The 58,943-nt window shown below is 35.9% G+C and overlaps 3 protein-coding genes across 6 annotated transcripts; 2 read left to right on the plus strand and 1 right to left on the minus strand.

The window, feature by feature from the left end:
- Positions 1 to 6,530: 6,530 nt before the first annotated feature.
- On the plus strand, positions 6,531 to 19,310 carry LOC110465493. Its single transcript, XM_021521341.1, has 7 exons — positions 6,531 to 6,668; positions 6,944 to 7,045; positions 10,600 to 10,731; positions 12,273 to 12,358; positions 13,259 to 13,480; positions 13,889 to 13,996; positions 14,461 to 19,310. The coding sequence occupies exons 4-7, from the start codon at positions 12,298 to 12,300 to the stop codon at positions 17,121 to 17,123; spliced, it is 3,054 nt and encodes a 1,017-aa protein (XP_021377016.1). The 5' UTR covers positions 6,531 to 6,668; positions 6,944 to 7,045; positions 10,600 to 10,731; positions 12,273 to 12,297; the 3' UTR covers positions 17,124 to 19,310.
- A 5,717-nt stretch (positions 19,311 to 25,027) lies between these two features.
- On the plus strand, positions 25,028 to 44,801 carry LOC110465497. Of its 4 annotated transcripts, none has more exons than XM_021521351.1 (6): positions 25,028 to 25,521; positions 30,666 to 31,871; positions 32,583 to 32,666; positions 33,547 to 33,768; positions 34,463 to 34,567; positions 35,771 to 44,801. In XM_021521351.1, exons 3-6 carry the CDS (start codon positions 32,606 to 32,608, stop codon positions 38,332 to 38,334), a joined length of 2,952 nt encoding a protein of 983 aa, XP_021377026.1. In that variant the 5' UTR covers positions 25,028 to 25,521; positions 30,666 to 31,871; positions 32,583 to 32,605; the 3' UTR covers positions 38,335 to 44,801. The 4 variants fall into 4 exon arrangements, with proteins under 4 accessions (XP_021377026.1, XP_021377028.1, XP_021377029.1 ...); XM_021521353.1 differs by having other exon boundaries at positions 31,353 to 31,871; XM_021521354.1 differs by having other exon boundaries at positions 31,606 to 31,871.
- LOC110465499 (organic solute transporter subunit alpha-like) lies at positions 42,431 to 54,901 on the minus strand. The gene is made up of 9 exons (XM_021521355.1): positions 54,784 to 54,901; positions 53,094 to 53,203; positions 52,562 to 52,722; positions 48,990 to 49,063; positions 48,499 to 48,657; positions 46,324 to 46,438; positions 45,667 to 45,919; positions 45,214 to 45,329; positions 42,431 to 44,940 (listed from the first exon to the last, which is right to left on the minus strand). The coding sequence occupies exons 2-9, from the start codon at positions 53,137 to 53,139 to the stop codon at positions 44,929 to 44,931; spliced, it is 936 nt and encodes a 311-aa protein (XP_021377030.1). The 5' UTR covers positions 53,140 to 53,203; positions 54,784 to 54,901; the 3' UTR covers positions 42,431 to 44,928.
- Positions 54,902 to 58,943: the final 4,042 nt, after the last annotated feature.

A 58,943-nucleotide genomic window follows, 5' to 3' on the forward strand; every position in this document is an offset into this window, starting at 1 on the left:
TCATTTAATATTACAACATTAATTTTAAATTGTTCGCATTCCTAAGATTGCCGATTATTTGAATAAACTAAATATTTATTTAATCAAATTGTTTCATGATTATTTGAAAATTCATTCAATGCCATTGAACATTCTGTTTGTTTTATCATAACTATCATCTTCCTTTCTGTATTTCAATCGATATATTTGACTAATAAAAGTTAAAATGTATCAACAATTTTGAAGTGCCACTATACAGTTTATTGTTCATGAAAAGAAGCATTGAGGACTAGGTTGATGTTTAATGAACTGTTTTTATTTTACAAAATATTACTTATGAATAATCTATAATCTAAATAGTTATGTTAAAATGGAAATAATATATGTATAAACGTTTTACTATGTTTATTGTGACATCTATGACCTATGGTTCAGCAGCCCTACTGTCTCTGTCCCTCTGTGTCTCTCTCCCATACTCCAGCCCTTCTGTCTCTGTCTCTCTGTCTCCCACACTCCAGCCCTACGGTCTCTGTCCCTCTGTCTCTCTCTCCCACACTCCAGCCCTTATGTCTCTGTCCCTCTGTCTCTCTCTCTCCCACACTCCAGCCCTTCTGCCTCTGTCCCACTTTGTCTCTCTCCCACACTCCAGCCCTTCTGTCTCTGTCCCTCTGGGTTTCTATCGCACACTCCAGCCCTTCTGTGTCTGTCCCTCTGGGTTTCTATCCCACACTTCAGCCGTTCTGTCTCTGTCCCTCTCTCTCTCTCTCCCACACTCCAGCCCTTCTGTCTCTGTCCCTCTGTCTCCCACACTCCAGCCCTTCTGCCTCTGTCCCTGTCTCTCTCTCTCCCACACTCCAACCCTTATGTCTCTGTCCCTCTGTCTCTCTCTCTCCCACACTCCAGCCCTTCTGCTTCTGTTCCTCTGTGTCTCTCTCCCACACTCCAGCCCTCACTGTCTTCTTGCTTTTCTCTTTATCTAAATTACAAATTACCAAATTTTCTTCGTTAAGATTATGTTACATTTAATAGGCATGCATATCATCATTCTTATGATCACGTGGACTTTGGTTGACTCCAAGTTTGACAATACATTATTTAAACCAAGCGTTTCAACTCTGCAATGCCACATTTTTCAGATTTTTACTTACATAAATGAATTTTTAGCTGCATTTTACCCATACTGCTCTCCTCTGTCATTATCCTTTTGCATATAACCGTTCCTGCAGCTAGGGCTGGTTGTCTGTTAAACGTACGGTCTATGCATTTTTTCTAATATGGCGTTTATTTGTTCCCTTTCTTGTATGATCATGTCGGATTAAAAATTGAATCATTGTTATCGTACATTGTAATGGACAGTTAAAAAGAGAAAATTTGATCTGATTTCTTGATTTGTGACGCATCAAATTAACGGAATTATTTGTATAATTAAAACTCATGTATAGTGTGATTAAATATGCCTCCTCTGTCAGTTGTAATACCTTCAAGGGAAACAACTCCTGCAAACCCCCTCACGATTAAAGCTATGTTTAAACTTCACAAAAACATTTCTTGACACTCATCGATGCCAAACATCTTTGTTTCCACAGGGAAAACTTTTTGTCTGAAACGTTTTTAATGCAGTATAAGAAAAAAATCTGACTCTAGGTAGTTTAGATCATTCACTTATAAATATGCCTCCTCTGTCAGTTGTAATCCCTTAAAGGGAAACAACTCCTGCAAATCCCCTCACGATCAAAGCTAAGACCGACCTCAAAAGTAGCTACAATGTTTAAACATTTTTTTCCCCTTATTTTGTGAGGAATGAAGATGAAGTGGGATTATGTATAGGCAAAATAGATACCCTATTAATTTGATGCACTGTGCCATATTTAAAACAAATTTTAGGCATAGGGGTTGAGATGGGGTCATCTATCCCCTGAACTCCATCGTTTCTGATTGTACAATGTTGTTTTTCATCTCCAATGAATGTGTTGAGAATGCATTTTTTTTTATAAAACTGTATTATTATTATTATTATTAATAACATTACGTGAAAGATTACAGTGTAAATTTCCTGTGTATGTCACCTTCGCGTCAGCATAACTAACATGGTGTATCAGTATCGGTATTATAAGTAGGCCTTACATCAAATTATAGATAATATAAATGTTCTCTTACTACAATTTTATCGTTTTTGCCACTTGTCCTATACAAAGATATCTACTCCATCCTTACTCGATGTCATAACCAATTTGCTCTCATGGTTTTGTATGTATTTTCAAAGTTGATTTTAATGAAGTTTAGTTTGAAGGTGTTTTCTCGTCTTTAACTCGTATCACCTGTTATCATGGTTATGTCAGTATAGCAGAAGAAGTGTAACAAGGTTATATATGATGGCTGAGGGGGAAATGTTTGACGCGTCAATGTGGTTTCTTGTACAACTTAGCAGTCGTCACTCTTTGTCGTGTTGTATGTAAATATCACGGAAAGCACCTGATATAGAAAAGTCTAGAGTATCACTGATTTCAAGTTAAAGAAAGTAAATACGATCACCATGATCAGTTTGTTCTGTTATTTATAGAAAACACATCGTAGGTTCATCTAAAAGTGATATTATTTCATATTTTTAATCAATGGTTTGTCATTTAATATTACAACATTAATTTTAAATTGTTCGCATTCCTAAGATTGCCGATTATTTGAATAAACTAAATATTTATTTAATCAAATTGTTTCATGATTATTTGAAAATTCATTCAATGCCATTGAAAAGTTGCTACAATGTTTAAACATCTTTTTTTCCCTTATTTTGTGAGGAATGAAGATGAAGTGGGATTATGTATAGGCAAAATAGATACCCTATTAATTTGATGCACTGTGCCATGTTTAAAACAAATTTTAGGCATAGGGGTTGAGATGGGGTCATCTATCCCCTGAACTCCATCGTTTCTGATTGTACAATGTTGTTTTTCATCTCCAATGAATGTGTTGAGAATGCATTTTTTTTTATAAAACTGTATATAGCTGTATATTTTTATATATTGTGTTGCATGTTATATATAAATTTGTTTTTAATGCAGTTATGTATATACAGCATAGAATTAAATGTCCATTTTAGGGGAAATAAAGGTGAAACCTGCACCTTGCGGAGAGGAGTCTGATGTGAGACTAGTTATGAGAGGGAAAGTCATTCCTGAAGGTCTTCTAGAAAGTGGTGTTAAAGACTAAAGGATTGTCACCAATATATGCCTGCTTCCTCTGCAAAAATAATTCCAGGGACCTTCTCTGCCTACACTAGATGTAATTAAGCTCATATTGGTGATCTATCCAAACAAAGGAATGATGGCATACTGTGTTTGAAATCTACTTTTTAGGCTAATAGTGTATTTCAGTGACTATTCAGTCCATTTGTACTGGCCTAAGGACGGTCTTTCTGTGGCTGTACAAGTTTTCTAGGGTTTTCATCATGTCAAAGTGTTTACTGGATGTAGAAAGTGAGGCCAAAATGTGTAGTGATGTGATATGAGTATTGAAATGTTCCTTTGCCAATAAAATCATGGGAAAATGAACAAAACAGAACTTGTTGTTTATTATCTACAAAAAAACCCCACAGTATTGAATATAGGAATAACATTTTCTGTGCCTTAACTAAAATGCCTGTTTTGTTTTCTGAAAATGATGTTTAACAATTTTTTGAGAAAAGCAATCACTAAATCAAAACAGCAAGATTTTGAAGTTTTTCGTTCAAATGAAAAATGGTACTGTTGGAACAAGTGACCTCATCAACCTCAAATATTTACATTGAAAAAGTCTGAGGCTAAATATACCAGCATTTTCAACTAAAATAGAACGGTCAAATACTTGTTACACAGGATTGTACTGTACTGAGTGTTTGGGTGGTGAAGTGGATAGCGCACTTGACTTTCATCGAGGTGGCCGGGGTTCAATTCCCCAAATACCCCATGATTAAATGATAAAAACACAAATTATAATTTTGAAATAAAGCTTAAAGATTATAAATTCACAAAACGGCAAAAAATGACAATGAAATGAATGCCTGATCTATATGTTCATCATAAAAGCTACATATGTAAGATGTGCCAAACTGTAATTCTAATATAATCATAGTCTCCAAATACTTACAGGAAGCGTTATTACGGCGACTTTGTGTATCCATGTTAGAGTGTGAGACAAAAAACACAAATACAAAAACAAACAAGCCTGTTTTCGATTTTCAACAAGATATTTACACAATCAATAAAAAATAATAAGCCAAATACTTGAGAGTGGAGAAGTGAGACGTTTTCATAGAACCTATTTAAAAAAACTGTCTTTCAATGTTCTCTTTACAATATAACAACATGTTGGAAGTTAAGATTTTGTATTGCGATTAATATGGCATATAAAGTATAAAGTGTGGTTTTGTTTGTACGATTTAGGAATCGAATATAAGGATGTTAAACCTGCTTCAGTGTAATCATGATCGACTTCACGTCTCGGCGATGGGGAACATGCATAAGTAGGATTACCAACATCGTGTACCACACTGAGCTGTGTATGTAGGCGGGTTATATAATAGTAATTGCATACAAAATGATTTTTTTTAAGCTGTGTTTGCTGGTAAGACTACCTTAAATTATCATGTACCTGCGTCATTTATCTGTGTATGCTGTGTTGGAACCTGAACTCTAACATCAGACACGTGAACATCGATACCAAATTACACGTCTATGTGTGATTCTTGTGAAAGGGAAAGGGACAGTCAACCCCGGTGATCAAATCACTTTTCAGTACATCCTATATTATCAGCAGTGACTAATATTGTTAATTATATTTGACAAATGAGTGAAAACGATTATAAATAAGTAAAACGAGGTAAATGCTACAATTAACTATTTAACAACGTGGCGCAATTGTTGAATGAAGAATGTTTGCTTTAAAAAACACTTTTTTTTTCTTTAGAAATTACGCCGTGAAAATTTAACAAGGGAACATAAAAAAGCTTGGTTCACCACAAATGAAAAAAATTGTGAAATACTAACCTTTGCTTCGGATAACAATGGTTTCAGGAAATAGAAAATATGTGTTTTTCAGTACAATTTATATCCCGTTCCCATACTTAACACGCACAGTATTTTTCAAAATAAATGTACAAATATACAACATTTGATATAGCGTATATTACAAATTATTTAGTTAATACGGTTTTTAGGATTACCGTAAACCGAAAAGGAAGAAACACATTTATATATTTATTTATATTTTGCGTAAACTAGATCCACTGAAAAAAACTTGAAAAAAAACATCCTTATCACAAATACTAATGTATTTAATAGGTAAATTATGTATTTCAGCAGGAATACATTAATACTATGTTAATCCTGGTATATTACTCGTGTTTTGCAAGAAAGAACTTTGTTTTGAACGTTACACCAGAAATACGATTACTCAACGATGTCTTGACTTGTAACAGCTTAAATCAAGTCAATTGAATGCAGTAAGTACGATCTAAAGTATTGGTGTTCAGATGCAGTTCTTCATTATATTGTACAGAGTCGATAAATATCTAAGTAAGATTTAGTCAAACAGTAGTGTCAAATATTATAGACGGCCCGATATGTATGACATCAAAAATATTGTGTATTTTGTACTATTTTCCCATCTTTAAAAGTATTTAATCAAAATGCACCTTCAACGCTCGTCATTAAATGAATAGTATACAACCTAAGCGAAAAGCTATTGAAAAGAATTTGACTTACTTAACAACTTGTTGTGTTTGAGTTAATGGTCCCTGTGCCACTGCAATGTGGCTTTCCTTATATCTACAGTAACCTCCCCTTAACTTCGTTTTGGATATAACTGTAGCAAAGGTGATACTAAGTTGCACTTTCGGATAGACAGAACACTGTGGTATAGCATTCTGAAATCCAGGGTTCGATTTCCTGTCTTACCCATTTGAATGTTTTTACACTCAGTGCACAGTGTTTTGTTTATTTTATCTTCGTTATTTTTAATAAAAGTCACTAAGGTATGGTTTTCTTTTCAGGAATGGTTTATAAAAAATCCATAATCATGCATGGAAAAATAGTTTTCAGCGTTACAATTTAATGCAGTGGTACGGGGATCCTTATTTAATCAATTATAGATAGGAATAAAAACCTCCATTGATTTGAGAAGATCAGTTTCATGTTGAGGAAGGGTAGGGAAGGGACAGACATAAAGTGTAACAGGTTTGTCCGCCCAATGCCATACAACACAGTAAGCTGTACGGATCTAAATTAATCCAAGGAGTGTTCATATTGTATACACAAGGCGGCTTGTGTAGGGTATTGTTAAAGCAGAAAAGCTATTTTCGACATTCTAGCTTATATCAATTAATAACATAAAAACTAATCATCAGAAAGCAAAGGCATTGTCATACAATAAATGCACAAAACCATTTCATGTCTCAACTTAATGTTTATATTTACGAAACATTTCATCCGTTCAACTATAGTTTTTATTTGTCATATCACTATCATACCCATACGGGTGTAAAATTAGAATCTGTGTCATTCTATATGCATAACATTAGTAACACGGGCGCATGTACAGGTGTGTGTTGGATGTGTACAGAAATGTTTAAGATGTCGTACTCGAATGAAAGTGTGTGTATCTTGGCATCACATGGAAATACATAATTAAATAGGAGTTCAACAAGTGAAATATTGGTAAGTTAGTATATTGGTTAGACTCTTTGTAGATTACACGTATGTGTATTTTTACCATTGTTGTAAAACATGAGAACTAAAATCAGGATTACTTCCTTGTTTGATACCCGATAGACATTCATTATCACTAAGTTTGTTATTGCTGTAGTTATGTAACCTATCTTTGTCTATTGAAAGTCTCATTAAATAGAACTGATTGAGATTGCGGAACTCATTTACTTAACTTCATATCCTTGTGAATTGATTGTTGATCGGGACACTTATCATATAAACAGGAAATTTGAGTGGAGACGAATGGAAGGCTTAATACACATTCGCTACGAAGCTAACAGGAAGTGCTGACTCAATGATCGAAGTTGTTCATGCAACTAAATGAGGTAAGAAATAACTGTTGGTGTACATGATGTTATTTTCTAGCAAGGGTATGCATTTATCATAAACACACCCACATATATACATCCATACACACTCCCAAGCAAACCGAGGAACCCCAAATATGGACTTACACCTTACTTTTACACACACCCGCACCAAAATCCCCACACAAACACACGAACTATTTATCCAATAAATTATATTTATTATAAAATATATCTACACTCCCTCCCAAAACATTGGTTATCTAATCATAAAATGGCCAAGAATGTCAAAGAAATTAGATATATGATCTATATGTTCAATAAAAAATTGTCTTAAAGGTGCCATGCAGTTAACTTTCGCGCTTTTTCCTTATCAGCAGGATTATACTGGAATATCTTTCTTTTGTTACGTAGCAAATTTTATAAATTTTCTGTTAATTCCACTCTAGGAGTGTAAAACGTGTTGAATATTGAACTAATTTGATGATTTACATAATATCACGTATGCCCCATCAATATTTTTGCAGTTTTCCCGACAGATTGCGGGCACAATCACTTAACATATATGAAAACTTTGATTTTATATTTTTTTTATATAATATTTTATATATTTCATGAATAATAAGATAGTTTTAATTGGCTTAATGCAATGTTTATTTTTTATTTTTTTTACATTCGTAGTAAAGTCAAAATTTCAAGAAATTTGCAGGATTTCTTTTTTGAAGTATGACGACTATCTTAGTACAGACAATACGATGCCTACTATCCATTGACAGCAATATATTCTAAACACGATTTTACCAATCAATAAAAACAAAAACAATATACCAAATATTGGAATCAGTAAACATGAGGACTGATGTATTAAGCAATGTGGAAACGTTTTAATAAAAGCTATTTTTAGAAATATGTGTGCGATTTAATGATAATGGAGGTAACTATTATACCCTGCGATGAAGAAGCGGTTAAAAGTACAGGAACTGTTTTGTTGAACATGCTTCAGAATCATTATGATCCACCTCTCGTCCCTAAAAAGTTTAATGAAGTATATTTATAGGTGGGATCACCAATATCGTCTACCATATCAAGCTGTTTGCGTAGGTAGTTTACAAAAAAAAAAAGCACTTACAAACAAGCTTTGTTAGCAGGTAAGACTAAGGCTAAGACTAGTCATAGAGGCATTCTTTTACAGCAGGTTGTAGTTAAGAATATTCTGTTTTCATTGCATAATGTAGATATAAGTAGCCGTATACAAAGGTAACATACAGACTGCCAGGAATATCATATTTAAACGTTAGTATTGATTTGACCTTTTATCTACTTAGTGTAATTTCTGTCTGTGTACCCGTATCATTTATTGGTTATTGATGTGTTTGACCCTGTTCTTTTGATCCAACAACAGACAGGTGAATGTGTATCAAATTACATACTTAATTCGGGTCTTGATAAAGAGGAAGGAATAGTCATTCCAGGTGATCAGGTCTTCAGCACATGCTTTATTTTCAACAGTGAATGCTTGCTAAGTTGTTAAAACGAGAGGCCTAGAGGGCCTGTATCTCTCATCTGGATATGATTAAAGTCATCGATATAAGGTAAAGATATGACACTCTATGGTAGGTACTGTATGTACATATGAAAGTTCAGAAAAATGCCTCCAGTACTTTTGGAGATATATCTAGAGCAAACTTGAAATAGGGAGGCCACACTCACCGTTTATACAAAATTGAGTCCAATTAGGATTAAAACCATTTATCCCTACCGTAGCTTTAAATGCTTTACTACTATTTTCCCTATGGGGCCCCGCTCCTCTTCCCCGAGGGGGGCAACTCCATTCATTTATACATAATGTATTTCCCTACGCCTTAGGATGGTCCCGACCAAATTTAGTCAATATTTGCTTGGGTCGTTGAGGGCAAATAGTGTTTTGAAGGGAAAGTTGACAGACCTACGGCGGACGACGGCTCTGTCTTTTGGGAAGCCAAACTATACGTTGATACAAAAGATAATCATCTTGCCCAAAAGCTGCTCCAGACTAAAGTGGGATAAAATCCCCTAATTCCTACGGTAGAAGTAGGATTTCAAAGGTTTTACCTCTATTTCCCCTATTGGGCCCTGCTCCTCAGTCTCCAGGTGCGATGCACCAGACCATAGGATGATCCAGACCAAATTTAGTAAAATTCTACGGGCCTGTTCAGGACTGGTAGCGTTTTAAAGGAAATGTTGGCGGACGGACGGACGACGGACGCCGCGCCATGACATAAACTCACCGGTCCTTCGGACCAGGTGAGCTAAAAACGGAACAAACGTTCAAAATAAACAATTAAGATAGAAGTTTATCAACATTTGTGCAATAATTTATGAATACTATCTTTGCATTTCCAAAAAAAAAACCCAGATTATTTCTCTTCGAAAAATTACGTTGTTTTCAATTGAACAATGGTTTCAGTGAGTAGAGAATACGTGCTGTAACATTCTAATATATCTCATGAAAGGCACAGTCTTTATTCAGGTTAGTACGGTGCGTATTGTTTAGAAACAAAAGCTAATTTAACAAGCTTAGTTCTCTTTTCATAGTCGCAATCAATATATCACTAGATATACAGAAGAAAGGAAAATCTTCTTCAGAAAAACACCCCGATAATAAAAATTATCGTGCAATAAAATAACCCAATCTTTTCATGCATGTGTACATTTAAACCACATGTTATACTTTTAAATATATTTGTAAAAAAAGGAGATGTGTCATTGTATATGCATAATATTTGTAACACGGGCGCATGTACAGGTGTGTGTTGGATGTGTACAGGAATGACAAAGATGTCGTACTCGAATGAAAGTGTGTGCTTCTAGTCATCATCTTGATCATGTTTCATAGGAGTTAAACAAGTGAAATGTTGGTAAGTATATTGGTTAGACTCTTTGCAGATGACACGTATGTGCGTTTTTAAATCAGGATGACTTCCTTGTTTTATACACGGTAGACAATAATTAAATACTAAGGTATATAATGTATTTGCACAGTCAAAATCAAGACGAGCGTTTTGTTCATTTCGTGTCCCTTTGTGTGTGTGTCCGTCTTGTCCTTGTGTGTTGATGTTATGGTATATCTTGTCCTTGTGTGTTGACTCAATTTATAAAATACTTTATCTTTGCGTGTTTTGACGCTGTTATAACTACCAGTAACTTTGAACAAATCTTACCAAATTGCAACGTATAATGTTATATAATAAATGTGCCACATTAAAGGAAACTGTAGCAAGTCTGTTTAATTATATTGTGACACCACAGCTAGAATAGAATGTATAAAATATGATGGGTACGGTAAAAGGTTAAAATGTTTATATATTCCGGTAGTACGTTTTTTCAATAGATTAACCTTCAACCATTACTTTAAAAATGAATGACAAAAGCAGATATTTAAAGAGACAAACACACGTTTGTAGCAATATATAACGGCCAATTGGAAAGAATGGAAATCCAATAGTGTCGGGGGTTTTAAAAGTGATCATAGGGAATACTGAAGACATAATTGGTGGTTAAACCACAGCTCATTACAACATTGCTTGTTGTAGGGAGAATGCGGGACTCTTATCATATAAATAGGAGACTTGAGTGGAAACGAAAGGAAGGCCTGATACCCTTTCGCTATGAAGCTAAAAGGAAGTGCTGACTCAGTGATCGAATTTTTCATGCAAGTAAATGAGGTAAGAAATAACTGATGGTGGAAATGATGTTGTTTTCTAGCAACGCAAACCGACCAACCCCAAACATGGACTCACACCTTATGTTTACACACACTCTCACCCACACACCCACACCCACACACCCACACACCCACACACCGCGCGCTCGTAGGCAAACACACACACACTATGAAATATTGAAACGAAAATAGAGTACAACAATTTGCAAGGATATTGTTATAAATGGCTAAATAATGTATCTATATTAATACAAAAAACGAGATAAAAAAGACAGAAATGCCAATTACAGTTATGGTTTATTAGCAGGCGATCAATGTTGGTATCCCACTGGCAGACTAGAAAAGAGCTAGGAAATTCCTGACAATAGCTATAACGCTTTACTCACTTTTATTATCATTTAGTTGAACTATTTGTAGGAATACAATTGTTAGTGACACATTGAAATCTATTCAGAACAGTGTTGACAGTGTCTACAAGCTGACCATCATTTCGTGTCATATCATGAACGCATAACCATAAGGTTTGTCTGTGCCAACAAAAGGAATTTATTGGCGATAGACACCATAAGTCCGGATTGTCATTCCTACTGAACACTTCACAGTATCATAATGATAACAGATCGCACAAGGGATACACATAACATACTTGCATATTTCGTATTACATTATAATTTGTTAAATTGTAGATTCAAAAATACACACTCCCATGTACAGAGTCACACCGCTGATTCTTTATATATAATTGATTCATATTATAGATTCACTTCACAAAAACACGTATTTCATATACGCATTACAAATTGACATTAGGTTTACATAAACCATGTTCATATCACATATTTGAAAGTTATTATTGATCATATCAGCAAATAACATATGTGTAAGGTACGTAATTTCAATGCTACCGTCTAATTATTACTTGCATACTTGTACTTATCTTTTATTTTCCTGTTTACAATCGTTGTCATGAGTAGACAGTCTTTATAAGTAGTGCTCACATATTTGTATATTGTGTAGTGTTGTTTAAACAGGTGCTCATTGTAAAATACTCACGTTTTGTACATTACCAAATGTCGTTTTAGTTCAATAGACAATCATTGTAATCATTGTAAACAGTGCAATTTGATTTGTATAGACGTCGGTTTGAAAGCTATTCAGTTCATTCTAACGATACGACAGATAGTGGAGACAATCTGGTGGACTTTTTAGGCTTGCTATCCCATCCAGACACTTATCTGATTAACGTAGAGATTAAAAGTCAAGAGAGCCCCGCACTATATCGATAAATACGCTCACATGCTAAGCAGAATGACATCCCATAATACTCCATAATCTCTTAATTAGTAAAGTTGATTGCAACAAATATTGTTTTCGTCAATAAATCCTCCAAATAGAACCTGAATCTAACTTGTATTAATTTCTCCCCTTCTTAGCGCCATATAACATGCTGCCATTTTACTCAAATATCTTCTGATTTACCTTTTTCTGTGTACATATGTACTTATTTTACCGATATATGATAAACTACCTTCATTTTTTTAGCGGATATATGTGACGACCTTCCGGTATGGCCTGTGAGGAAGAACTGACAACTTTACTCCTCCATATTGGAGAGGATCTTGTTGAAGGTAAAATTAAAAAATAAAACATAAGGGCAAAAACAATTCGGACTTTGGGAAAGTTCAGGTAGTTGAACGTTAACCAAGTTGATCGTTTTATGGCCAGGACCCAATATTGCCTCTTCAGCCTCAAAGCATGTAAACTGTCAATGCTTATAATACATATTGACATTATTTATACAAATTTCTTTCTCTCAGCTCTGACTGAGCGTAGTTATTTTCGGATTAAATCACAATCAGTGATGTCTGCTCTGAAAAGCTGACACAATTCAACACAGATTCGAAATACAAGATAGCCACTTAGATAGTCCTCTGGTTAGTTTCAACGTTTTTGGCATTACTTTTAACTCTACCAGATTTATTTTGATCACGGCCATACAAATATTCCTTTCATTCCTTTCAATTTTTGAGAAATCTGTAAGAGCCATCATTATCTCAATTGCCTTAATGTATTTTTCAGATAAAAACTGAAACATGGGAATAATACATGACTAACTGGTCTCTTTTTCATAATTGTAGCATCATTTTTGGGTTCCAGACATTTTTTTTGAACATTTTATATAATACATCCAGCCACTCTCCAAGGGGGAAGTATAAAGCTGTATATTTATATGTGAATTGGTCTGAGTAACTAATATTCATGAAAGGTAATCGTAAGTTCTCCTAGTCTTCATATTACATTTAGTCAGGTCTCCTTATTTTTTAAATGAAGAAGAAATAATAATGACTTTTTGACATGAGAATTAATCTGTCCCAAGAAAACATACTTTAAGATTAATCTTAATGTTGATTTTATATCGATATCAACAAAACTTACTATACAGCATATTTTTCTATCAATATGTATTCTGGGAATATAAATCGATATGTATTGACGTGCTTAGTTCCTTTTGTCTGTGGTATTTATAGGAAATGTGAGAGAACTACTTTATCTGATTGGAGACGGTATACCTAAATCTGAGAAGGAGCGGATTTCAACTGGAAGAGAGTTGATGGACATGTTAATAAAGAAGCATCTTGTCGATAGTAATCGACTGGAACGCTTAAAATCACTCTTGTCAGGTATTGATCGGGAGGATCTGAAAGTTCAGCTGGAACCTTTTGAGCAGAAAATTAAAAGCATCAATACAGGTAAAGTGGTAAATTCATAAAAAAAAAATCATGATTTTCAATCTCTGTTATGTTTACCCTCGGGGACTATCATTCAATGTTACCTTTTCCACTAATTTTAGATGATTGTAGCTAGATATCTATACCTATGTTGAATTAAAAAGAAGCCTTATATGGGTAAAAACCAGCACTACAATATCATGTTTTTCCTTTGACATAGAAAATGATGTGTGCATAAAGATTTGTTCATTACCGTACACTTTTATGTATATCAGGTAGAGCTATTTCATATTGAATAACTGTTGTTTGTAGTAAACCGTTTCCCCAACATACTTAGTTATATACATACTAAGCGTTATACATTATATAACATCGTGACATGTTCTATATAAGCACTACTGTGTGTACGGAATTTCCCTTTTCTGACAGCTAAGCACAGCTTGACACTAAATGGACTGGTACCCAACTTTATTAAGACTTCGCAATGCATTGAAGTCGAAGAACGTTTGAAAAATGAACAACTGGCCATCCTTACAGGTATATATGGATTCTTAAGCATATCTTACTTAGACAAGAATACGTTTACCGGTCAAGCGTTTTACATTTTTAATATTATATAATATAAACTTTAATTAGTTTACAACAATAATGAAACAAGCTATATAACTTATATTGATCACTCTTATTGGCCTGGATGTTAGCGCCCATAATGTGGGAGGAATCCGGAGTATCCGGAGAAAAACCCACCTGGTCGGGCAGGTGACCTCGTACCTTTTCACATCTTATCGGGGAATCGAGCCCCGGCCACCTTGGTGAAAGGCGAGTGCATTATGCACTGCGCCACCCGACCATCCTAAATTATTTTACATTTTTCTCACATTTGGCTCTTCTGTACATTAAAACACTGAGTGCATCTACGAATAAAATATCATAGTGCCTGTTCTGTACTTTTCATTCCAAACACATATATATATATATTAATTTCTTAAATATACTTGTAGGAATATCTGCTTCGGGAAAATCCCAAATCTGCATTTGGTATGCCTCAGAATTTCAAAAGAATGCTAAGCACACAGCATACAAACTCATGTGCCAGAATGAAGATGACCTGCTAACGAGCATGAGAAGTTTCCTGGAATTCTTGGGGATGAAATTTGAACGACAGAAAGAAGCAAAAGATGTCTACATTAAACACATGGCGGAAGTTGTAAAGTCGTTGACTGAAAGTGGAAACAAGACTGGGCAACACTACCTTTTCATCTTTGATGACGTCACTGAAACAACGTGTAAAGTAGTCGAACTCATCATCCATTCTTTTCGTGAAGCGCAAAACGTGAAAATAATATGCTCAACCAGCTACTCAAAGTTCTATGAGCAGTGTACTGAAAGGAATGTTTTTGTGAAAGTAAAAGGAGTTTCACAAGCTGAGGCCTTGCAGTTCTTTAAGGAGCACGTTAAGATGAACAACTCCCAAGATAACATTCAGGCCTTAGCTATCAAAATGGGATATCTTCCATATGGCTTAGTTCTCGCCAACTCCTATATTTTCACAACTGGGGTGTCAGTGAAGAAGTACGTAGAACTACTGACGAGAAAGGACTTTCTCAGAAAAGTTGAACAGTTGACAGCAGGCACGGCGCAGGAATACGACAAAGGTCTTGTATCAGCACAGATGCTGACCGTTGATAAAGTGGAATCGTCGTCAGTACATATTAAATCACTGCTGAATTTCATACCTTTTCTCCACCACAACGAAATTCCAACAAGGCTCCTGAGAAAACTACTTCCAGAAAACATTGATGACAGAGACAAAGACATTGTTATCTTAGACTTTATAGCAAACGTTAAGAAGTACTGTATTGGTGAAATTGAGTCAACTGACCAGACAGAGACCATCTCTATTCATGCAGTAACAGCTTTGGTCTTAGAACATCGGTTGCCCTTAGAAGAACAGGAATCTTCCATTAAGGCATTGCTCTGCTTCTTTTGCAAAAATATCAGTATAGATTGCAGACTTCATCTCACTTTTACAAGCAACATGGAATTCCAACCTCATGCTTCCAAAGCTGCATTACGAGCTGTTGAGATGGAATCATCCAAAACAAAGGACTGCACGTTTCTCCTATGCGCTCTTCACGCTGCCATTGGGGTGACTTTTCGAGTCGGCGGTGTAGAGAGCCTGTTAGCAGACGAGAATCTGAACAAAGCAAAGGCGCTTTGTTTTCAGCTCATCAATGAAAATGACCCCGAATCATACATGCTTACAGCAGAAGAGCGCGATTCACTGGAAAACACAGAATATGTTGATGAAAGTAAGAAAACATTTCGCCGTGAAGACTTGTTTCAAGTATTTCTTCAGGAGACAATGAAAAACGAGCAGAAGGGAATGACTAGTCGAAAAACAGAGCTAGAAAATGAACGAGAAAAATGTCGTCAAAATGCTAGAGCAAAGGATTCTAAAGCAGAAACGTTGTACAAGCGTCTTGTCGAAGTTCCGCAACAACTTACAAAGGGCTTTATAGCTGACATTGTTTTAAAAACAGAGAGAAGTGAACCTGACTTAGCGCATCTGGTAGAAGTTGCTGGTTTTACTGGAACACTGAAAGAGGTGGATGAGCGTAAGCGAGGTCGACTGAGCAAGGAACTTTATGATAAGTTACTCACACAAAACCTAGCGATAAACCGCGATCAGCTAGGCTCAATATGCGTGGTTGAATTGATGGTGATAATACTATACAATAACGGCAGACACCATTACTATCAATGTCAATCAGAGCAACAGCTATTTCTTGTGTGCTGGAATGAGCTCAGACTTGCGTATTTGCTCGGCGAGTTATTGCAAGAGCACTATTCAGACTTTCCCTCTGTTCAAAGTCTCATCACTAGGAGAAACGGCATTTTGTATCATTGTCTGCTGAGTAATCAACAGACCAATGAATCAGGAGAAGAGAGTGGTATTGTCCTGGACAAAATCATTCGCCAATATGAAAAGATGTTGGGCGCTGAAAAATCTGAAAAATACTTTGAGTACGGAATCATCAAAGTGAGTCATCACCAACGTCTACATCATGACGCCATGTGCTTGAAGCTCCTTCTCAAGTGTTACACTAACCGGATGAAAGACGGTCCCGAAAAAGATCAGCATTATGAGGATGGTAAGAAACATGCCAATAAACTGGAAGAACTTCTAAAAGATAAACGCATGTGCCGGTGGCTGGCTGTTCCAGGATTTCATGTCCAAATAGCACGATTCTTCTTTGAACATGAAATGGAAAAGGCAATCATACATTTTAAGCGTGCTGTTGAGCTGGAAGAAGAGTATAGTTTACAAAGGTTGTCACATTTCAAACTCCAAGGTCAATTCGGACTCATCGAGTGTTACCTAAGTCGTAAAGAAGGTTCTGATCTCGAGGACGCCCGAGGCATTTGTGAACTGCTAAAACGTTCCCTCCACGAATCTAACTTCCAAAGAAGTTATCATAAAGTAGTCAAGTACTTGGAAGATATCAGTAATCATCAGAGGGATATCAATACAGGCATGGGAGAGTCAACATTGACATCCAAGAGAAATTTATCCCACGAGAACCAAACCATCATATATGAGAGAGCTAGCAAGAGAAAACCGGACGCCTGGAAATATCTGCAGAAGAGCAATGATTTATAGATTCACCTAGCTATCTCATAGATATACCAAATATCGATACATAATACTGAGAAACCATTGAACACCGAGCAGGAATTGACAATTATTGTGACGAGTATTAGAGTATAAAGATAAGAACTATTTTCAAAACTATTATAACTAGCAAGTATTGGCGAATGTTTTGACGAGTATTAGAGCATAAAGATAAGAACTATTATCAAAACTGTCATAACTATCAAGAATTGACAATTGTTTGGACGAGTATTAGTGAACAAATACAAAAAACACCAAAAAGGATTAGAAAAAATGATAGGTATGGTGTGAAAAAGTCTTTACTCTTAGGGGAAATTTTGAATCAGGCCCTTTTCATCACAAGTCCTCACCACAATTGTATCTGAAATGATTATTTACTACCTATACTCATTTTTTAAGCAATTAGAGTGTGGAATTTGGCCATCGAAATTATTCTGTAATACAAAAGCGATTTTTTTTTTCGTATTGAACTGCAGAGAAGGTTAATGTGTGTGCTTGCTTCTTTCTGTTTTGTTACTTTTATACTTTGAATGCCTCACTCCCTATCAAGGTGTTAATGATACAATATTCTGCCGTTTGTAGTTTGTGCGTGCATATTTGATGAATATTTTAGTTTAATGCCATATATTGAGATTTTTGTTTAGTACAACATATTACACAACGGTACTAAATTACAACTCAATGTTGTAAAAAGCAATATAAGACTATCAAAGTTAGTTAATTGAACAATCGGTTTAAATGCTTTTTCGCGAACTAAATGTGTGAAATAATAATTCTTTATATGTAGCGTAGTCACATAATAAAATTTGATGCCATAGCATTAAATGTTCGGAAGGGTCGTAAGTGCCACCGAAATCGTTTTATATCAAATTCTGAATAAAAACACAATATTACACCTACTGACACAAATTCTGGAACTGAATACGACGTCACAGTAGTAAAAGGTCGAACTGACATATTTTTATTACGTTATGGTGCGTTATGGAAAAATGGTATTTCATGAAGTGAAAGTGGTTGTATCCGTCACTAACCACCTTTGATACAAAAAATATTTCTTAGCATTAATAAATCGTATGTAGCAAATGCGACCCACTTTTCAGCAATGAAATGAAATAATAGTTTTGTCAAATATTATAGCTGCATGCTCTTGTCATTTATAACTTTTTATGTCAATCCCATTAATTAGATTTATTCATGAGGTGGAAATTATCAAAATAATAAGTCAAAGTTGTGTGTTGTTGCTAAATACACTTATGCAGACATATCAAAATTTTGATATATAAGTGACATTCACATTATAAAAAAAACAACCACTTTCATTGAGAATATCTCAAAACAGAAAATATTGCGGTTTTAAAATGGATGTTAAAATATGTGACATATTTTCTCCTCGTTACTATTACGTAAAATAATGTCAGTGGAACGACTCCACGATGCGCTTAGTGTACATGATAAAAACTGTCGACGTTCATTTCGAACAAAAAATAATTGTTCTTATATATATATTTATCTCACTTTTAAAATTTAATATTCAATCTATAATTCCGACTTACTAACTGTGCTGATATGAACAGCTATATCTGCAAATATTTTATATATTTCAGACGCTTTTATGAAAAATAGAATGTCTAACCCCCTAGGGGAATCTCAGCCGGCTGTTTGGCAACTTCTGAATCTTTCCCCGAAGGTTTCTATTCCCAATCTCACCTGTAGGGGGGAAATGCTATTTTTTCTCTTTACCTGTTAACTCATCGTGTATCTTATACATTATGTAATGTTAACGTTACAGGCTAAATTCACGGTTGACGTGACGTTAATGTATTGTTGACGTGACGTCATTGCTTTGTTGTCTTGCATAATATCATACAATTGTTATGAATGGGGTAATCCCCCATCTCAACCATAGGGTAGAATAAGGATTTCCTTTAACCTGGACAGTTGTATCCACATTTTTAACGGTGTAAGATATCCTTTTCTCCCACCTTTCACAGTTGTGTCTCCCATTTTAGCCGGGAAAGTTCAGCTTGTCACCCCCTAGGAAGAGATAGACTTTGTGTTGATTAGCACGTGTACCACTGGTAATTGTGACGCCATTAAAACTGAATGACGATATTCATACCCCACATGTATTTTTGTTTACAAACAGACTGAAATAATAGTATGGAGAAAAATAATCTTCCCCTACCTTGCGGGTGTAACAGAGAAATCCTCAACCCTCGGGGTGATTTGTTTTGGTTGTCTTACCCTCGGCAGAGCCTCGGGTTCGACAACCAATTAACATCAACCCTCGGGTTGGCGATTTCTCTGTCACACCGTCAAAGTAAGGGAATATTCTATTAAGCTCAACCCTCTGGGAAAGATTCTTAAGTTGCCAAACATTAGTCTTACCCTGGGGTTCGGACAAGGGGAATCCCCTATTCATGACAATGGTATTACGTCACGTCAACAATCCATCAATGTAATGGCAATTTAGCCAATAACGTTAGCATTACACTATGTATATGATACATTGTGAGAACAGGGTTAGAGAAAAAGAAAAAATTACCCCTTTTAGGGTGCGATATGAGAATTTCAGCAAAACCTGTACAAAATTAATTAGCATCCCTAGTTTCCACAAGCTAATTTGCTTAAATGTCATTCAAATGTTATCAAACTTTGTATTCATGTACAATATACAAAGACTGAGCCTAACTTTGAAGTTTAGACATATATGCATATACTTGTTTAGCGTACTAATATTATGTCCAGATTTTTCTGGAACTCGGTCAATATTTTATATCATAGATAGACAAATGCTGAGTTTAAAGTTGAGCAAATCCGGTGCATAATACATAATCATACTCTTGATTCATTGGATTGAAAACCCTCTGGAATCATAATCTATTGTAGACACTGAGATCGAATGTGTGCGTTCCACACATGTCTATTGTACCAAAACATGTTATTTTGATTTTGGTCATATTTGGAACATTAAATGGATTGTTTGTATTAAAGATTTAAAAAAAAAAAAATCAAACATATTTTGAAATAATAATAAATATCAAGCTGACCTTTTTGTTTTTGGTTTTGTTTTTTATTTTCTTTATTTTGCCAATCTTAACAATAACTGATTCATTAATATTCCAAAGCATATTTGAACTTTTTGTTGTCCTCGCTATTTTTTCAAAGTATTTCACTTATATTATGTTAATTTGCACATTACAGATGTGGTGTATTGGTAGTAATTTCATCATATGCAAAATGTAATGCTTTTTTCTCTTGATTCAGTTTTTGTTATTTTCTTAAATACAATGATTTTTCAGATTAACAATTTTTCATTCTGATTTTGTATCTACAGAACTTAACTCAAGAATCTTTAAAAAGGCGGGATTTTTTACTCAATGCTATATTAGCTTATATTTATGTCAACTTTTACACTTAAATATTTTAGAATATATGTAAATTGGACTATTGAATTTTAATGCTACTCTAAATGCATGAACTTTTGTGCATTCTGTTATAATTTTAGATATGTATCTTTGATAAATGTTTCATAAGTCTTATATTTTTTTTTATTATCAACCATGTATTTTATCACTTACCATGTTTTTCTACCAAGAGGATCCGGTGGTAGATTAGCCTCGGCTAAACACGTTCTTCTATTCTCATTTAATAAACTGTATTATTATTAATATTACGTAAAATATTATAGGGTAGATTTTCTGTGTGTGTTAACTTCGCAAGTCGCGTCATCATAACCTAGCATGGTGTATCAGTATCGGTATTATAAGTAGGCCTAACATTAAATTATAGATAATATAAATGTTCTCTTACTACAATTTGATCGTTTTTGCCACTTGTCCTATACAAAGATATCCACTCCATCCTTACTCCGTGTCATAACTAATTTGCTCTCATGGTTTTGTATGTATTTTCAAAGTTTATTTTAATGAAGTTTAGTTTGAAGGTGTTTTCTCGTCTTTAACTCGTATCACCTGTTATCATGGTTATGTCAGTATAGCAGAAGAAGTGTAACAAGGTTATATATGATGGCTGAGGGGGAAATGTTTGACGCGTCAATGTGTTTTCTTGTACAACTTAGCAGTCGTCACTCTTTGTCGTGTTGTATATAAATGTCACGGAAAGCACCTGATATAGAAAAGTCTAGGGTATCACTGATTTCAAGTTAAAGAAAGAAAATACGATCACCATGATCAGTTTGTTCTGTTATTTAAAGAAAACACATCGTAGGTTTATCTAAAAGTGATATTATTTCATATTTTTAATCAATGGTTTGTCATTTAATATTACAACATTAATTTTAAATTGTTCGCATTCCTAAGTTTGCCGATTATTTGAATAAACTAAATATTTATTTAATCAAATTGTTTCATGATTATTTGAAAATTCATTCAATGCCATTGAACATTCTGTTCGTTTTATCATAACTATCATCTTTTTTTCTGTATTTCAATCGATATATTTGCCTGATAAAGGTTAAAATGTATCATCAATTTTGAAGTGTCACTAAACAGTTTATTTTTTTATTAAAAGAAGCATTGAGGACTAGGTTAATGGTTAATAAACTGTTTTTATCTTACAACAATTATGAACAAGTTATTGCAACTGATAATAATCTCTCATGTTGGCCCAGAAGTGAACGCGGAGGTCCTAATGTGGGAGAAAACTGGATTACCTAGAGAAAACTCACTTGATCGGGCACGTAACACAATACTTTTTCATTGACGATCAGGGGATTCGAACCCCGGCCGTGTTGGTTAAAGGCGAGTACGCATTCAGCTGCGCCATCCGACCACCCGGTGGATGTTATTGACAGTACAAGTATTGTAGCAGCAGAGGTAGTGGTTGAAGTTACGTGATTTATAATACAAAATTTACATACTAAGACATATATTCTATTACGAGTTTATTAAGTGCCATATAATTACTGCCTTGTCTTGAACATGGTAAGATTATGTCTAGAGGACCTAACACTCGTGTTCGTGTAATAGCGAATTAATTAAACTCTTTCATTTATTTCATATGTAAACATGCCTTCATAATTGTTCTCATAACGTCTCCTCTATTAAGGGACGACTGATGAAAGGGCGCATTACATAAATTTATTTTGGAGCTCGCTGCGTCCCCAAAAAAGTTCCAGAAGCTTCCCCTTTAGAATCTTATAAGTGAACTAATAATTCTTAGGGTTCCATTTCATTAAAATTTGGTCCGGTGTCATGGATAAATGCCACTTTTGAGTTTATGTCTTTAATGTCACTTTAGACAAGTAAATACAAAAAGTTGACATTTAATACATTTATTTAAATACCTCATGGAAGTCGCCGGGATAACAGCACTAGGCAACAATCATTGATGAAACAAACCGACACACCAATTAAATCTGACGCATTCATATTTACTTTACACAGTAAGAAAATGGTCACAATTTATTTGGGTGACATTGAAGTATAATTGAACTAAAAATAAAACGATAGGTAAGCCCAACCCCATCATCGGCGTGTCATCACTTAGAGTCAAATTTGTGATCCTCCAATGCTTACGTTGCCTTATTATATAAATTGTAGTTAAAGCTGGAGTTTGAATTGAAGTTCTGTTCTCACTTCGGTCCTCGCCTGTTCTTTTTGTTCTGTTGTTTGAATGTTTCCTTATCTAGCGAAATAGACGTGACCATTTTTGTTATTTCTTATTATGAATCTGTAATTGCAATGGCAAATGGCAAATGGTGTGACAACTTGTATCAAAGGGGTGAAATGTATGTACATGTATACAAAATACAAATGAATCCATACAACATCAGATTAAAGTGTTGGAAAAGACAAAGGAAATCAGACCAATCTATATATTTATATTATGCGGATAAAACCAAACGAATGAGTGACAGGTGCTTGAGCCCTTATGAATAAACTATAATCTAAATAGTTATGGTAAATGGAATTGATATATGTATAAACGATTTACTATGTTTATTGTGACATTTAGGACCTATGGTTCAGCAGCAGTTCTGTCTCTGTCCCTCTGTGTCTCTTTTCCTCACTCCAGCCCTTCTGTCTCTATCCCTGTCTCTCTCTCCCACACTTCAGCCCTTCTGTCTCTGTCCCTCTGTGTCCCTTTTCCTCACTCTAGCCCTTCTGTTCCTGTCCCACTGTGTCTCTTTTCCTCACTCCAGCCCTTTTGTCTCTGTCCCTGTCTCTCTCTCTCTCCCACACTCAAGCCCTTCTGTCTCTGTCCCTCTGTGTCTCTTTCCCTCACTCAAGCCCTTCTGTCTCTGTCCCTCTGTGTCTGTTTTCCTCACTCCAGCCCTTCTGTCTCTGTCCCTCTGTGTCTCTTTCCCTCACTCAAGCCCTTCTGTCTCTGTCCCTGTCTCTCTCTCCCACGCTCCAGCCCTTCTGTCTCTGTCCCTGTCTCTCTCTCTCCCCCACTCAAGCCCTTCTGTCTCTGTCCCTGTCTCTCTCTCCCACCCTCCAGCCCTTCTGTCTCTGTCCCTCTGTGTCTGTTTTCCTCACCCCAGCCCTTCTGTCTCTGTCCCTGTCTCTCTCTCTCCCACCCTCCAGCCCTTCTGTCTCTGTCCCTCTGTGTCCCTTTTCCTCACTCTAGCCCTTCTGTTCCTGTCCCACTGTGTCTCTTTTCCTCACTCCAGCCCCTCTGTCTCTATCCCTGTCTCTCTCTCTCCCACACTCAAGCCCTTCTGTCTCTGTCCCTCTGTGTCTCTTTTCCTCACTCAAGCCCTTCTGTCTTTGTCCCTCTGTGTCTCTTTTCCTCACTCCAGCCCTTTTGTCTCTGTCCCTGTCTCTCTCTCTCCCACCCTCCAGCCCTTCTGTCTCTGTCCCTGTCTCTCTCTCCCACACTCCACCCCTTCTGTCTCTGTCCCTCTGTGTCCCTTTTCCTCACTCCAGCCCCTCTGTCTCTATCCCTGTCTCTCTCTCCCACACTCAAGCCCTTCTGTCTCTGTCCCTCTGTGTCTCTTTTCCTCGCTCCAGCCCTTCTGTCTCTGTCCCACACTCCAGCCCTTCTGTCTCTGTCCCCGTCTCTCTCTCCCACACTTCAGCCCTTCTGTCTCTGTCCTTCTGTGTCCCTTTTCCTCACTCCAGCCCCTCTGGCTCTATCCCTGTCTCTCTCTCCCACACTCACGCCCTTCTGTCTCTGTCCCTCTGTGTCTCTTTTCCTCACTCCAGCCCTTCTGTCTCTGTCCCTGTCCCTCTCCCACACTCTAGCCCTTCTGTCTCTGTCCCTCTTAGTCTCTTTCTCCCTCACTCCAGCCCTTCTGTCTCTGTCCCACACTCCAGCCCTTCTGTCTGTCTGTCTGTCTCTCTCTCTCTCTCTGTCTGTCTCTCTCTCTCTCTCTGTCTCTCTGTCTCTCTCTCTCTCTCTCTCTGTCTGTCTGTCTCTCTCTCTCTCTCTCTCTCTCTGTCTCTCTGTCTCTCTCTCTCTCTCTCTCTCTCTCTCTCTCTCTCTCTTCTAAAATGACGTTTATTTGTTTTGTTTCTTGTATGATCATGTCGGATTAAAAATTGATATATTGTTATCGTACATTGTAATGGACAGTTAAAAAGAGAAAATCTGGTAGAATGCTAATATCTGATTTCTTGTTTTGTGACGCATCAAATTAACGGAATTGTTTGCATGTATTGTGTGATTAAATATGCCTCCTCTATCAGGTGGTATCCCTTAAAGGGAAACAACTCCTGCAAACCCCATCGCGATTAAAGCTAAGACCGACCTCAAAAGTTGCTACAATGTTTAAATTTCACAAAAACATTTCTTGACAATTATCGGTGCCAAACAATCTTCGTTTCCACAGGGAAAACTTTTTGTCTGAAACGTTTTTAAGGTAGTATAAGAAAAAATTCGGTCTCTAGTTAGTTTAGATCATTCACTGACGTATACACAGCATACACTACGGGTAATTTAAGCCCCATATACTGACATATGTGGGTGTATGTGCTACCCTCTGCTATGCATGGATAAAGAAAGTAAATACCACGGAATTTACTAGCCACAGGAAATCCAGGTTTCCGATTTGTCACCGAAGCTTAACTGATTTGATTGAAAAACGAAAGTAAGTGAAAACCAGGACAATGTTATACCTCTCGATAGTTTCCTGAGGCTGGGCGTGAATGATGTCGGCCAGTTTTGTGAGCATTTGGCTGGGTCAAGATGTTGTCACTCATACGTGCACACCTACATTTGACTTTATTTCTCAAACAAAACACGATTGCATTCACGAATTATGACGCTTAAACTTTTCTGGAGATTATTGCCAGGGCCGGATTAACAGATGGCGCTGCTGCTTCTGTTGATTCTGTGATCAGATAGAAGAAAGTAAAGAGGAAGTCATGGAAACAGGAAGTGGACTGGTATAATCACTGAGATACAAATCTACCATCACGTAAGTTTGTGTTTTGTACGTATATTGTAATGTTGTCCCACACGTAAGTTTGTGTTTTGTACGTGTGTACTGTAACTGGACATTACTGTTCATTATCAGCATTCATCTACAGAAGTGTGTCGGTGACAGTTTGATATAGACAACCACTCACATGGAACGTACTTATCGAATCGTGTGGTTAACGACACTCACACACAAACCAATAGCATGTACAGTCAACATAGATAATACCATTTAGTTAATACTGAGCCCCTCGCTCCTCTTCCCTTACCGACACACCCACCCATACACACATCATTTCTGAAAGCCTAAGATCTCCTGAACTATACCAGCTGTTTTATTAAGCGCAAGTGTACAACACATAAAATGCAGATACAGGTTTCTGAGGTGCCATATTGGAATTTCACAGTTAAAGTTGTGATCGCTAATTCTCAGAAAATACTGCAGGGAACTTTATAGAATCTGATACTTAGGTAGCCCTTGGTTCGTTGTGGTACACATTTCATTTTCAGCTTGGTTGGAAAGGACACGGCCACGAAGTAGACCCATTTTTACATTTTACATATAAAGCTTGAGCTGAAGAAAGTATTGGTTGCCTGAATTCAGAAATCCCTCTTTTGTTTTTATATTCTGTAGTCAATAGGTAAAACGACAATCATGTACACACTTGACATACATGATGAAAAAGTGTATTAAATCATTTCTTAATAACTGCAAACAGTATATGACACTCCGTAAAAGGCGATAAAGAGAACAATAGAGTTCTGTAGTTGTAACTTGCTATATTTGATATGAGCACAGGTAAACAAAGGTCAAAGTTTAACCTCGCGCTCGGGTAGTCTTAAAACATCTGATGTGCTCAGCATTTTTGTTATCATCGTTATATAACGACCCTATCTAATCAGAGGGAAAAGACTCTGACGCACCAGGAAGGCACACACTTTTAACACACTCTGGAGAGTGTAGATGCAGCCTTACTAAATTGCTAACCACGTAATCTCCATTGTAACATCCTTATGTGTCCATGTGTGCATATGTGTAATTGCGCAGGCTGTAGATACATACTGACTAAAGACTCATGTTGTCAACAGCTGATTTATTTTTTAAAATCATTATAACCCACCTGGCCCATATCATCTCATACAGCCTCTAACGGTTTTCCCACTCCCAACTCAATGGGTAAACATGCTAGGAGTTATTAAACATTTTTAGTTATCCACAAATAGTTAACGCCCTGATCCCAGTTACTCTAGGATTCTTTAGTGAATATTTTAAATTATGAATATTAATAGAATCATTCACCCCCTTTGGGGTGAGATAGGGGGAGATAGGGGAATCTCAACCCGAGGGGGAAGATTCTTATGTTTGACAACTTAAGAATCTTTCCCCGAGGGTTGAGATTCCCCTATCTTACCCACAAGGGGGTGAATGATTCTTTTTCTCTTACCCTGTTTTCCCCAATGTGTATCATATACACAATGTAATGATAACGTTACATGCTAAATTCAGGGTTGACGTGACGTTGATGGATTGTTGACGTGACGTCATTGTATTGTTGCAGTGACGTCATACCATTGTTATAAATAGGAGAATCCCCCCGTGTCAACCCTAGGGCGGAGACAGATAAATCTAGCACCGGCAAAACGGGAGATAAATCTGTCACGTGTGGGAGAAAGCAAAATAAACAACACCCGATATCATTACAGTGCTATAGATTGGTTTAGATAAATGAAATAGTTGTGTTTGCTTTGTAAACCATTATTTCTTATTGGTACTTATTTGATTTTTAGTTCTCTGGGCTACTTGTAATCGTATCGGTGATATAATTATGCATTTGTGGGAGGAGATACAATTGTTGTTCTATCTTCTTGAAAATGCACTCAAAGTTAATGAGTACTATTGTAATTAAATAAAATGTGAATTTTGACATGCTAAAAGTAGCACACACGCCAATTCACAGGGTGAGTATAATAACTCGTAGCAACCACTACACTGTGTAGGTATACGTGAGTCCAGAGAGGTGTATATATATACGGCTAAACAGGAAGCGGGGCATCCGTGTATTACAGGCACATAAAAATATGTCATTGTTAAATTGTATAACAGAATTGATGCAAGGTCTCTTGTTTCCGGGACCTGACAACAGGATTCTACAGGTTCAAGCACTTTAGTCATATGCCCAGAGTACTACGTGGCACTTGGCCTCTTGTTTCTATAACTAAAGAGTAAAGTGTATCAACATTTGAGGGTAAAGTGTATCAACATTTGAGGGTAAAGTGTATCAACATTTGAGCAACAGGGGCCTGGACATTATTCCAGTTTTGTGAATTATGACGTCACTTAACAAAACTATTAACAGCATATCGATGTGGATATAGAGGCAGCAATGCCTGCGTCCACTAATATCCTATAAAATCCTATTTAAAAAATAAGATCCGTCGTCTTTCTCTATTGTAAAGTAATGATTCATGTCAATTGCTTCTCTGAAACATGAATAATATATTTCCATTAAAAAGATGTTCTAGATTATCTAGATATAATACGAACATTAGATGAGAAAAGGACTTCCAAATTCATGATGGTGGGTTATAATGTTAAAACACAGTTGTGACATCATCCTTTGTTCACATTGTACATTATATATATATAGTAGAACGTACAACGAAATACCTGTAGCTGTCCGTTATTAGACCGTAGCTGTTCATTATTATGTTTAATAATGTACAACTACTGGCCTGTTGATGGACAGTTACAGGTAACGAAATTAATTATAAGCACCAGCAAATTTTAGAAAAAAAATCAACAATCTATTAACAACATATGGCTTTACTATATATATGTACATTAAAATATAATGAAATTTAACAATAGCATACAATACATTGAAATACCACAGATAGTCATATTTGATCCAGAAATAATCCAGCTGCCCAAATCACTTTTGAATTTTATTGAGCAAAAAATAAATAAATCCAACAGGATGCTGTAAAACTTACTTGAAAACGGAACACAGTAATCGAACTATTATTTTAAAATATGAATATTGATGGAATAGAAATTCAGGAAAAATCCAACAGATCTTCACACACAATGATCCATACTTGGAGGTAGAATTATTTAACGGCAACCAGTGTTGGTTTAGGTCATACTTGAGGTCTGAATCGATTTTCCCTCTGCTTCAGGAATTTTTTCTATTTTATTTTCTCATGATGCATGCAACTTAAGTGCCATTTTGATAAACTTTCACTTTTGTTCAATGTGTTGTGTAAATCAATATGTCTCGACATTAAAATTTTTGATCAAAATGATGTTGAAAGTAATATTGTCGCCTCCTGAGAAACACATGTTCCTGCTTCCAATGACTAAACTGGACTTACTGGTAAATACCCAGGATTCACTATATCTGTATTTGGACATGAAAATCATGTGCAATTCCAAATATAGTAACTCTACCTGTACCTGTCCAGTAGGTTAACAATATGCATTCATGCATAAATGACCATAGCTCATCCTGCATAAACACCAATGCCTGGTCATTGTTTACTTCATTACCGGTACATTATACACTGTATTTATTTTACAACAATTATGAAATAAGTTATTTCAACTTATATTTATCACTCATTGTTCAGTAGCTGTCCACTCTTAAATACAATGGGGTGATGTGTTTTAAGTAGAAGAAAAGCCTCAAACTGTCGATTCTGTGAGAGAATGGACAGATCTCGGTCCTACGGGCCTCGATCAGTGTATTCCCTCACAGAATGGACAGATCTCGGTCCTACGGACCTCGATCAGTGTATTCCCTCACAGAATGGACAGATCTCGGTCCTACGGGCCCCGATCAGTGTATTCCCTCACAGAAGGGACAGATCTCGGTCCTACGGACCTCGATCAGTGTATTCCCTCACAGAATGGACAGATCTCGGTCCTACAGGCCCCGATCAGTGTATTCCCTCACAGAATGGACAGATCTCGGTCCTACGGGCCCCGATCAGTGTATTCCCTCACAGAATGGACAGATCTCGGTCCTACGGGCCCCGATCAGTGTATTCCCTCACAGAATGGACAGATCTCGGTCCTACGGGCCCCGATCAGTGTATTCCCTCACAGAATGGACAGATCTCGGTCCTATGGGCCCCGATCAGTGTATTCCCTCACAGAATGGACAGATCTCGTTCCTACGGGCCTCGATCAGAGATTCCCTCACAGAATGGACAGATCTCGGTCCTACGGGCCCCGATCAGCGTATTCCCTCACAGAATGGACAGATCTCGGTCCTTCGGGCCCCGATCAGTGTATTTCCTCACAGAATGGACAGATCTCGGTCCTACGGGCCCCGATCAGTGTATTCCTCACAGAATGGACAGATCTCGGTCCTACGGGCCCCGATCAGCGTATTCCCTCACAGAATGGACAGATCTCGGTCCTACGGGCCTCGATCAGAGATTCCCTCACAGAATGGACAGATCTCGGTCCTACGGCCCCCGATCAGTGTATTCCCTCACAGAATGGACAGAACTCGGTCCTACGGGCCCCGACCAGTGTTTTCCCTCACAGAATAGACTGTTTTCGGCCTTTCTTTCTTACATGATTTAGCTGTCCTTGATTAATTTTCGAATTTTAAAAGACACTCGTCGGTAAACATCGGGTCTTTATACAATTTGAGAGTTAACTAACTTAATTGAGTTCGATAAACATGATAGGCAGCCATCACTCGTATGGGAACGTATGTATACTACAATTAGGCAAGTAAAGTATACCAGTAAGGGTTAAGTGTCTTACTCAAGTACACAACCACGCCAATCGTGTTAACACAACAAATACACGTCAGGTTTACCGCGCGCATGCTCAGTCAAAACCAGTATTTAAACCCACTTGTGCCACCAAACACTTAAACTATTGTATTAACTTGCATACCATATATAATCATATATGTTTGTCGCTGTGAGCAATTTCCACGTATGTGTTAGGTACGTAAACTTGTACAGCCTAATTATTACGCTGGTCGTACGTGTAAGGAAGGTTCGTTGCAGTCGAGTAAAGATATATTGCTGCTTTAAGCCCTCATCAGAAAGCGAAAATGATCATATGATTTTATGCGTATTGACAACATTGTAAGTCCCATTTTTTTTTTGTAATTTCAGATGAGATACAGTTAATTGATGATGTGAAAAATGGAAGTGGTTCGGCATTTATCAAAACCACTAAAAGGGGTTATATTTTTTTGACAATTCGTCTTTTTGCTAATACTTATATGACGTTCTGAAGTGAACACACTTTTTTTATGATATCGGATGTAAAAAAAAATAGATTGCTAAATATCGATAGTTGACGAATTCAGGGTGTGTAATTTCAAAAACCAAACATAGCGCATATGCCATTTAGTTTGTCTAAAGCTGTCACAGGCCAATGATCCTATTTAAGGATAATTGGTCGGCGAGGTAGGACTATCAGTTTTCCTGTTTACGCCATTTTAACATAGTTAAACTGAACGGAACATAGAGTTAAAATTGGGACAAAATGACCTGCATTTGCTTAAGGTGTTAAGATTTCTTTTAGGATAAACCTGTATGTGCAGTTCGTGACTGTAGTTGCAGGACTTTTTCTACTATGGACTTAACATAATCCGAAATTCTAATGAAAAAAAACTCTAACATAGAAAATATCCACCAGGCAGAAAACATTTTATCACCACTGAATACATTACATTAATATAACCACACATGATATTACTTCATAACATATCGAACAGCAATATATATTACAGAACAATGACACCACACTTGCTATTAAACAAGATTTTAATCTTTTTACATGTTATCATTGGAAAGACAAGTATCCAGAGATTGAAGCAGCAATATATGTCCTGCTTGTAAAAGATACAAGCGACGAAGAGAGGATATTGACAAAATGTTGACACGAAACTGTACAAATGTTGGAACGATACACATGGTTCTTTTGCAAAAACTGGATGCCTTTACTTCGGATTACAAAAACAATAGAGCAGTAATTAAAGAATACACTTGTGCGAGTTTCCAAAATACGACAACATATATCATCTCTCTATAATCCCGTTACTTAAAGTTATGGCATCAACGACTTGGCCACAACACTTCCGACTTAGCCACAACACATCAGACTTGGCCACAACACATCAGACTTGGCCACAACACGTCCGACTTGGCCACAACACATAAGATGTGGCCACAACACGTCCGACTTGGCCACAACACCTCCGACTTGACCACAACACTTCCGACTTAGCCACAACACATAAGATGTGGCCACAACCCGTCCGACTTGGCCACAACACATCAGACTTGGCCACAACACATCCTACTTCATTGCAAGTTAGTCATGGTTTTAATTTCCTTTTTTCAAGTCAAAGTCAGCTTCAGTATTTGTTTGGAGACATAGCAAATCATTTATTGTTTAACTACGGGTATGGACTTATCTCAAGAACAAATTTACTCTTGGGGACACCTTGCCACACCACTTGCACCATGACCAGCGTTATTAACCTTTACACACATTTATTGTAATATCTTATTTAGTCCTTTTTGCCATCGTAGTTATGAAGTGGATTTTATTTATAAAATAGTGCACGTATCGTAAACTCTGCAACTTGATTTGTATTTACATCGTTTTACAATGATTATACTAAGTACGTCATTTTTACAACATAGGCAGTACGTCACCAACAATAGTGGAAACAAACAGTTTAAGCAAGCACGCTTCCTCATCTTGGAAACGTATCTGATTGACTTAGATATAAACAAGTCACATGCCACTCTAATGTTGACAAGCTTGCTGATATTATTGGCAGAATAACATCCCATAATATTCCATGAAAAGTGAAATTGATATCAATATATATAACGTCCCAAACAATATTTACAACCTTTCCTATTTTTTAAATTGAGATATCCTTCAAAATCAAACATGAAATAAGTTTCTTCTTCCTAGCTCCATAAAGTATGCTGACATAATACTCAACTTTCCTATCTGTTTTGCAACATATGTGCTTATATTACTCATATTATGATTGTTTTTTATTTTAGCAATTAACTGAGGACCTTTCGATATGGCATGTGATAAGGAACTGACTTCTTTACTCTTCCGTGTTGGAAATGATCTTGTTGAAGGTAAAACAATAAAAAAAGGCAAAAATTATTTCATTATTTCCGGTATTTGACATTTTTGACATCATGTTATCAAAATTTTCTCTCATGGCTCTGACCGATCGTTGTTAATTTTCGGATCAAATTACAATCAATGATGGCTACTCTGGGAATCTGAGTTATCCTCAACGCCCAGATAGCAATCTTAATTAAAGTTGCTATGATTGAGCCCTCCTGATCAGGCGTTTTTATGCTGTTTTAAAAAAAAAAAATTAAGATGGCCGCTCTATCAGGATATTTTTTTTGGTAAATATTCAATCTTTCATATCGATGTTTACCAAGCGTCCTTTTATTGTCCTTAATAAGTGATGATTAAAAGTAAAAATTTGCGTCAATAAGAAATCTGTGACAGTCACTACTGTTTCAAGTTATTTGTAAAGTCTTGTTTAATAGCAAATGAAACATGTGAGTAAAACAGGCCCGATTCGCCTCTTTATCTTAATTGTAGCATCTTATTTAATTTCCAGACAATTTTCTGAACACTTTCTATTATCAAAACAAAATGTTCAGTCATTTTCTCCAAGAGTATAGTATGAACCTGGATGTTTTATACGTGAATGCGACACGTCTGTGTTACTATAATAAAAAGAAATCACTAAGCAAAAACCTATCTTCGTCTTCCTTTATCATTTAAGCAGGTGAGATATTCTAGTGAAATATAAAAAAAAATAAAAAAAATCTCACAATGATTATGCTTTGAACTTAGCATTGAATCGGGTTGAAGGTTCAAAATGATCGTTCCGGTCGAAATTTATAGAATCTGCCATACAGTACATTTTTCTGGAAAAAATAACAATCGTTTTGTATTGTCGAGTTAATTTAATTTTGTTTGTGGTATTTGCAGAAGATGTGAAAAACCTACTATTTTTGATTGGAGACGATATACCTAATTCTGAAAAGGAGCAGATTTCAACAGGAATAGAGTTTATGACCATGTTAAGAAAGAAGAACCCTGTCGGAAGTGATCTCCTCGAACACTTAAAATCCTTTTTGTCGCAAATTCGTCGGGAAGATCTGAAAGTTCAGCTGGAGTCTTACGGACAGAAAGTTAAAAGCATCAATACAGGTAAAGTGGTATATTGACTTCATTAGGTATTTTACATCCTTCATGAATAACAATGTCTGTTATTTAATCTTTTAATGTTTTGAACATTGTTTCCATCTCCAAAACGAATTTATGTATCAATAAACATTGGCAAGTACTTAGTCAATAATGTAAAAAAAAATGTCGCATAAGTATAGCCCTCACACACTGCGAGTGTGAATTTAAAACACAATTTTCAAACTATTGATTAAAAGCCTATATAAGTCATCTAAACACAGATATAACTGTTGTATGAGGATTACATAAATATCTTTCCGATAAATTCTTCCAACTCTTTGTACCAAAACCAGTTCAAAATTGTCTGGACTAAAAAAAACGCTATTCAGTACATAAATATACGATTTAAATTGTATAGTTGTCATTGCTCTCAATATAGCTGTACCTCATATTTTCGATATTGAAGTGTCTGTTTCGTCAATGTGAACGAGATTTTGAAACAGCCTGTCACCAAAATAATTGTTACGGTTGTCTAACGTTATTCGAGGCGAGAGGGACGCTTCCAAATGACGCTAAACAAATTGCGTCCATGGCCCTGTGAGCGCGATATCTTCTGGTAAAGCTTATAGAAGAATATGTGATTGAAATATAAATATACATGTATACCTACATTATTATGATATCTAACTGGCGTATCATTTCCCTCTTACTTTTTTAGCCAAGGCGAACGTAAATATTGCTGCTGTTCCTAACTTCGTGGAAACAGTTCAATGTCGGGAGGTAGAAGAACATCTTCAAAAGAACAGGCTCGTCATTTTGAGCGGTAAGTTAATAGCATTGTCTTGAACCGAAAGCCAAACCTATGCTGTACGGGTCTTTTTTTTTTAATGTCTGGAGTAAACGTATAAAGATCCCGTATATTGCAATGGATGCAGCAGTTTTATTTTTGTTGCATTTGTGTCCCGAAGTAAAGGACACGGAACTAAATCCCCAATTCTGCAGGGGGTTACCACATTAATTGCCTCTTACAACATGTAGTGCTTCCTCACTGACGTTGGTAACAGCAGGTATATATTTTTCTCATTCTCCGCCCTGCATGGTCAACAAGATTTTAACCACCTTCATGGATATCAATCATATTTGTTCAGGATTTAAATGTGTACAGGGGTTGAGAGGCGTGGTGTGAGTGTTTGGCTAACTGCTATTCCTATAGAATCATAAGATGGAGATCAGCCATAACTGATTAGATGGAAACATCCTGCTCCTGTAGCAGGGATTCATTTTTTTTGCAATTGAAGGGTTGACCTCTGGGGCTGAAGGGCCAGGCCAAAGATTTTATCACTTGTTGACATCCCCAACCAATAACTATATATTCGATTGCGGATTGTATAGTGGCGAAAACGCATATGCTAACAGAATTGCCTGAACGATTGGTCCCATCCTTGTAGACTTAATGGGTTATCATTTTAAAACGGTTAAAAGTCTGACCCTATAACATGTTATATATACAGTTAATAGGCATAAAGCGAGGAACACAATCCGGATATTAGATTTTATCCTGGATGTATCCCCTCCCTTGAGACTAAGTCACTGGATCAAAACTTCAAAAGGGGTTGAGATCCATAACGATACATACAACTGCTGAGAATAAAGAAATGAACACAGTCAATACATTAAATTTGAGACTTAGTTTCTGGGTCACAACTTGGAAACAGTTGTTATCCGATTCGCAAAATTTAACCAGGTATACAATTACAGGGCATGAAGTGACTAGCACATTTATGCTACCAGATTTGACCCAAACCTAGGGGAAATAGTCCTTGAAAAATAACATGGCTACTCCAGCTTACAACACCATATACTAATACTGAGCATGAAGATTTGTAAACACATATGCTAAAAGTACTGGCCCTGAGGGTTGGCCCTATTCATGGGGTCTTATTTGCAATAGATATATTCATTTGTACTGCATCTATAATTTTAATGAAAATAATTTGCCAGATGAGCCTCGTGTTTTTGTTAACAGGGATATCGGCTTCTGGAAAAACACAGCTAACTCTTTGGTGTGCCAAGCGATTTCGTTCAAATGTAACTGGACCTAACATCTGGAAACTGTCTTGCCAGGATGAAAACGACTTGATTCAATCATTGAGTGGAATATTAGAATTCTTTGAATTGAAATTTGAAAGCCAGAAGGTCGACAAATCCACTTATATAATGGAAATGGTTAGTGTTATCATACACAGAGTTACCTCAGAAGAATGGCAAACGCGACAATTTCTGTTTATCTTTGACGACATATGCAAAGTATGTTCTACAGTTGTTTCACGCATATTTTGTGAATTGCGCGCAACAACAAATGTTAAAATATTAGCTTCAACAGAGATTTCCACATTTTACAACGAGTTCAAAACGAACGATAATGAAGTATTTGTATCTGTGAAGGGTGTGACAATAGAAGATGTTGGAAAATTCTTTATATCCTCTGATCGTTTCATTGGATGTGAAGATGATCTGCTTCTTCTTGCCAAGGAGGTGGGAAGTCTCCCGTACGCTCTCATGCTGGCGAAGTCATACATGGAATCTACAGAAATGACGGTTAAAAAGTATTTGGAAATGTTGAAGTATCCGGAATTCCTTCAATCCGTGGAAAAAGTTTTAGAATCTTCAGGAAAGAAAACGTACAACAAAGGACTGGTCGGTGCTCAAATCTTAACATTAGAGAAAGTTGAAAAAAAGGTGCCTGAACTTGGAAACCGTCTGTTACAGATGATTCCTTTTTTGGACTGCGAAAATGTTCCATATACATTACTTCAGAAATTGGCAAACGATTTTAGCCCAAAAGCAGAAATGGACATAAGGGCATTAATATGTGAGCTGAAATCATATTCACTAGGGGAAATCATTCAAACAGAAGAGGAAACAGTCATCTCACTCCACGCTGTAACAAAACTGGTCATATTGCATCGCCTGACGAAGGAAGAACGCGTGCGAATCATCCAGAAACTGCTTTGGTTTTTCAGTTGTCACCTAACGTTGGATTGTAGATTAAGGTCTTCGTTGGCAGACAATTTGATTCTACAGGGCCATGCTGAATGCGTCCTTGCACAAGCAGGTAAGAACATCAGTGGTTCGAATATGAAGGACATGTGTCTGTTACAGTGCATCATACAGACAGCAATAGGTGTTTCTTTTCGTGTTTCTGGGACCGAACACGTGCTAGCAGACGAATATCTGACAAAAGCAAGAACGCAAATGTTTCAGTTGATCGAAGAGTCTCCCGAGAAGTTCAAGTTAAGTCTTGATGACAACGAATCCCAAACATACCAATCAGATGACTCGGATGAAACGACAACATGGACAGCACCGACAAGCTTTCTAATTAGAACAATTCGAATGTCACTGTCCCTCGGAGAAACAACCCAAGATGATTGCGAGGAAATAGACGGAGAAGAAAGAAGTAACGACTCAAAAGTCAAGCGACTTTATGGAAAATTGGTCCAGGTCACAAGAGATTTGTCTCCCCAGTTTATCCATGATTTTGTGATGAACTTGATTCGAAGTGAGGTCGACATACAACACTTGCAACTTGTTTCAGGAAAGAGTTATGCAGGAGGTTTGGAGACGCGTAAACAATGCTTTACAACTGCACTGTACGAGAAACTTACGACAGTGAAGGCAGCAATGCCCACAGCACAAATAAGAGAAATATTTGCGGTAGAACTGATGATCATTATTCTGTACAACAATGGTCGACACTATTATCAATGGAAGCTAGGAGAAGACAGGTCATCCGATAAATTCTGTTGCAATGAATTACTCACTGCGGTAATGCTGGGGAAACTCTTAAAAAGAGACTATCCAAACTTTGTATCAGTTCAGTATCTGATCAGTCATAGGAACGGGATGTTCTATCATCACGAAACTGATAAAAGGTTCACGCAAGACAAAGAAGTTGCCTCAGTAAAGGACGACCTGAAAGAAACCATATGCCGCTTGGAGAAAATGTCTGACAAAAAAATACGTTATTTCGAATTCGGCATTTTGAAAGTGAGTGAACATCAGTGTATGCACCAAAAGGGGATGTGTTTAAAGCTGATACTTAAATGTTACATTCATCTTTACGCCCTTTGCAAAGGCAAAGAAGAAGAAATGAACGAACAGTATACTAAAGCTAGATGCTGTGCAGAACAACTGCAACATATCACAAAGGAAATGCACGCTTGGACGGCAGTTCCCGGCTTCCATGTACAGTTAGCAAGATTCTATAAGCTGAAGACAACACAAAATCTTTTGGAAGAGGCCATAAAACATTTCCAGATAGCAGATGAATTGGAAACGCAATATAATGGGAAAGGGATTTCGCACTTTCAAATACAGGCGCGATTTGGACTTGTGAAGTGTTACAAGCTGCTGAGAGACCAGGAATCATTAGCAAAAGCACAGGGTATTTGTCAATATCTCGTCACTCGACTTGATGAAACAAACTTATTTGGGATTCAAGGAAAGGCGCAAAGGAATCTTGATGAAGTTCAAACACTTTTGGAAGCTTCATTAGTGAAAGAAGAAGTGATTGAAGAAAAGCACTAGATAGGCCCGATAATACCAGTATTTTATCTCCTCTTATGTCCACCTGTAAATGTATTACCAGTCATGACTTCCAGTAACTGTACTGTTCACAACGACTACGAACATTTAATAAATATACTAGTATTTGATTTGATAGTAATATCAACACACATCTCATCTACGAGTAACTACACTACCTATTATGTCTACAAATAGATATAATATGATCTTTGCTTGTATATAATGATAATATCTATATATATATATTGTTATTTATTTTATGACAGTAAGTTTACTTTACATTAGGGCTACACTATATATATATAAGCATAGAAGTAATAGTGACGGTGAAAGAAAGGATTTGTCTAAGCGATCGGCCCCTTTTATCAAACCACAGCAATAATATTATACAGCACAGAGAAAACCAGTTATGACTTGTAATATATGTTGATGTCAACACATATCTCTTCTGCCGGCTTGTATTCGAAGACTTTTTATTTTATCTTGAAATCGTGCTATTGCATATTCCAGTGAATTAATAAATGAAATGTAAAGTAGATCTATATATTGTTCGGTTATGTTAATAATGGAAACTTTTGCAAGGACCAAAAAGAAAAGCAAAAGAAATTGTTATAGATAATGTCCTCCGCAAAAATGCATCTCGATAAGAGTATGACCACTGAAAATATATAGAATTCTTCTTTTTAAACGTTTTCCAGGGGTAAAATTTAGGTAAGGAGTTCTGAAGTTGTTTGAGTAATATAGGAAGGACAGGTTCTACAAAAGAAATATTCTTATTTAATAAGGGTTTCTTTACTGATTAAAAGGGTATACTATGTAAGAAATCTCATTTTAGAATTTGAAATTGTTAGTATATTTTCACTTCCGTTCACTCTTAAGGTATTCGATTTTTCTTCGTTATATTTATTTTGTTCTTTGGTTTGTCGCCTCCTTACAATTTCATTCACTGCCAATGCTCCAATAATTATGTAGAGAGGGAAGGAGAATTCAATCATTCTCTGTTTTATTTTTAAATCTTTTCACTTGCTGTAAAGTATATGTACTCAATTACAGCCAGATTTTCTTTATTGCATTAATAATTCAAATTATATATACCATGCGGATATCATGTATTTATCATAAGTAATATAATAGTATCTCTCATGCCCTCACAAATACAAACACTTTACAATTGTATTTAGCGATGGATCAAAATGGGAACACCATATCTATGTCCCTTCAATATTTTGCTGGACCTTTCGAAAGACTAATTGTGCTTTTTACATTTCACTATTAATCGTTCTCGATGTACATGAGGATTTGATTTTTTTGAATTGTTTTTTTATCTTTTATTTTGGAATTTTATGTTTCATTCCATCCATAGAAACCGTTTTGCTATGAAAACGGTAAAGTTATACATGATGGATGTTATACGATATTCTGACAAAACCCCCAGCAAATCGTTAATTTTGTTACGATGAAAGACAGTGTCGTTACAGTTAAGCACGTATCTCATGCATTCTTATGCATGTTAAAACTAAAATCATGAAATTCCATTAAGTTTAGAGTTTTTTTGGTTTGACGTTTGTTTATAGCCATGCAAGGTTTGTTTCCATCACATTTTTTGCATGTGTTAAGGACTCACACAACTAAATAATTTAATATATGTTAGTATTAAGCCTTTGAACGAATAGCGTTAATACTTGAAGTTCAACACTAGTGGCAACTGTCTAGATTCACAGATACATACCTTCAAAGGCTTCAAAAGGTATTTTGTTGCGGGTTAGTGGCATATAAGAGTCTGCTTTTGACAACCGAAAAATTACAAACCAAACCGGTGAAGTGGGACGGGAGCACCCCTTGACATTTGACCCAATATCAATCCGCCATCACATATTTAAATCTACTAAATCTATAGTTTTTCTACAATTCAATATCTGTAGATGTCATTAAATGTAAAATATGTCAATAATTACCTAGTTGAATTACTCAGAGGCACTGTGTTTAACCGGAACTTTAGGTAGGGATTACAATCATATGAAACACTTGCTGCAATACTGGCTGTTTTAGTTGTGCGAGTCCTTAAGGATAACTGGAAGTTTTCTGAGAAAAAATGGAAATGAAATTGATGTAATTCAGTTTAATTTGTTCGGGGCCTTAAAGTGTATATAGCCTTCTGCTTCTGTGGCTATGAAGTATATATGTATGAGGACATGAGTCACCGCTTCGTAGGGAGAAATGGTGCGTCGTCTGCTACAAATGCAAGCTAATCTTACAATAGTCGTTGATGCTTCAGTTATATTTACCTCACACTGGTGTGTATACGTGTGTAAGATCTGTTTAAGGTTAAAAGTTCAGTTAGCTTGCAATAATTTCAAGTGTTCCGCATGTTCTGAATGTTCCGCTTATTCTCTCTTGTTATACTTTGCTTATTTATAATTATTTTAATTTCAATCGTCAATTATTTAGATGTATTTACCTTAACGTTTGTGTTGTTAAAAATATTGATTGTATGCATTTGAAATACTTAGTACTATAAGATATATTTCTAAGCAAAACTGATACATGTCGCATATTTGATCAAGCTGACGAAAACGACAGACAAAGATAGTAATCCACACATATCATTAACATCAGAGAGGTCAAAAGCTAAGATGATATGTTATTATGAACTATTATTTTAAATAAGGTAATATGCAGATGGCAGAATTCATGTTGAAGATAATTTAAAGGTAAGCATAGGTTCAAATTATTTTAACCAATTATCAAGTTGAAGGAGAAAATGCTACGTTGATAAGAAAATGATTTATGAAGGTTAAGATTATGTATTTCAGCTTATATTTATAAAAACATATACAACATATGATAGTACTTGGAACATTAATGAATGCCTTGGTGTTTGATCTTGACACGAAAAAAACTTTTTTTTTTAGGTTTTGATAACACTCACATAAATTATTTTTTGCCAAATTCAATGAAGGAATTTCGTTGAAATAATGAATTTCGATAATAGATTATATGTTTTTTTTCTGGATTTCAAATCTTTTCATACGAATTATCCCCCATTTTGAAAACAAAGTTCAAATCAAAAATAGAAAAGGTATACTCAGGTGAACAAGAATAAAAAATTTGGTTTAATTATATCAGTAGTCCACAGCGTTGAATACTATTTCATCGAGGATCCCACTTGCAAGGCATACAGAAAAGAACTGGTTTCTACATTTTGCACTAATGTAACGCAATTTATCTGTGTTCCATTTAAGGTCAAGAGCAATTGACAAAACATCCAATTTTGTTGCGGAGCACTTCTACATGTAATTTACCTAACTTGCTACGCTGTAGGACCCAAAGAAAATTTAGAGAAATTTACAATTTTTGGATATCCCTTTCAAAAATGATTAAAAATAAGCATTTTTTAAATAATAATCGCTGAAATTCCACACAAGCTTAATTTTAACGTTGCGAGTCATTCTACGTTTTCCATGGTCAAAGAATCATAGTTATTGATCTTTAATAATTAAGGCTACTGTTTGTTTTGATAGAATACTATGCGTATACAATCAATTTTGCAATCATTTGCTTATGTAGTAAAAGAAATATACGGCATGGACGAATCATAATGATAAACTTCATCGCATGAATAGTATGGAGTTAAGGTCTTCATCATTCATAGGAAGTTCAAGTGCCATAATGATCTGTTTATCGCTTTATCGCAATGTACCTTTATTATAGCGTATCTTTATCCTAATGTATATTTCAATTGTCTTAATGTGCATTAATCATGATAAAATTTTATCAAAACATGCCTTTATCATACTTAAATTCATTATAGTGTAACTTTGTGCAATATACCTTATCGTATAGCATAGATACGTAATCACATTAAACTTTTAATGTAATGTACGTTTATCGTAATGTTTATTTATCAAAATTTGTCTTAATCATAAAGTATCTTGCTAGTAATGTAACATTATTATAATGCACAATGCATGTGATATAATCATAATGTACATCATTATAACGTACAATTGGACCATTGTGGATTTATCGTACTGTACATTTCCTGGTATCCGTTCAACAGAAACAGTGAGGAATAAATTAAAGATTAATCATCAAGTGAAGAAAATGCTTTAATTACTTTTATCATTCTTATGCGTACAAAAAGCCTCTGGTAAATAAGCACATGTTGCAATTTCAGGAAGGCAGTTACGCTTATCTACAACAAGCTAAGTATAGCACATGTTAACTACAATAGAACAAATATATATTTGAATGCGAAGAAACATAGATAATTTGAATACAAAACAAAATAGCATATTGCAGTTTTGGCTTTTGAAATCCTTAACGTCAATTTTGAACAAATTTGTGTCGTTAAAATATGTTTTACATTAAAAACCGCGATAGAACGGAATCTAACGCAGGAAATATTTACAGACTACAGTTATAATTACATATTGCAATATTCATAAAAATGAATAAGAAAGAAACATGACATAATAAATGTAATATACATTTTGTTTGTAAATTGTTGAAGTTAGAACAAACAAAATAAAACTTTTTTTAACATTACTATTCTGTATCTATTATTTATGCACCATTGAAGATATGGAAAAATTGTGAACAGGTCACATTTTCTGCAACAAAAATAATGTATTGGTAAGGGAAAGAAGCAGTTTTATTTGTAATCCGAAATTATGAAAAAGAAAATATATCTATAAAGCGTTTATACATTAAATTCCACTAACAGTTAGGATTTTTTGTTATAGTTTATACAGTCTATTTATTTACATTGTTTACATTGGCACCCATCGATCGTTGGATACGCTGTAGACTGTACTACACTTCGTGGGTATCCGATGAGGACTTGACACCAAAAACGTACACGAGTGTTTCATTAGTCACAATCTGCATCAATAAACGGTAACAAAACAGTAAGTTTTCAAAAGCAAAATTGACAACACATCGAGTGTAATAAATCATGTATACAACCAAACTTCGATGTTACGAATCCAAATGAATATCGTATCCTTTGCTACGCAATTGGGTTTTTTAATATCCCCGTTCAACATATTATTCCATTGTCCAAATCTTCTCGGTTAGTTCGAGTGATCATTTGAGTCCATATAAATGTGTGATTCTTTATTAATGCCACTTAATGTATCATGTCCAACTCCCAACAGAACGGTTTAGAATATCTTATATCGAAGTTAAAAAGTTAAATTATGAGAACAAATCTAGCAGCGGGCAAATGCAATCTGATTAAAATCAGCTGTTAGGCCCCGTTAACTTCGTACTACGTCTGAACCATGTAACAGATGATTTTAATCAGATCGAGGGTAAAAGATGATTTTGAGCTATTTTAATTAATAAGCGAAATATGTGTTATTCATTTTTCTATTGTTCGTCGAATATATGTGTTATATGTAAAACTTTACTTTGATACATTAAATACTTCTTCAATCAAACACAAAACGTGTTGCATATTAGGGGATTTGTACATTCTTGTACAAATATGGCACACCTGTCTCTCCGTCGCCTACTTAACGCGTACGCTTTAGTGTCAATATTGTAACACTGTGATAATACATAGTTAATTTGTCGACAAAAGAAAAAAACAAAAACCGAATCAATTGATTGAACAACGTCAATAAACTTAACAATAACAATTTAATATATGTTTTTTCTTCTATCTGTATAAAAATTGAAAAATAAAGACTGAACGTATTATTTTTTTACACACAATAGGTATTTAAGAATGAGTTATTTAAAATAACAATTATGTATTTTTATTACATGAGGGGTATTTTGTATACGGTTATAAACAATCAAATTTAAAACTATCACCACGTGAACACTTTTATTAAAAAAGGGCGGGAACATTCTCGTAAAAAGTAATAAAGGAGTGTGGTCTGTGCAAATGTAAACATGTTTGCATCATAACTAAATGGATATATACATAATACCGAAAAGAAATATTCAATTGTTTATAAAAGGGGTAAAATAGAAAAGAAAAAAGACTAACATTAAAAACTGATTTAATACATGCGTGTAGACTATAGTATACAGAAGCTGTGTGACCTTTGTAAAAATGACAAAGGGTCATTGGTATTGCCCTTTTCTCTTCAATTTCTGTCGTGGTATGCGAAGCGAATCTCTTAGCAGCCATGCCTAAGCAGACGTCACTGCAAGTAACCTCCCTTTGACCACACGCAGAAGACGGTAGCAGGGATATACAACAATATTTCAACTTGCAACTGACCGACAAAAAAGTGATTCTATTCAGTATGGTGAAAGTATAAGAAATAATACGTTCCCTTGTTGTTGGGAAGTTTTTGTCTCCGATAACAGTGATGATGATAAAGTTGACGCGCTATTGTTGTCGCCAGCTTCAATCACTTGGAACTCCGGCGTGGTGCTTCATACTTTTTTCTCTCTCGAGAAGATCCGAATTAGGGAAAAAAGACCGATGAACTCGAGGGCGAGAGGAACCACCACGCTTTATTTCCCCGTCATGTTATCAATATGATCTAATCTTGCAAAGCTATTTAACCTGATATATTTATTCCTAAGGTTGTGTCAGTCTGACTTCTGGTGTGATTTCCATCAATGTCTTTACTACACTTTCATCTGAAATAAAACGATCACCTCATTTTACTCATTAAATTGTATTCGGTTTTTAAACTAATATACTATTAATATATAGCAAGTTATAAATTATATTATCAATTGATAGCCTTTTGAGATTGCATCTCTTACAATAATCGATTACATGATGGCTTGATTTTTTTCAACATGAAAACTTTATATGCAATCAACAACATTTCGGCGAATTGTAATCGAGGCAAAATGTTATTCCAAAGCTATTTTGTAAAACAAAAGCCGAATACTTGTCATTATTACCTGCTTCATTTCTTTAGTTTCAATTCCGGCAGTTTGCTGTTCGGTGAATCTATATGCAAATCGGGCCAACACCGCAATAAGGAATACCTCTATGATAAGCATAAAGTTGTGGATACCTGAAACAGGGCAATATTGACTTACAAATGTGATGTGGTATAGAGAATTGAACTGTTATAATTTAAGTACTCACACAAGAATAATATCAGGTATTTCACGTCAATAGTAAGATGCTGAATTTTAATTTATCCTATGAGTTGAGAAAAAAAATGAAATAATAGAGCAGAGAGAAAAAGAACTATAAGTAATGATAGAAATAAATGGCTGACAAATTGAAATTAACACGAAAGCTCTAAACATAATTTGGAACACATAATATGAGCATATTGAAAGCATCTTATGCAACGAATGTTCATATATGTCAACATTTCAGTAAGTATTTGATACAGTACTCACTTATTGACCTTACAAAGGAACCTCGACTTCCCTCACACGTAATCTTCTCGTATCTAGCCAGGGCTAGGAGGATGGTTAGTTGCATATCAAACACAAGAAGCGTGAGTTTGAGAGTGGCGGCTTTTAGGTGAAACCTGGGCAACGACAACTTCCGCCTTGCTGCGAAGAATGTCACGACAAGTCCGTATATAGCAAACAAAGTAGATATCGTCGAAATGACTTTCAACCATAGATAAATCTGTGATGGTTCAGACTAAAAAAGAAAACATTTAGGTATATTGGTATCGATTTAAGGCCTTGCTAAATACATTTGACTTTCTTTGACGTAATATATGACTACCAGGCACAAACATGGTGTTTTCTTTTTAATTTTACTTTTTAGCTAATAAACTGTATAGAAAGAGCTATAAATTTACATTAAACCTCGTTATCAGTTGAGAATATCAAATAAACGCATGATTCATTATCGGTATTGTTTTTCTACATTTCTGATACATATATAAGGGGCATATCGCTCTTAACATCCGAAAGTTCCTTAATAATTGCACCAAATGTGTAATCATAGATATATTAAAGCGTACAAAAATGTAGGTAATAATAAACCCTCCATGACTTGAAGGCGTCTAAAAGCAAAGGGGTGTGATCGGTGTTGCTTACACTCTGATCCAGATGGTACCGGCCATCACTGTGGAGAATGCTCAACACGTACAAGATCCCTGGACGGACGAACGACAGCTGTAGTACGATGATCTTTATGAACTTCAACGTTTTACTGTAAAATAATTTGTATTACTACATCATTTAAATGTCCATTTGACATATTGATAATAATTGGATATAGATGCTTATAACAAAACGAAAAGATCGAAGTTAGAGAATGAAACCTGAAATTATGTTCTCCTCTGGAACAGATAACAGCCAAAATGAGCCGCAAGAAAATCTATCAAAATACCACAAAAAAAGTAACCACACAAAGCAGCGTATTGGAATTTTTTTTCCCATGAAGCATGTATAATTTGTACGAAAGGAATTTCTAAATCTTTCCTTACAGATTTGTTCCTCATTATATCTTAATATGAACATGGAGTTAAAAATAAATGCCATCCTCACATCACATCGTTTTAAAATTGATACGAAAAGCCAGTAACATTAATTTAAGGTAAATCAAAACAGAAAGAAAGGAAACCCTCAGCAAGAGCTTCATGGTTCATGAAACGCTCACATGTTCCTTAATTATGCTTTAAAGCTAAATTGTTGTATAGTCATTGGGTTTGAAACAAAAAAACTGTTTATCTGACTCTTGAAAACGTTTTATGGTTTGTTTTTTCATAACTCGATGATTCTACATATATAAAGTTTGCATCAATCATAAGTTTTAAAGTGATGGATCAGAACTGTTGTTTACCGTTTAAATTATTTGAAGCGTAATTTATTCAATTGTTCAATCAACAGGCGAAATAAAGTCATAGTCCGTTGCTATGCAATTGTATAATGATGTAGCGGTAAAATTTTCTGTGGAATTCTTATGGTTTTATTTTCATAAAAATAAAAATAATTTCGACCATTAAGATATGTAATTATTTGGTATGATAACAAAGAACAAATGATGTATTTATATGAATATAAGACATGCATGGAACTGCATTATTATAAGTATTAGCCAATCATGAAGATGATCAAGCTTGAATATGAAAAATAGTTTGAAATTCAATGCGTTTGACCTTATACTTTTCGTTATATGAAATCCAATGAAAAATATTTCACCTCATGTCGGCCAAGGTAATGTATGTGATATGTGAACCAACTGAAGCCTTTCTTTGTAGCTACATATTAATTATGACCATGTTAAATAATACTGTTGAATTATGCCTAGAAGACGGATGCCGTACCATGGACATAAGATCACTTCGCGTCAGGTGAGGTTAAAAAAGGGTGCGAATATAAGTGTTCCGTACTATGACAGTTTCTTGTTCTACGCGTTACAGCTGTCCTGTGAGAATCATCATGTGACATTCATCAAGTGAAATATTGGTATTGTCAGAGATTATTACACAATAGAACATATATAATTGTTTAGACGTCAACAGCACAATTATCTCAATTACCAGAACGTAAGAGATAATTCTGTGTATGTAAGCTCTCATTAACATGCTGTAATAATTGACTGCCGTCACTGTACCAAATCGGGACTGTACCCAAAACGGGACACTTATGAGAAAACGGTACAAGAATCTGTCCTTCAATGCAAAGAAGCAGTTTTATATATACAGTTTTCATTTGATAATACTTTTATGACAATTTAACTGTATGTAAGCTTTATTGGCTGCTGATTATCGTTACATGGACAATTTAATGGTAATAATAATGACCAAAACTAAATTTTCCCGATTTCCGTGCCGTGCGACGCTATTTATTTGAATATCATTTTCAAAAGTCTATTTTATTAAAACTAGTTTGAAGAAGAAATTTCATCATAACCCTGATTGACTCTAAAATATTTGAAATATGCCTTCTTTTCTGCTGATATTGATCGTTTATTCCCAAACTTTCAGGGTACAGTTACGCCGGTTCAAGGGCCTATGTAACCCTGGTGGTATTTCGCGTTTTATTTATAGAACCACGCGCCCGAAATATCAACTTGTAATAGAAATGAAAAAGTGTATAGTATCTTTTTATGAAAAATGAACAAAAAAAATTGGAACTGATAGTATGGAATAAAGAACATTGATATTTATCTAAAAAGTGTCCCGATTTGGGTACAGTGACGATAAATGATGCTTAGATCCAACTTCATTTAGTGCACATCCATGTATCCTATCATTGTATAGTTACCGAGTTAGTTTAACTTGGGTGAGACAGCAGCAACAACAACAACACGGCGGCGTCCGGAATGTTACTGTTTCGCCTTCAAAAGCTTGGACCATGGCGTTGGTGCCGCCAAAATAATCGGCCACAAGTCTGATGAACTGCAGTACGCAAAAGGACAGGAACCTGCAGGAAAAGTGAAGGGAATATATATCTTAACATTCACAAATTTAATACTCCTTAGCAAGATACGTATATAGCATATTGGTCAATAAAAATAGGTTTCAATCACGATTTCTCTAATGGGGATAATGATGATAATCAATTACCTAAGTTACCTCATTTTTATCAATTCAATATGGTATGCATATTGATTCACAATAAAATGATGTATTTGATTCTAGAACGAAACAACATGTTTTGATTTTAGTATCTTTATGTCAGATTTTTGTTTTTAAACGAAATTTAATTTAAAAAAAAACCACAACATTTGCTGTTGTTTCATTGCATATACTTACAATGCACTTAAGAACTCAGCTATGGGCGTGGCTTTTGGGATCAAAAGGCTCAGCAGTGCATTGCAAGACACGATCTGAAAGCAGGGAATCAAATCGATAAGAACTTTAATACGAAGCGAAATAACAATGCATGCAAGGATATGTGATGATTATGTGATTTTCAGTAGAGTTATTCCCCTTTGAACAAACGTTAAGTTAACGTTTCTTGGAATCTCAATTTGTATTGGTTTTCTTTAATTACTAATGATAAGCGAAGAATGATCAAAACCAATATTACCAGAATCTTTGATTAACTACTTGGAATGGATATGACATAAGTTCTGAATGTATGTTGCAGGATACTTATTGATAATTGAATAAATGTGATGATTATGCACATGACCTGGTACCTGGAGATCCTGAAAATGGTTTCCACATAAAAGCAGGCTAATGCTAGTGGTCAGGTTGATAACCTACAGGAGGTATCGAGTGGCGTTCCATACAGCAGAAGAAGGTAAGGACACCTCTGCAAAATACTATACCAGAAACTCCTGCTAAGGCTACTCTGGTGGCTATTTTGTACGTTGTGTTCAGTGACAAGTACGATACCAGTGAGTGAACAGCTTGGAGACGCCAGAAGCTCCTGCGTAAGGGGTCGCCTGAGAAGGCTACTCTGGTAATCCAAGCCCGCAGCTGATCTGGTACCGGTGTGCTGTGGTGGGGAGTGTGGAAGGTTACCCCGGGAGCTGCCAGGGATCAGCTCGGGGACAGGGTACCTCGGAGCTGCCAGGGATCAGCTCGGTGACAGGGTACCTCGGAGCTGCCAGGGATCAGATCAGGGATAGGTTACCTCGGGAGCTGCCAGGGATCAGCTCAGGGACAGGGTACCTTGGAGCTGCCAGGGATCAGATCAGGGACAGGTTACCTCGGAGCTGCCAGGGATCAGCTCGGTGACAGGGTGCCTCGGAGCTACCCGGGATCGGCTAGGTGACGGGCGTATATCGGGACTGTTAGCGGGTAGCAAGGCCATACCTGGAGCTAGGAGTGTCAGCATTCCGATTTGCTGGTTGTCGTGTGGTTGGAGAGGTTGTGTATGTCAAGGCGACGTGTGTCGTGGTTCGACAGCACGGGTTGATGGGGACAGAGGTACTATCCTGGCCCACAATTGTCTTCATTTGTAAATATAGTTGATATTTTTAAGAGTTATTGCTCAACTGCTCGGCCAGGAAGCCGAGGATCCCAATCGCTTCTAGAGCAGGTAGCTCGGTCATAATTGAGATTCACACAGTGCACACACGCTACCAGGGGTTGCACGTTACAGATATATTAGTAAAATAGTATTTGTAGAAAATAATACAGATATTAGATGTTTTGTCCGCCAGCACATTCCACAAACTTGTAGTTTATACATCCTGGTCAAGGAATATAGACTCGTCTCTGTTTTTATTTTAGATTTCAAGCTCACCATTCGTTTTTGAATGATACACGTGATAGACGGAACCCACTCTGAAAGTGAATCATATGTGGTATGCCCTCTTATTGCCACTCGTTTTGCCCATTGTCTAGAGCAGTCTTTTACAGGATCCATTAATATCTTGAAAATCACATGTAGTGAACACTACATTGAGCAAATACATGGAGACAGTGTGTATCAAACTGTGACGTAAGTATCACCGATATTGCAGCTCGTGTAGTTGAATTAGAAATCCAGAAAACTGAAAACTAATCCAGCATGTTCTTCAGTAGAGCAATACGACAAACCCTTTTGTGAACTGTCTAATTATTTTTTTTAAATATATCACGGTTTATCAATATCGATCTGCCCCTATAGAAAATCTACATTAAAAGTTCAACTCTATTCAAACATTTTACCTGACAGTATTGACCCTATAACACGATTTGAATGTTCCCGACGTCACATACTCTTCCAATATTTGCTCTGCTTAAAGTACTTTCAAACTTTACGGTTCTACACTCATGAACTGATGTCTGCAAATTTGAATATGTATTTTGTATTCGAACTGATAGATGTGCGATGAATATAAATTAAATGATGATTGCATAATCACATCATTAATATGTACATGTCATTGGTACGGGTAGACGAGAAATCTAATTAAAATCAGATCTCTCATTACACTACGTTATGGAGTAACGTAGTGTAATGAGAGATCTGATTTTAATTAGATTTGGTAGACGAGGTACAGGTAAACGTGTATGGCTTTACAAGTAGCATAACATGATAACCATATCATTACACGTGTATCATTAATATTTAGAGTCTTACAGTGTACATATGCGGACACCAGTTACAGGAACCGACATTGGTTTGGTTTGGTTTGGTTTTACCGACATTGGTTTGGTTTGGTTTTTTAATAACTATATAAACTTTATAATAATACTGAAAATTAAAATATTTTTTTTTCTGAATGTTGAGAAATAAAATGTATTACCGATCTACCCTAATTGTTTTAGACATGCAACAGAACCAAGTAACGGTACGTTGGTGCATTTGCCTGCTCGCGATAGCGCGTATCTGATACCGAATTTAGAGTGCTACCTCACTAAAATACCATGCCGAATGCCACCAGCACAGTATTCCTTCCGGTCACGTTATACTGATAACGGGTAAACCGATATGGGTCTACCAGTAATACATTACCGACAATTTATGTTAATGAAGTAATAGTAACATATATATGGTACGTGTATTCGTGTATGGTAGCTCCAGTCACATATACATCCTACTTATATGGTGATACATGCTAGTAACGTGTACACCCACGTGTAAGGTATATGGCTGTATTAGCAAAATGCTACTTTATTGCAGTGAAGATTGTTAACAAAACATGATAAACGATTTCAAAATGATTATTTTTATTCCTCAAAGCTACCAATTCAAGTTCAATTTCAGTATATAATGGATTATTTCTTCATTAAAAAAATGAGGTTGTCCGATAATGGGGCTCATTATGAAGCTTGAAAGCGAGTACATTGTACTTGAACTCGATCACCGTAACGCAAAGCGACACTGGAAAATATCAATATTGATCTACTTCTGAAGCACGTTTGTGACTAACTAGGGTATTGGAGTTCCTATTCACAATCATGAGAGGTGAGTTTGAGGCTACAGAACCAGTACGTTAATACATTTTTAAACAATACTTAAATAAAGACTTTAAACTTATTTGTATGATATTCATATTTGTTATGCACTGCCTTGTCGCTATGCATTGTGACGAATCATGGAACAGTAGTCCAATCAATCGCGGCCTGATTTAATAAATATGAAAATATTAAACTCCAGACTGGAATGGATTGTATGGAGCCAGCTGCATACGTAACGGATACACAGACCAAAACGCAGAGAACCTTATGTCATTTATTTAAACTTCCTTCTAAAATGGTCACAAGGCGAAAAACCTTACCATAATATTTACATACATGGCCAGAGGTTACAGAACTTAACAATTAACTATTGTTATACATGATCGTTAAATGGTCAGAAGGCAAAAAGTTACCATCGCTATTTGCATACTACATGCATAGCCAAGAGGCACCGAACATTATCAGTGACTTTATGAGTTACTTACCGGATAAAGTGCCAAAAGGCACAGAATCTTGGGTCGGGTTTGTTTGTCGTCATAATGTTTTGAAAAGAACCAAACCTCTTCAAGGAAATTGATGAGTGTAAGAAAAGAAAGGACACCAGCTATTACTGTAATAGCTATTGTTCCTGTCTCTCCACCCAGCTCTGGAAAGAAATATACTCATTTTTTAAGAATAGTTTACCTTCTCCGGAATGGCCAATTAAAATGTGTTACGTTGAAAAAGAATGATAATTTTCTACAACCTGTAATCGAACACATGTATATGCTTATAAATTATGTCAAATATTTTACAGTAAGTGTGTCCATCGACTCTTTAAAGACAAAGTCCAATAAATAGGGGATACATTTTCTTCCCACCTTGAACATCTTTTTACGATATATGTTTTATATCCAGTCAACTTTAAAATATTGGAGTGTACTATCCATATATTGGTGTAGGTAAAATTAAAACAACTAATAACCAATCAATTTCTGTTAAAGCGTATGAGAATAACAAAAATTTAAAATATTTTACCTGAATACAAGACAGACGTATAGGGGAAATCCTGCGAACAGCTCATGATGGCGTCGTGTCTCTACGACCACGCCTGCTGAGGATTGGGACCCTTTTCGTGATTGGTTTTACTACAAAAAAACGTTATGTTGAAAGAGAATTGATTGAATTTGATGTTTGCCTTAAAAGTGATATGCCGAAATTGCTTTAGGAAGGTTGTGTATTTTTGGCACTATATTTATTGTTGTTAAACAAAGGAGAAGAGCGTTACACTTGTATAATTTACATTGTGTCTTCTCTCTTTCAAACCTCCGTATTTTTCCTCTAAGGATAGGAGTTTTATTTGTATATATTTATGTTGGCCTCATCCTTATTGTTTTACATTTTATCAAATTTAAAATTCATGTGTTCACCAGGGAATCTAAGATAAAAAATAAATCTACGAAAAAAGCAACAACAGTACTTGGTTTGTCTTGTTTTTATGACGATTTTTCTGTCAATGTCGTGTAAGCGAAAAGACCTTATATCACGAAAGAAGAAAACCCTTCTATTAAATTTAGTAACAGGAAGGTCAAACTGGTTGTGACGACATGTATTTGACGGGCAAGTCATCAAGTCTCGATGAATGGATCGCATGTTCTATATATAACAAAAGGAAGGTCTAGCTCTATAAACCGTGTCCATTCCCACAGTACTTGTGACAAGCATCCCGGGTAGACGATTCTTTGTCCACATGATAATACTTATTTCACGTCACTGTGATAATGGTTCTCGGTCGATTTCCAACACAGGCAATTATCTACCTGAACTGTATAAGAAGTCTAAACTGTTAACTTTTAAAATAACAGGTACGGCTCTGCTGTAGATAGCGTTAGAAGCATGAGAAATGATCGTAACACACACAAAGGTAATTGTACCTTAAGATTTGATAATGGATACGGTATGCAAAAATGAATGTATAACAAAATTATAGCAATACACTTGTATATCCAAACCATACCTATATATTATAAGTGTAGAAAGTAAAGATAATAATTAAACTATTGTAAAAACAACACTTGAATGACGGTCTATGTAAACTTTACACTGTGGCTTAAGAAAAAAACCTGGTTATATGCTGTTTAGTCGAAAAAAATGCTATAGAGAGCAGATAAATAACGATAAATGTAAACATTCGCACGGCGATTCAGATAGGACCTATGGATTCCCAGCATTCACGTCAATATTTTTGTATTTCCAATTCAAAACAAACTGTTCAACAGAAACGAATCCAGTCTACACACTTACGCTCGTTGTGAGCTTAATATATTGAGGTAAACAACACATCCGTCAAGATTTAACACACATACACTAATAAGAACCGTATTAGAGAGAAATCGTGCCGTGTATCTGGCGGGTTCAAATAAATGTACCTATCCGTATTAATGTCGGGTGATTCACTATCGGGCATAACTTGTTCAGAAATGGTTACAATAACCATTGTATTTAACAGATTTACAAACGCATATCAATAGAGAATGCCTTCAAAACAAGAACAAAAAACAATGTCATCTAATTGCTTTTTGAGCAGACCCAAACACACAATATATAATATGACATACATACATCACAATCTATTGGTAAACATCTGAAAATAAAGATTTGATTAGGACAGAATCGTTTTAACCACCAAAGTATATATCTGTCATGGAAAAATGTGGACTTCACCTACCTGTGTCTGAAACCAGCCTGCGGTGATGAGCTGTACCCGAGCTGTCTGACTAAGTCACGCCGTGACACTTTGTTATGGTCGTCTTGGTACGTCTATACATTTGTACGTACAAAACACACACCGGGTCAATATATAGTACATAGCTGTAAGCAGTGCAGAATCGATCAAGCGGAACGCTTGTTTAACTGCGGCAATCATGTCAAGCTGTATTAAGGATTTCGAAATACATAAATGACATGAAATGATATTGGCAATGCGTTTCTTTCTATGTATTCCTATCTCTGGTACGTTCAATAAGGAACTGTATTGCCATTCAATACAATTCTGTATAGTTCTATATGGAAAAGAGCAAAACTATTTACAATTAAGCATGCACGCATACAATAGCCTACATTCGAGAGAGTTTAGTAACAGTACTGACTCACACTTTGAGCAGCTCTCCTCTCATTTCTAAAAACTATTGCATGAAGAAACCTAAAGTTAAATGATATTGATGAGGTTTCATTTATTAGATGTATTGGTGTTAAATAAGTTTGTTATGTTCAAATGCGGCACAGTTTTCTTTACCGAGTATTTGTCACAAGTAGCTTTTTAAGTTCACATAAGATACATGTAGTTTTCGCGAGAAGAAAAAAAATTCAGACATAATCCAGTCAGGTCAGACAATTATTGAATAAAAATATAAATCCTTGCACATATATTTACAATGATTGAATACAAATATAAAATACTGTACATATATTTACAATTATTGAATACAAATATAAAATACTGTACATATATTTACAATTATTGAATAATAATATAAAATTTCGAACATAAATATGAAATTATTGAATATTGCAACGCTTGACACGCCATATTCGTTATTAGAAATGTCCCCGTTGAAGATTTCGGTATTTACTTCATTCAGTGTCTTTTATCCTGGCGTTTTTCTTTCAGTTTGGTATGGGGTGTACACATGTGGTAGTGTACAGAGTGGAAAAGTCAAATGTTCCGATAAAAAAATGGAAAGTGAAAGATGAACATAAAACAAACATAACATTACACATATAAAATTTGATTAAAAAACCATTGTGTCACAAATAAAAAACTCAATCAAACAGTCGTTTCGTCCTTCTAAGACTCGTCAGTAATGTAATGGGTGGAAATCCAAATCGGTCTAAACTACTAGTGTTGAAACAGAAAGGGGGTGCATAACACCACGTAATTACATGAATTTGAAAAGTTGGAAAAGTAGTGGTTAATTACAAGTTATTAATGAGTAAAGTGTTCATTAGGAAGCACGGTAGTCTAGGGGTAGGGCGCCGGGCTCTTGACCGAATGGTTTGGGGTTCGAGTCACGGCACTGTGTTGGTTCTTTGAGCAAGATACTTTACTCCGTTTGTTCCATTCTACTCAGCTGTAAATGAATACGTGGTTGGGCTGTGCTATAATTGTTGAATTCTAGGTGTGAGCGCCGAAATATTTATTCAAGATATTGGCTTGTTGCAAAGGAACTATAACCACTGATAATAATTTGTGAATCGCTTTGAGACGACCTACGAACTAGGTAATGATAAAGCGGTATATAAGCACCTCGAATTATTATTATTTTATTATTATATTATGAACCGTGCCACTATCCAAAAAGAGATAACTGTAGCTTTCAAGGTTACGGCAAACATCGAGAACTGTAACAGCCAACAGCATTAGTGTCCACCACCTTTTATATTGAATGATGAACGAAAGACACGTGATTGCATCTATACAATTTGGTAGTAGATACAGTATGCCAAACGTACACTGCACAATATAGCCCGAGTTTGTTCTGGCCCCGACACCAGACTTGGACATTTTGACAGCTAGATGTCCCACACCTGACATCTATCTGTCACAAGGTCTAAAGTCTGGTGTCAGGGCCAGAGCAAACTCGGGCTATGCACAATACAGCTGCTTCGTTTTTCTAGAAGTCATCCATGATGCTAGAGGCCAAAAAGGTGGAAATACATATTGGTCAAAACTACTGCTCAAATTCAGGGGATGTGCATAAAACCACATGATTATTTGAGCATTGATTAAACATCAGAGGAGTTCCGGTTAGTTACAAATTATTAATGAGTCAATTGTATATAGTATGAGCCTTGCCTTTGCTCAAAGACATCATCGTTGTCATCAAGATTACGGCAAAACCTCTGGTGCTAACAAAGTCATCAGCAGAGTCTACCACTGATGAATAGGAAATGGGGGTTCTGCATAAAATCCGCCCCTCCCTCTATATTGATAGTAAATCCCTCCCTTACGTCAAGTAGTCACCGCCGCCGCCACCACCGCGGTGGTGGTGGCGGCGTCATCGCAAGTGACACGGTCGCGGCGGCGGCGGTGGGGCGGCGGGTGACTACTTTACGTAAGGTACTCCCTCGTCCCTCAATGTTCCCTATGGGGTATTCAATCTATTTTGAGAGGGAATTCCTATGAAAGGTCATGGGATCAGTCCCTCATCCCTCACTGATCCATCCCGATAGGGAGGGACTTACTATAAATATAGAGGGAGGGGAGGATTTTATGCAGAACCCCCATTTCCTATTCATCATACCACCCTGTATCTTGGAAGATAAACGTATGATACACACATGTGATTGCAGATATAAATTTTGGTAATTGATACAGTGATACCAAAAGTGAATTACACTGAATTTAAAGGACCTTTAAATATATCCTCCTTTGGCATGTTCTTGTTCTACATCCTCAAACAACGATATGGTCCAGCTGGACTCGTATAAATGTTATCATGATGAAGAGCTATGACAGCTTTTCATGAAGAGACCAAAGTATCGAGAGACTCCTACTATCAACTGGGAAGTAAATGTTAAGATGCTGATGGTTATTGTGAAAGTCTACGCGTAACAATTGGCAAACTGACAACATGCTGCATTGGATTTGCTTTCAGAGTGGATTGAATCTATCAGGCCATTATAATCCAAAATGAAAACAAAACATTTTTCGACTCCGATGTCCAAACCACACTCAACGATCTTCATAGTAAGTTTGTAGTTTTCAATCTAGAACATCCTCTCCTGAAATATGTTTCTCCAGTCCGAATATATGACGTCTCCACTATATACAAGACCCATGCATCATACTAAAATGAAGGAACGCATTAGTTCTCTTTTATTTACGGGAACCTAATTTTGTAAAAACCGCGACTTATGCTAACATGAATTGATTGAGTTCCTGATTGACAATATCTTTTCTGATTTTGGTGGCAAAATTTCCCAGCACTGTTGGCATCCCCATGGAAAAATACAGTGCCCCTCGTCTGGTCGACATGTTTTTGTTTTCATACATGACTGAATTTATTGAAAAACAAATTTTTTGACAAATTCTTCTATTTGACTTTTAGATATGTCGACGATGTGGTATTTTTTAGTTACAAGAAATATATTGACAAAGTCAATCGTAGTACCACCTCGGACTTTATATCTTAGACACTGAAGGCATTCATCAGCCGCTCACCTTGATTTACCTACAACATGCCCAACACTGTCGGCTTACTATAATATGATAAGCCGTCTTATAAGTGATTTAGTTTGCCCTTTCTTGCTAGTAACATCCTTGTTTTACGCCTCCCACCAAAGGTGTTTACATGTTGCAGTTTATTAGATACTCACATGCTTTCTCGTAATATCACGATTTATGTGAAAGATTTTGAATGCTGACGGACAAACTTTCGTTTCATTGACAACCATTTCGCTATTCTTAGGTCTACAGTTATATGGTACGATAACGTTGATAGTCTTCATGACATTCTTTTTACTTATCAAAATATGGAGCAATGTCTTTGGTAGCCAATTTGACGTATTGATATTGACATGTTAATATTCTTGGATCTGTAATAGGAACTATAATGTTGATAGGACTTTATGGGTCCTACAACCTGGTATTATGTCCTTATAATTAGTAGGAGTTTTTAAACGTGGTGATATTCTTGGTTAAACGAAACCCTTACACAATGACAATTGTAGTATATTCTGGGCTCCAAAACAATGGCATTAAAATCTGTTTAATATATATTGTTGATATTAGCCACCCACCCTTCATAAAAGACACCATAAAATGACAATAATGACAGCCATCTTGAATTGGTGATATATGTGTAAAATACCCAAAGTGGGATTTTC

The sequence above is a fragment of the Mizuhopecten yessoensis genome, unplaced genomic scaffold, assembly GCF_002113885.1.
Source record: "Mizuhopecten yessoensis strain PY_sf001 unplaced genomic scaffold, ASM211388v2 scaffold11083, whole genome shotgun sequence".
NCBI lineage: Eukaryota > Metazoa > Mollusca > Bivalvia > Pectinida > Pectinidae > Mizuhopecten > Mizuhopecten yessoensis.

Excerpts from the sequence above, each read along its gene's own strand:
- LOC110465499 (XM_021521355.1), bottom strand. The coding sequence starts at position 53,139 with ATGAGCTGTTCGCAGGATTTCCCCTATACGTCTGTCTTGTATTCAG. Across the intron at positions 52,723-53,093 it reads TACGTCTGTCTTGTATTCAG|AGCTGGGTGGAGAGACAGGA; the intron begins GTAAAATATTTT and ends ATTTCTTTCCAG. Across the intron at positions 45,920-46,323 it reads GGTACCATCTGGATCAGAGT|TCTGAACCATCACAGATTTA; the intron begins GTAAGCAACACC and ends TTTCTTTTTTAG.
- LOC110465497 (XM_021521351.1), top strand. The coding sequence starts at position 32,606 with ATGGCATGTGATAAGGAACTGACTTCTTTACTCTTCCGTGTTGGAAAT. Across the intron at positions 32,667-33,546 it reads TGGAAATGATCTTGTTGAAG|AAGATGTGAAAAACCTACTA; the intron begins GTAAAACAATAA and ends TGGTATTTGCAG. Across the intron at positions 34,568-35,770 it reads CAGGCTCGTCATTTTGAGCG|GGATATCGGCTTCTGGAAAA; the intron begins GTAAGTTAATAG and ends TTTTGTTAACAG.
- LOC110465493 (XM_021521341.1), top strand. The coding sequence starts at position 12,298 with ATGGCCTGTGAGGAAGAACTGACAACTTTACTCCTCCATATTGGAGAG. Across the intron at positions 12,359-13,258 it reads TGGAGAGGATCTTGTTGAAG|GAAATGTGAGAGAACTACTT; the intron begins GTAAAATTAAAA and ends TGGTATTTATAG. Across the intron at positions 13,997-14,460 it reads ACAACTGGCCATCCTTACAG|GAATATCTGCTTCGGGAAAA; the intron begins GTATATATGGAT and ends ATATACTTGTAG.